Raw genomic sequence first — 72,089 nt, forward strand, 5'->3', positions numbered from 1 at the left:
ATATGAACCGAAGGAGTGGTTCTGCCTATACTGAGCCCCTAGATAAATGGTGGTTTAAAGTGGTTTAAATATTAAAGTGGACAGGGATCCACAATAGGTAATAGGGCTACCAAGTACATAGGAACTAAGAATCATGCAGAATAAACAGCTAGAGGAACAGCAATCAATGTGAGTTGGATGGATCAAGGGTGACAGGCAAATTAACACTAGACATACAGGTACATTTTGATGTTAAGTTGTGTAATGAATTTAGGGTCAGGCACTACAACTAGTAAATTCTAAAACATGTGAAAAGGCCAAAACAGACATATGAGAGTTAAACTGTATAGGAATAACATAATTTTTGGCCCTGACTCAAAACAGAATACTTTATATGTGGTCAGAGTGGGAAGATGGAATAAACATTATGGCTGCCCGTCTGATCATAGAAGCTAGAGTCAGTTAAGTACAGGATTACAGTAAATGCCATGAAAGGGATATCAGAACAAAATAAGGAAAGCAGATTTTAGGGAGATAAAACTAACTTAAGCAAGGAAATAGGTTGAAAGAAACTAAGAGAATGATATGAATGTGTTGTGTTTAAATGGGAAAAATGTAAGCAATTTTAGAAAGATAGTTGTGTATGTGTGTGAATGCTGGAACATTTAGTCCCACATCTTGTGTCATGTTAGCTCTGTGCAGACCTGACCTCCTCCTTTGCCCCCCTGCCTTTTCTCTTTCTCATGAAAGGAATGGACTAGGATGAGACATCAGTGATAAGCTGGAAGGACACCCATGCTAATTTCTGTTTTTTTTAACAAAACATTAATAACATTATGTGTGGGTTTAAATTAATCTAATGATAAACAATGTGATCACAATTATTTTAAATCTGCTTCCCAAACATGGTAAAATGAAGGTTACATTTAAATGTGCGCACTGTATAGAATAACACAAATTAAATATCCTTTGCTAGTGGAAACAATGCATTTTAAAAAAAAAGTATATATATATATATATATATATATATATATATATATATATATATATTTGGAATTATTGTGTGATATTGAGATTATCACTCATGGATTAATTTCTGATATGATGTTGCCAATTTTATTAATAATATAGACATATTTTAATTGATTTAGACAACCTTTGGTTTGAAATGAAATACAGGTTATTGGGAAAAAGTGTAATATGGGGGTAGTTTAGAATAAACTGAGGTTGTTAATTGGAATACAGCTGCCAAAATACTTAAAGCCTAGACAAATAAGATGCATTGAAATTTTCTACAAAAGATGAAATCTAAAGGTCAGATAATAACTTGATGTGTAGGCCGCGATGTAAGAATAAAAAAATAAAATTAAAATATAACAGACCCATCACATCAAGTCCACACACCCTGTTAGGATTGATGCCACCTGCACCCAAGCTGTTTTATAGTTTTTGATCTGGCTGATAATTTTTCTGTTCTTTCATATACAGATTGTTGGTACTTTTTGTTTTTATTTATTTTTGAATTCCAAAGCAAAATATATGGATTGTGAAATTATGTGTTCATTTTCCTTGTGAGTGCAGTGGTAAACTGCTGCATTACTGCGCTGTATTGTTATCATTTATAATGTTATGACATCAGGAAATACATGTAAGGTGGAAACGAATGACTTATGTTATCTTGCTAAAACTAACAACAGAGCAAGCAATGAGAAGTTATAATATTGACAGCAAAAGGTTTTATTTTTGAAACATGAATCTGGAGTTTTAACACAAACAGCTTGATAGGAAAAACAAGCCATTTTAATATATTTGCAAGCTGGATCCAATAATGAAGGGTTCACCCAGTTAAATCTAGTAGTAGTAGCAAGGTGCTACTGGACAACGTTACAGACATTATTTTGGTGAATTATTTACCTTCTAATGGTCTCAAATTTTGTGCAGAAAAAATTACAAACAGCAAAACAAAATATTTGTTTAATGAACGGTTTATAAAATATGATTTTGTATTGTTATTTATGTACATATCTAACAATAAAAAGTGCTTCCTTTTAAATCCAGCCACCTTATTGCCTGTATTGGAGGAGGCTGGAGACAAAGAAAAACTACATGTGTTAAACTAATAACATAGGAATTAGCTGCTGTGAATCCAGTGCAGGACACACCAGGGCCGGAGTGGAACTCATTTTCAGCCCTGGAGTTTCATGCCTTAGACTGGCCCACTTTAGTTCACGACTCCCTATATTAAAATAATGTAATTAAAACCTCTGAATATAAGTTTGCAATGGCGCACTGTTCTCTACAGCCTTGTAATTCATTCAGTGAGAGAGAGAGAGAGAGAGAGAGAGAGAGAGAAGGAGGAGTGAAATAAAGAGGGAAGGAGAGGCAGGGAGCGAGAGAGAGAGAGAGAGATAGAGAGGGGTGGAAAGAAAGAGGGAAGGAGAGAGAGAGAGCAAGTAGGTGGGGTGGAAAGAAAGAGGAAAAGACTGACCCCCCCTACACTTCTCCCCCTATACTGACCCCTACACTGACACTTCCCTTCACTGAACCCTTACACTGACCCCCCTACATTGACCCCTTCACTGACACCTACACTGACCCCCCTACACTGACACCTACACTGACCCCCCTACACTGACCCCTTTACTGACACCTACACTGACACCTACACCGACCCCCCTACACTGACCCCTTTACTGACACCTACACTGACACCTACACTGACCCCCCTACACTGACCCCTTCACTGACACCTACACTGACACCTACACTGACACCTACACTGACCCCCCTACACTGACCCCTTTACTGACACCTACACTGACAGCTACACTGACCCCCCTACACTGACCCCTTCACTGACACCTACACTGCCCCCCCCCCCACCTTGCAGCAGTGGCATCTGTAAACCTCTAGCTGCTGCCTCTGCAGCTTAAATGGCGGGAGTGATAGGGAACTGTAAAATGAGGCTCAGCAGCATGTTTTATTGCCCGCCAACCGCAAGTGTAAATGAGCCCATGGCTAGGTTCACACTGTTACAGGTGGTTGCATGTGCGGGACAGCGTGTAAATGGCACCTATTCCCACAACCACCTGCAGGAAAAATTCCCTGCTCTTTTACAGATGCGCAAGGCTGCCATTTATTCCTTTTGGCACTCCCGCGCATCTGAAAATGCAGCACATTTTTTGGTGCGGGAAATTGCATGGTACTTTTGCACCATGCGATTTTGCTGCGGCTGCGTTTTCATAAAGGTGCAGGGACCTTTTTCCTGTGTTTCCTGCAGGTACAGTAGCCCATTTAAATGAATCGGCTGCTGCGCCTGCGCAAATGTGAGTCACAGAAAACGCATTAGTGTGAACCTGATATAATAGTCACCTAAATGGAAAATACATACAGCAAGGTAACTCCCAACATATTTTACTGTAATAGCACAAAGTCACTTTAAAAAATATTTCTGCTGAGTACTCCCCTATTTATCAATCATATCCACAGTGCTCAGCTGAAAAGAGCAGAATATCACTGCATTGTGCAAGTGCTATAGATATTCGTGCCAAAATGATTACTAAATTAATTAAATTATATATAGCGGTGAACAAGACTGCAGCTACCTTACAATCACCAATAGGGAAAGCGTACTCTACTAATATTAAGAAGCTATGCTTCAATTAGGCAGCGCATATCTTGTCTTCCAAAACTGTGCTGAAATGTATGCATTATACTATAGTGACACGGACTTTTAAATAATAGCAATCCTTATAAATAATTATTAAAGTGCATAAATGTCAAAAATTAATACAATATACATAAAGTGCTCTGTGACATTCATGTAAACATCCGTATCCAAAAGAATATAACTGTGTGTATATATTACTGCAATCAATTAAAGTGCTTAGTGCTCATGAAATACCCAATTAAATACAATTATATATATATATATATATATAACACTTCAAACAAATAAAAGTGCTTTTGTGCTCAGTGCTACTATAATTTGATCACTCAAAGTTCAGTGCAAAAAAATTGTCCAATATTCTCCCAGTGAAGTATTGGCGACCATGCAGGGGATCAGTGGTGGTGGGTATCTCCTATTCACCCGTGCAGTATTATCTGGGGTGTGCGCTTACCAGAAGGATATGATCCCTGTTACCTTATGGCAACCAGGATCCTGAACGCTTTTTAGCTAATATTTAGCCGTTGAATGGTCCTCTCGTCCACTTTTCCTGTGTTTGGGATCAGGGTAAGTAATAGGAGAGAGACAAGGGACTTCTCATGGTGTAGTATGTTCAATAATCGTATCCTTTATTACGGGTTCATTAAAACTCATACAAAATATAAAATCAATTAATGCCTATGTAGCATTATGCTGAATAGCTGTATATACTAATTAGCGGATCACGGAGAATAGCAAGCCCTCAGGTGCAAATCACGTCTCTCCTTCCCGGCTACCAGTCCGGCATCCGGCGTGCGTTCCAGCTAAACTCTGCAGTGAGGCGGATCCTGGTTGCCATAAGGTAACAGGGATCATATCCCTCTGGTAAGCGCACACCCCAGATAATACTGCACGGGTGAATAGGAGATACCCACCACCACTGTTCCCCTGCATGGTCGCGAATACTTCACTGGGAGAATATTGGACAATTTTTTTGCACTGAACTTTGAGTGATCAAATTATAGTAGCACTGAGCACAAAAGCACTTTTATTTGTTTGAAGTGTTATATATATATATATATATATATATATATATATATAATTGTATTTAATTGGGTATTTCTTGAGCACTAAGCACTTTAATTGATTGCAGTAATATATACACACAGTTATATTCTTTTGGGTACGGATGTTTACATGAATGTCACAGAGCACTTTATGTATATTTTATTAATTTTTTACATTTATGCACTTTAATAATTATTTATAAGGATTGCTATTATTTAAAAGTCCATGTCACTATAGTATAATGCATACATTTCAGCACAGTTTTGGAAGACAAGATATGCGCTGCCTAAGTGAAGCATAGCTTCTTAATATTAGTAGATCTCTGCATTGTACCTGTGTTCTTGTGTTTAATCTGGGCATCTTCTGTCTGCTTCTATCCCCGTCTGTCAGCCCGCCCACCACCTGAATTGCTTTAGTGTTCTTAGCTCTGCATGCCAGGGATGTAGTCCCGACATTTTCTTCATCTTCTGCCGGCCTCTATCCCCGCCCACTGGCCCGCCCACCACGTACAGCACTTCCCTAGACCATTAACTACAGGTCTGATAGGAGGTGGGCGGGGACAGAAGATGCAGAAAATGCCGGGACTCAACCTAGACACAGAACTAAGGATACTAAAGCAATGCAGGTGGTGGGCGGGCTTACGGTCGGGACAGAAGCAGACAGAAGATGCTGAGAGTAAACTCGAGCCCTAAGCACTTCACCTCCGCTGCGCCCCCCTCCCCTTTCCTACAATAAATTGTTCCACCCCTTGTACCGGCCCTGCACTGGACCAGCCCACCGGGAATTCTCCCGATGCTCCCGATTGGCCAATCCGGGCCTGAATAAGACTTTTCTCACACACAGCATGGGCATACTTAGATTTACATCCCAAAACAGACTATTCCTCCTGAGTATGGCAATGTGTGAAATTTTTTTCACTGTCTGGACTGACACCAGACTTTGTATCTTGTATATCACACAAATCAACCAAATGTGTCAAAACCAATGTACTGTTATGAAATAGCTTAGTGTAGTTTCACCTGTAGCAGCCCCCAATCCTATAAAAACCAAGCAAGTCTAGCCTACTGGTATGCGACTGCCCCCAGGAATGCCATGTTCACTGGCTAGGAAGTACAGGAGGCCGAAGAAAGGCAGAACAAAAGAGTTCCTGTGGTTCCAGGACTGCAGTTGTTTAGAGGGGATGACTGGAACCGGTGTTTTTCAGGAACATAGTGAGTCAAATGTGTAGATGGGTTCAGGCGACAAGCAGAGACATGGTCAGAAAACCGGCATAGGATCAGTCCAGTCAGCAAGCAGAAATGTGGTTCATAAACAGGACGGGGTTAGTATATAGAGATGGCCTTGCGGTTCGCCCGGCGGTCAGTTCGCGGCAAATTTTGCTTGTTCACTACCCGCCAAATTTGCGAACACATGGCGTCGTTCGCGGTGGGCATATTTGTTTACATTGGGGAGAAATTTGACCCATGACACAGCCGTCAGGTGGAACGGGACAGCCAATTGAAACATTCCAGCACATGGACAGTCCCCCTACCCTATAAATAGACCTGAGCTGTCGGCCATTTCACATTCCGCTTTCTGCCAGTGTAGGGAGAGGTCTGCTGTGCTCATGAGGGAGAGTTTGCTAGACACATATAACGCTGTGCAGATCCACAAAAGTCCTTTTCAGGGCTGATATTTTGGTATAGGTCTACTAGTATCTTTTGAGTTTAGGGAGAGGTATCCAGTGGTTGGTTTCGGGGCAGTTAGAGATTGGCTGCAGTGACACAAATCGCTCTGTTAATGTCCACAAAACTCATTTAAAGTGCTGCAATGTTGTTATAGGGTCTATTACAGTCTCTTTAATATAGGGGCAGGTATCCAGTGGTTGCTGTAGGGGCAGTTAGAGATCGTCAGCAATGACACAAATTGCTCTGTTAATGTCCACAAAAGTAATTTAAAGGGCTGCAAATTTTTTGGTATTGCTGTGCAGTGCACTAAAAAGGGGGGTGGGGTGGGGGAGGGGGGGTAATCCACAATATAATATACTTTGTAGAAAGCATATTATAGTGGATTAGTAGTATTATTGTGCACTGTGCAGCATTGTGACAGGTGTGGTGGTGAGACTGAGCGTTTCTGCAGCAGCACTACACACAGTGACAAAAGCACTTATAATGTATTATAATTGGTGTGATAGACCAATTGCCCCCCCTCCAATACCACATTTTGAAGTGGGGTGTTATCTGAGTATACTTTTACATGTTTGTTTGTGTCATGCAACAATATTGCCTCATTTGCTGAGTGAAGTCTGGTACACACAGAGCCAAATTCACTGGCCAATTTTTTGAATAATGGTGTGATAAACCTGTGGCCCCCCAATACCACATATTGAAGTGGGGTGTTATTTAACAGTATCATTTTCAAAGAGTGTATTTTAGTCCTGCAAAAATGTGGCCTCTTGCTGTGTAAACAGTGCTACACACAGTGACAACAGTTACTGGCCAATTATTTGTAGAACTGGTGTAATAAACCTGTGTCCCCCCAATACCACATATTGAAGTGGGGTGTTATCTGAGTAAACGTTTACAAGTGTATTTGTGTCATGCAACAATATTGCCTTGTTTGCTGAGTGAAGTCTGGTACACACAGCGCCAAACTCACTGGCCAATTTTCTGAACTGGTGTGATACACCAATGCCCCCCCAATACCACATATTGAAGTGGGGTGTTATCTTAGTAAACTTTTTCAAGTGTATTTGTGTCATGCAACAATATTGCCTCCTTTTCTGAGTGAAGTCTGGTACACACAGCGCCAAACTCACTGGCCAATTTTTTGCACTGGTGTGATACACCAATGCCCCCCCAATACCACATATTGAAGTGGGGTGGTATTTAACAGTATATTTTTCTAAGCGTGTATTTTAGTCCTGCAAAAATTTGGCCTCTTGCTGTGTAAACAGTGCTACACACAGTGACAACAGTTACTGGCAAATTATTTGTAGAACTGGTGTAATAAACATGTGTCCCCCCAATACCACATATTGAATTGAGGTGTTATTTAACAGTAGAGGCAGGAAGAACTTGCATTGCACAAGAGGTACAAAGCAAACTGCAAATGTATCAGGAGCGAGCCATCAACCATGTACAGTCATATCTGGCGCTCCCAGGACGCCGTCACATGGCTCCGCAGTGTGGGCTTTTTTAATGTGTCCGTTGCTGACACCAGTGTTGCCATCTGCAGCCTTTGCAGTCAACGCATAAGTCGCGGTAAGCCCAACACTCACCTAGGGACAACCGCCTTAAGAAGGCCCCTGAAATCCCATCACCTAGCCCAGTGGGAGTAACACCGTCAGAACCCACAAAGCCACACTCCATTCTCTCACCGTCCAGCCTCTTCTCCTTCTCCTGTCTCCTCACAGTTGTCCAACACTCCACCTTCTATGATGCCGTCGTCACGTTGTTCTGGAAAAAGGCAGGCTTCTGTGGCTCAAATGTTGGAGCGTAAAAAAAGGTGTCCGACAGGTGTCCGCTCTGAGGAGTGATGAACCCCTGGACTACTGTGTGGGCAGGCTTGACCTCTGGCCAAAGCTTGCACAATTTGCAATGGAAGTGTTGGCTTGCCCCCTATCCAGTGTCCTGTCCGAAAGGACGTTCAGCACAGCAGGGGGGATCGTGACCGATAAGCGCACTCGCCTAGCTCATGACAGTGTAGACTACCTCACATTCATAAAAATGAATAAGGCATGGATCTCTGAGGAATTCAACACATGTGACCACCAGTAGACCATGTTTCATTGAAATTCCTCATCACAGGCCACAAATATCTGCCAGACCACCATCCACCCACAACAATTCCTGGTCCTTGTCTTCGCTAAATACAGCGGCATAAAAGGCATTTCATGTCCATTGAATGGCTAATTTTTGGGGCCTATACAGGCCGACACTTACTGTTCTATGTACTGTGAATGCCTACTGTACCTCTAGCCATCCAATACTATGTTCTTTGCTGTAGTTCAACCCATGTGAGCTAATTTTTGTAGCCTATACAGGCCGACACTTACTGTTCTGTGTACTGTGAATGCCTACTGTACCTCTAGCCATCAAGAACTAAGTTCTTTGCTGTCAGTTCAAACCATGTTAGCTAATTTTTGGAGCCTATACAGGCCGACACTTACTGTTGTGTGAACTTTGAATGCCTACTGTACCTCTAGCCATCAAATACTATGTTCTTTGCTGTCAGTTCAACCCATGTGAGCGAATTTTTGCAGCCTATACAGGCCAACACTTACTTCCGTATACTGTGTGAATGCCTAATGTACCTCTAGCCATCATATACTACATTCTTTGCTGTCAGTTCAACCCATGTGAGCTAATTTTTGCAGCCTATACAGGCTGACACTTACTGTTCTGTGTACTGTGAGCGCCTATTGTACCTCTAGTCATCAAAAACTAAGTTCTTTGCTGTCAGTTCAAACCATGTTAGCTAATTTTTGGAGCCTATACAGACCGCCACTTACTTCTGTGAACTGTGAATGCCTACTGTATCTCTAGCCATCAAATACTACGTTCTTTGCTGTCAGTTCAAACCATGTAAGCTAATTTTTGCAGCCTATACAGGCCGACACTTTCTTCTGTATACTGTGAACGCCTACTGTACCTCTAGCCATCTAAACTAAGTTCTGTGCTGTCAGTTCAAACCATGTGAGCTAATTTTTGGAGCCTATACAGGCCAACACTTACTTCTGTATACTGTGAATGCCTACTGCACCTCTAGCCATCAAATACTAAGTTCTTTGCTGTCAGTTCAACCCATGTGAGCTAATTTTTGCAGCCTATACAGGCCGACACTTCTGTATAATGTGTGAACGCCTACTGTACCTCTAGCCATCAAATACTAAGTTCTTTGCTGTCAGTTCAACCAATGTGAGCTAATTTTTGCAGCCTATACAGGCCAACACTTACTGTTCTGTGTACTGTGAATGCCTACTGTACCTCTAGCCATCAAATACTACATTCTTTGATGTCAGTTCAACCCATGTGAGCTAATTTTTGCAGCCTATACAGGCCGACACTTACGTCTGTATACTGTGAACGCCTACTGTACCTCTAGCCATCAAAAATGAAGTTCTTTGCTGTCAGTTCAGCACATGTGAGCTAATTTTTGCAGCCTATACATTCCGGCACTAACTTCTGTATACTGTGTGAATGCCTACTGTACCTCTAGCCATCAAATACTAAGTTCTTTGCTGTCAGTTCAACCAATGTGAGCTAATTTTTGCAGCCTATACAGGCCAACACTTACTGTTCTGTGTACTGTGAATGCCTACTGTACCTCTAGCCATCAAATACTACATTCTTTGATGTCAGTTCAACCCATGTGAGCTAATTTTTGCAGCCTATACAGGCCAACACTTACTTCTGTATACTGTGAACGCCTACTGTACCTCTAGCCATCAAAAACTAAGTTCTTTGCTGTCAGTTAAACCCATGTGGGCTATTTTTTGGGGCCTTTTATGGCCGACACTTACTTCTGTATCATGTGAATGCTAATGTACTTTCATCCACAGAATACTACGTTCGTAGCTGTCAGTTAAACCCATGTGGGCTAATTTTTGGGGCCAATACTGGCCGACACTTTCTTCTGTATCCTGTGAATGCCTAATGTACCTTCAGCCACAGAATACTACTTTTTTAGCTATCAGGTAAATGCATGTGGGCAACCAGGATTGACACCATACACTGTACTGAAAGTGACATACTGGGTGTGACAGAGGAGTGGTTTGAGTGAGATACCAATAACATTAGGATGTACCAGCCTGCATCCCTGCATTGGGCAGTTTTGGGGAGCAAGTGACATATGTTGGATTCCTATAGAGGTTCTTTATTATTTGTGCATGTGAATAGTAATTTTGAAGCAGAAAGATTTTGGGGAAGGGTAAAAGCAGAACCGAGCTGAAAATACAGAACTAGAACTACACGTGTCTCCTTGTGTGCAATAGCAGTGGGACTGCAAAGCCCAGCACGCAAGTTCTCCACTACTAAAAAAAATATAAAAACATTTTTTTAAAATATAGGGATTTGCAATGTGCTATAAAAAAAAGAATAAACTAATTTTAACACATACAAATAAATGAATAAATGCAGATGGCTAGTAACTGAAAATAAGATGATATATATATATATATATATATATATATATATATATATATATACACATTGGTATAATGTATCAAGAGGTAGATGAGAGACACCAGACCCAACAATGCAGATGAGCTGGAGGCCACTATCAAAGAAATCTGGGCTTCCATAACACCTCAAAATTGCCACAGGCTGATCCCCTCCATGTCACACCGCATTGATGCAGTAATTCATGCAAAAGGAGCATATATATATATATATATATATATATATATAGATATATATATATATGAAAGAATCGTAATGTATGAAACATAAATTACAAAAGTGCGCTAAACAAAATGATGAGAACAAAAATGTTCATAAATGGTGTCTGCTAAGTCAGCAGTTAACACAAACATATATATCAAAGGAATGTTAAACTGTGAAAAAGTCTCTCAGTCCAAAGAATATAGTGAAGGTTGGGGAGTGATGGGAGGTGGGTGTGGCCTCTTCCCAGACTGTGATCCAAAGTGAATATTAATAAACTTCAATGCACATGTGAACACCCAGTGATAGGAGTGGACTCTTACCACATTGTGGAGAGATGTGAGCATATACTGTATTATATCCAGAGGTCCAAACTGATCGGCTAGATGATGTAATTCTCAGGTGGAATGGATCAACCAGCTGCTTCCAAATTGAGGGGATCTGTAGGCTTCCAAACAGGGGGATATATATATATACCACCTCAGCAGTGCCACAATAATATTCATCATCATTTCATATCATATATATTGGTTCTAGTAATAACGGTCCTTTTTTAAGATTTCTGGAGACAGAGGCAGCAGAGGAACTGGCTTGATTAAAGCTTAATAAAGCAAAGGGCCCTGATGATATTCATCCAATAGTTCTAATAGAACTTCAAGATATAGTTGTTGGACCATTAAAGGATATTTTTAATTTGTCTCTTCTAACAGGAGAAGTTCCCCATGACTGGCGGACATTTAATATTTTACCTATACACAAGAAGGGCAGCAAGGAAGAAGCTTGCAATTACAGACCGGTGAGTTTAAAATCAGTTGTAGTCAAGTTAATGGAATTACTCCGGAAAAAGGACCATTGATCACTTAAAAATACACAAGTTGCTGGACCCAAAGCAGCTTGGCTTTACTAAGGGCAGATCGTATCAAACTAATCTGATTGCATTTTTTTTGTATATTACTAATGTTTTGGATGAGGGTGATTCTCTGGACATAGAATATCTTGATTTTAGCAAGGCATTTGATACAATTCCATATAATGATCTAATACAAAAGCTACAAAAGCTAGGATTTTACCCTTGGGTGGCTCAGTGGATATGCAGTTGGCTAAAGGATAGATGCCAGAATGTGGTTGTATATGGGGTTCATTCAGAACAGAGACCAGTCACTAGTGGTGTACCACAAGGCTCTGTACTAGGCCCTGTTCTATTTAATGTATATGTAAGTAAAATAACTAAAGGTTTGTTGGGCACGGTATGTATTTTTGCTGATAACACTAAGTTGTGTAATAGGGATGATTTTCCTGGAAGTGTCTATAACACAGAACATGATTTGGCATTGCTGGAAGATTGGTCAAAGCCATTGAGACTGCAGTTCAATGTTTCTAAATGTAAAATAATGTAATTAACCTAGGGAAAAATAATCACCTGAGAGAATACAACATTGGGGGTACAGTGTTGGCCAGCACTACAGAAGAAAAAGATATGGGGGTATTTATTTAAGATGATTGCAAAATGAGCAAACAGTGTTCCCAGGCATGCATCACTAGAGAGCTCACCAGCAGGTGGAAGGAGGTTCTGATTCCTCTATATAGATCTTTAGTGAGAATACTATGTCCAGTTCTGGTGACCTCACATACAGAAAGATATTGATAAAATAGAACATGTCCAGAGACCGGTAACAAAAATATTGAAGGGTTTTGGGGATAAAACATATCGAGAGCGACTTCAGAAACGTAATATTTACAGTTGTAGAAAAGAAGAGAAAGGGGAGACATGACTGAAACCTTTAAATACATTAAGGGGGAGAATAAGATTCAGGGGGGCAGTTTTTTCAATTTGAAACCAAAATCAAGAACATGGGAAGATGACCTCAAACTAACTGGAGGGAAATTCAAAACGAATAGGGTTGAGCGAACACCTAGATGTCCGTGTTCGACGGGTTCGGCCGAACTTTAAAAAAAAGTCCGGGTCCGTGTCCCGGACTTTTACCGAACTTTTCCCGGACACCGAACCCCATTGAAGTCAATGGGGACCCGAACTTTAAGGCACTAAAATGGCTCTAAAACACCAAAGGAAAGGGCTAGAGTGCTGCAAATGGCAGCAAAACGTAATTAAGAGCATGGCAAGTGCTCTGCAAACAAATGTGGATAGGGAAATAACTTAAAACAACAAAAAAAAACAGAAAAATAAAACAATGTTCTTCTTCATCTCTGAAGGACGAGGCCCATATGGAGTAGGAGGGAGGTTAAGGTGGTGGTGGATGTGGCGGTGACATAGGCGTGCGCACAGGGTGTGCTGGGTGTGCCTGGGCACACCCTAATCACCTAGGGCACATAGCATTGCCAGTGAGGAGATGGGAAAGATCTCCCTGGGACCTGCTCTGCTCTATTTCTCCTTGCCTACAGGTACATGGCCCCGATACATTACTCTCCCTGCTGGCAAACACATGCATGTGTATTTCAACTTTGGGGTGCACACCTTAATGCAATAGGCTGCGCACACCTATGGGCGGTGTAGGTGGAAGCGGCGGTGGAGGAGGACCAGGGCCGGATTAACAGCATCATGGGCTTGGTGCTGAGGATTTTGAAGGGCCTTAGGGCCGTGCCTTGCCATGCACCCAGAGGAGGAAGGGTGCAGCCATGCATGCCTAATTCAACATGGGATGCTGTCTCTGAAGCCCATAAACACATCCATGCATCGCCAACTGTCCCTCCTTGTCCGGCCTTCACGCTGTGTGGGGAGGTTCTGAGGGTGCTGCCTGGGGAAGCGAGCATAGAAGCCAGACTTCTGTGTTTACAAGTGACAGAAGAGCGGTAACAGTGAATATGGCCAACCCGGGGCCTATATAAAAGGTAGGGGCCTGGAGCTACAGCTCCAATAGCCCCTACATTAATCTGGCCCTGAGGAGGAGGACGAGGTAGCCAACACTGCTTCTTTTCACAAATTTTAAATGAGGGTACACCCCAAAAGAGTGAGAAAGAGCAAAAATGGAACAATGGGTGGGTAAGGTCGGTATCCATTGCTATTCTGCATAAGGTACGGAAAAGTCCCGTGGGATCCATGCCTGGTTCATTTTAATGAACGTGAGCTTGTCCACATTGTCTCTGGACAGGCGGCTGCGCTTGTCTGTTATAACGCCCCCAGCCGTGCTAAATACCCGTTCAGATAATACACTGGCTGCAGGGCACGCCAGCACCTCCAAGGCGTAAAGGGCAAGCTCAGGCCATGTGCCCAATTTGGAGACCCAGAAGTTGAAGGGGGCAGACCCGTCATTCACTACATGTAGGCGTGTGCACACATACTGCTCCACCATGTTGGTAAAATGCTGCCTCCTGCTAAGACGTTCCATCTGAGCTGCTGGTGCTGCTGTTTGTTGTGGCGTGCTGACAAAGCTTTTCCACATTTCGGCCATGCTAACCCTGCCTTCTGAGGTGCTGGCGGTGCCCTGGTTGCGTTGGCGACCTCCTCCTCCTCCTCCTCTGCCTTGTGCTTCCACTGTGGCCCCGCTGTCAGATGGGAATGCCAGCAGCATGGCGTCTACCAGCGTGCGCTTGTACTCGCGCATCTTGCGATCGCGCTCCAGTGAGTGAATTAAGGACGGTACGTTGTCCTTGTAACGGGGATCCAGCAGCGTGGCCACCCAGTAATCAGCACAAGTTAGAATGTGGGCAACTCGGCGGTCGTTGTGGAGACACTGCAGCATGTAATCGCTCATGTGTGCCAGGCTGCCCAGAGGCAACGAAAGGCTGTCCTCTGTGGGAGGTGTATGGTCCGTGTCCTCTGTATCCCCCCAGCCACGCACCAGTGATGGCCATGAGCTGGCCTGGGTGCCACCCTGCTGTGAACATGGTTCCATCTCCTCCTCCAGCTCCTCCTCCTCCTCATCCTCCTCATCCTCCAGAACTGTGCCCCTGCTGGACAATTGCGTCCCTGGCGTTTGCGTGTGCAGGAACCCACCCTCGGAGCCCCTTGCGAATGACTGCCCTGAAAGCCTTGGAAATGTTACCTCTTCATCCTCCTCCTCCTCCTCATCCTGTGCCACATCCTCTTCCATCATCGCCCGAATTGTTTTTTCAAGGAGGCATAGAAGTGGGATAGTTAAGCTGAGAACGGCGTCATTGCCACTGGCCATGTTGGTGGAGTACTCAAAACAGTGCAACAAGGCACACAGGTCTCGCATGGAGGCCCAGTTAAATTAAATAGCGGAATAGAAAATATGATCCAAAAAAAGTGTATGTATATCACACGTACACAACCACACTAGGCCCCAATTACTATTGTTTGTACCCCTAAAAGGCTAGATGAGGAGTAGGGGGAGTATGGAACAGGCAGCACCCTCAAACCTTCAGAAGTATGAGATGAACCCCAACAACTTGGAAAGGTGGATCTCTCTCACACGTACCGACACAGACTATCCCGCAATTCAATTGATCCTCAAAGGTTTTTATTGAATAGCGGAATAGGAAATATGATCAAAAAAAGTGTATGTATCTCGCACGTACACAACCACACTAGGCCCCAATTACTATTGTTTGTACCCCTAAAAGGCTAGATGAGGAGTAGGGGGGGTATGGAACAGGCAGCACCCTCAAACCTTCAGAAGTATGAGATGAACCCCAACAACTTGGAAAGGTGGATCTCTCTCACACGTACCGACACAGACTATCCCGCAATTCAATTGATCCTCAAAGGTTTTTATTGAATAGCGGAATAGGAAATATGATCAAAAAAAGTGTATGTATCTCGCACGTACACAACCACACTAGGCCCCAATTACTATTGTTTGTACCCCTAAAAGGCTAGATGAGGAGTAGGGGGGGTATGGAACAGGCAGCACCCTCAAACCTTCAGAAGTATGAGATGAACCCCAACAACTTGGAAAGGTGGATCTCTCTCACACGTACCGACACAGACTATCCCGCAATTCAATTGATCCTCAAAGGTTTTTATTGAATAGCGGAATAGGAAATATGATCAAAAAAAGTGTATGTATCTCGCACGTACACAACCACACTAGGCCCCAATTACTATTGTTTGTACCCCTAAAAGGCTAGATGAGGAGTAGGGGGGGTATGGAACAGGCAGCACCCTCAAACCTTCAGAAGTATGAGATGAACCCCAACAACTTGGAAAGGTGGATCTCTCTCACACGTACCAACACAGACTATCCCCCAATTTAACTGATCCCCAAAGGTTTTTGATTAAATAGCGGAATAGAAAATATGATCCCAAAAAAGTGTATGTATATCACACGTACACAACCACACTAGGCCCCAATTACTATTGTTTGTACCCCTAAAAGGCTAGGAGTAGGGGGAGTATGGAACAGGCAGCACCCTCAAACCTTCAGAAGTATGAGATGAACCCCAACAACTTGGAAAGGTGGATCTCTCTCACACGTACCAACACAGACTATCCCCCAATTTAACTGATCCCCAAAGGTTTTTGATTAAATAGCGGAATAGAAAATATGATCCCAAAAAAGTGTATGTATATCACACGTACACAACCACACTAGGCCCCAATTACTATTGTTTGTACCCCTAAAAGGCTAGGAGTAGGGGGAGTATGTAACAGGCAGCACCCTCAAACCTTCAGAAGTATGAGATGAACCCCAACAACTTGGAAAGGTGGATCTCTCTCACACGTACCAACACAGACTATCCCCCAATTTAACTGATCCCCAAAGGTTTTTGATTAAATAGCGGAATAGAAAATATGATCCCAAAAAAGTGTATGTATATCACACGTACACAACCACACTAGGCCCCAATTACTATTGTTTGTACCCCTAAAAGGCTAGATGAGGAGTAGGGGGAGTATGGAACAGGCAGCACCCTCAAACCTTCAGTATGAGATTGTGTTCACTGTACCCCACAAAGATTGAGTTCACTGCACCCCACAATGATTGTGTTCACTGCACCCCACAAAGATTGTGTTCACTGCACCTCACAAAGATTGTGTTCACTGTACCCCCCAAAGATTGTGTTCACTGCACCCCACAAAGATTCTGTTCACTGTACCCCACAAAGATTGTGTTCACTGCACCCCAAAAAGATTGTGTTCACTGCACCCCAAAAAGGATGTTGTTCACTGCACCCCAAAAAGGATGTTGTTCACTCCACCCCAAAAAGATTGTGTTCACTGCACCCCACAAAGATTGTGTTCACTGCACCCCAAAAAGATTGTGTTCACTGCACCCCAAAAATGATTTTGTTCACTGCACCCCAAAAAGGATTTTGTTCACTGCACCCCAAAAAGGATGTTGTTCACTCCACCCCAAAAAGATTGTGTTCACTGCACCCCAAAAAGATTGTGTTCACTGCACCCCACAAAGGATTTTGTTCACTGCACCCCAAAAAGATTGTGTTCACTGCACCCCAAAAAGGATGTTGTTCACTGCACCCCAAAAAGGATTTTGTTCACTGCACCCCAAAAAGATTGTGTTCACTGCACCCCACAAAGGATTTTGTTCACTGCACCCCACAAAGATTGTGTTCACTGCACACCAAAAAGGATTGTGTTCACTGCACCCCAAAAAGATTTTGTTCACTGCACCCCAAAAAGATTGTGTTCACTGCAGCCCAAAAAGATTGTGTTCACTGCAGCCCAAAAAGATTGTGTTCACTGCAGCCCAAAAAGATTGTGTTCACTGCAGCCCAAAAAGATTGTGTTCACTGCAGCCCAAAAAGATTGTGTTCACTGCAGCTCACACACAGAAAAATGGATGTGGATCACTGACACCTGCCTATCTCCAATCCCACACCACACAGCAATATCGATTGTAGTTTGTAGAACACAGTTTCCCTAAAATTCAGCAGACTCTGTCCCTAACAGGATTGAGAAGAGATCGTAGATCAGGATTGAGTGCAGACCCCACCCCCCACACAGCAATATCGATTGTAGTTTGTAGAAGACACTGACCCTATATAATTCAGCAGACTCTATCCCTAAAATGCCTACAACTCGCCCTGCCTAAACACTCCGACCTGTCCCTCAATTCTATCCGGACACAAATGGTTTTTTCCTGCCTATCTTTCCCTAATCAGCAGCCAGCACGTTGATGTGTGCTCTGTCCCTGAATCTAAGCAGCATAATGACGCCGCTGCGGCTGCCTCGAACTTATAAAGACTTGGTCACATGCTTCAGACGGCCAATCACAGCTACTGAGACATTTGCAGGCATGGCTGGGATGGCTTAAGGCACACCAGTTAAACGATTGTTGATTGGCTGTTGAAAGCCCGCCATGAAAAGAGCGCCAAAGCATGCAAAACCCGGAAATAAAACGACCGAACACGGATTTTTACCCGAACATACAGTAAAGTGTCCGTGTCCGTGTTCGGGTACAAAAAATCCAATTATTCGGTACGAACACGAATAATACAGTCCGTGTTCGCTCAACACTAAAAACGAATCTTAGAAAGTATTATTTTACTGAATCGGTAGTTAATGATTGGAATAAACTACCAGCAGAGGTAGTGAGAGAGTCAACAGTAAATGACTTCCAACAAGCTTGGGACAAAAATAGATCCATAGTCAGACAATAAAGTTAACAAACCCAAACCCCCCTCAAAAAAAAAGACACCAAAAAAAAAAAATGTGCAGACTCTATGGACTACTCTTTCTCTTTTTTCTGCCATCACTTTGCTATGTTTCTGGGTAAATTTCAAACAAATTTTGAGGAACTTTTTTGTGAATTGAACTTCAGGCAGATTCCACCATCCCTGCAGCTGTGACCTTTGATTAATAGCAAGGCAGTTCACTAGGTGGCTAAACTTGCTTTTTGCAGATGTGTTTATTCGCTTCAATACAGGACACTTTTACTTTTACCCCCTTAGTGCCAAGGTCAATTTTCAGTGCTGTCACACTCTGAATGCCAATTGTGCAGTCATGCAACGCATAAATAGGGTTTTTTTTGGTGGTATTTAATCACTGATTGGCTTTTTATTTTTTGCTAAAAAAACACAAAAAGACTGAAAATTTTGAAAAAAAAATATTTTTTTAGTTTGTGTCAAAAAGTTATTGCAGTTAAGTAATTTTTCTCCTTCACTGATGTGCACTAATGAGGAGGCACTAATGGGCACTGATGAGGTGACACTAATGGGCACAGATGTGGCGGCACTTAAGGGCATCGATTTGGTGGAACTGATGAAGAGGAAATAATATGCCTCGCTGATGGGCACTGATATGGGTCACCGATGAGCACTGATGGACCAAGACTGGCATCACTTCCTGGGCACTGTTGGGGCTGCACTGTATTTAGAGCACTGATGATCAGTGCCCTGATTACCTGTAGAGATCTGTGAGGAGTTTCCGCTGATCAGCTCTCTTCTCCTCACTAGGGATGAGCTTCAAGTTCGACTCGAACATTGGCTGTTCGCTCATTTGTGGAATGACAAATAAATGGGCTTCTTTGTGGGAACTTCAAGTTCCTGCATTATCATGGACTGTGACCTGAATAAATCACCTGCAGGCCAGGAGATTTGAATCCCACAGCCATGTCATTGTAGGCCTGGTATTCTACCATCTAAGCCACCGTTAAGCCTGCTTAAGCTGAACACACTTTTCCTAACTTTTATCTCATTCACTGTGTGTAGGGTGAGATAGGAGTTAGTTAGTTAGGGAGGGAAAGTGTATTCATCCTAAGTGTGCTTGACGGTGGCATAGCTGGCAGAATACCAACCTTGCTAATTGCGGGGTTGTTGATTCGAATCCCTTGGTCAGTGGGTGATTTTTAAGTGGAATTCTATAGTTAATAAATACATTGCTGGCAGGGAGATATTTTTGCTTTTTACAGTTTGTTGAGATCAGTGCAGTGTATACCACAAAGTTATATGTATATATATATATATATATATATATATATATATATATATATATATAGGCACTTCAGTTTATATCAGTTTATGCCAGTATTGCTGAAAAAAATGGCGTGGGATTCCACCTAAAATGCATACCAAACCCTTATCAGAGCGTACAGCCTGGCTGGCCAGGATGGGGGTGGTGGCGAGCGAGTGCCCCCCTCCTGAACCATACCAGGCCACATGCCCTCAACATGGGGGTGGGTGGTTGCTTTGGGGCAAGGTGCCTCCCACCCCAAAGCACCTTGCCCCCATGTTGATGGGGACAGGGGTCTCTTCCCGACAACTGTGGGCTGTGGTTGTGGGGGTCTGCGTGGGGAGGCTTATCAGAATCTGGAAGCCTCCTTTAACAAGGGGCCTCCAGATCCTCACCCCCCCTATGTGAATGAATATAGGGTACATCGTACCCCTACCCATACTGACATTAGTAATTTATTAATTGCACCTGAGCAGTGCATTGTGGGGCGGCTCGTGACGTCAGGCTGATCACTATAAAAGAGCTGTCAAAATCAAAGCAGCTCAGAACACAGGAAGGGTCCGGAGAAGCAGGAGCTACTTCTTCTTTTTTTTCCTATTTTTCGAGCAGACAGGCGACAGGGGGGGCCGGGATCCAGATTTTGATAAGCCTCCCCCCTTCAGACCCCCACAACCACATCCCACAGTTGTCAGGAAGAGACCCTTCTCCCCATGGGGGCAAAGGTTCTTTGGGGTGGGGGGGCAGAGCCACCCTGCCCCAAAGCACCCACCCCCCCATGTTGAGGGCATGTGGCCTGGTATGGTTCAAGCGGAGGTGCGCACGCTCTCCCCACCCCCATCCTGGCCAGCCAGGCTGTGTGCTCGGATAAGAGTCTGGTATTGATTTTAGGGGGAACCCCACAACATTTTTTTTTTAAATTTGGCGTGGGGTTCCCCTTAAAATCCATACTAGACCCAAGGGGTCTGGTATAGACTGGGGGGGACCCCATGCTGTTTTTTTTTACTTGTATTGCCAGGAGCAGACAATACATTACAGCTACGAGCAAGTTTAAAATACATTTTTTCCTTTAGAAATTTTAGTATTGCTGCAGCAGGCTACAAACATCGCAAAAATGCGCCACTTTACAGGCACAGTAAGGGGGCCCCCCAGGCTCGATATTTAAAGGAATTTTTCATTTTTAGTGTTTCACTTTAAGCATTATTAAAATCACTGCTCCTGTAAAAACGATTGTTTTAAAAAATAATTTGCATTGATTTATGTCCTCCAGGGCAGTACACAGGTCCCCATACACTTTTTTGGGTCAATAACTTGCATTTAAGCCTTTAAAATTAGGACTTTTGATTTTTCATGTTCGTGTCCCATAGACTTTAATGGAGTTCACATGTTTGCTAGAACATTTCCCCTGTTTGAGATGTTCTGTGCAAACGGAACAGAAGGGTGTTCGGGTCATCACTACTCCTCACACTCTGTCAGTGTGCGGTGAGGAGAGCCGATAAACGGCACTTCCGTGCTTACATGTGATCGCTGTGATTGGACATAGCCGATCACATGGGTAAAGAGCCGCTTCATCGGCTCTTTACTGAGATCGGGGTTCAGGGCACATGCGAGTGGTGACACTGGGGCGACATCATATGACGTTGTTCTAGAATGAGAGGAGATCCCACCTGCCACCATTTTACTATACAGTGGGCAGGTTAAAGATCCTTGGTTATGCATGAGTTAAATAAGGCAATTCTAGTTTTTATTTTTTACTTTCAATATGAATTGCTAATTATTTGTATTTATATGTTTTTAATGCCTTATTCATATGTAGTCCGCAGAAGCGCACTCTGTGCCTGTACTAATCTTTGCATTCAAACTGCAATTAAAGTACTGTATATTGAAAACCAAAACTTTTTTTTTAATTTGGATAAAATAGGAAATGGTTAAAACCCCTGTTCATTTTCTTTGTGTTCTTTTTGGGAGATGTCCTGTAAATACAACAGCCCTCACCTGCATAGTAATGGCAGTGGGAGTGTCTATATAAGCTATAGTGGAAATCGGTTGTTGTTCTCCTGTTCCCTTGACGACACTGTTTTACAGCGAAATGCGTTTGGAAGGGTTTGATTGGTGATGTCATCATGCCTGCTGAGTGATGCTGGCGAATCACTGTTACATGCTTGTACATGCTGTATTTTGAACTACCTCTGTAAGTACCTGTTCATTTTTATTAAAATTTACCATAGCGGCTTTACACTATGTGCCGCCTCTGTTCCCTCCTATTAGTGTGAATGCTGCCCTGCCTGACTATGGAGGTTTAAAGTTGTCGGTTTTCCGTGATCATTGTCGGATATCTAGAGACTTGTTACCAACATGGTTGTTACCAACATGCTTGCTTGATCTCTGTCATAGGGATCAATTATTTCTCATAAGAGGCCATTGTTACCTGTGGTGGAGGGCATAAGGTGTTTGGTCATTCCCTTCAAGTTATTGTGTATATGCCAACACACTAACAAACTTTGTGCAAACTTCTTTTGCTCCATCTCTCTAAAGGAGATCGTGAAATTCTGCATAGTGTTGTGATATGTTTCATAAATTTGTGTTTGTATGTTGCTTTGACACCCAATAAAGCTCTTTGGAACCACAAAAAAAAAAAAAAAGATAAGCTGCAATACAATAAATGTTTGCTTTTGGGTTTAATGCTGCTTTAAGATTCATATTTTGCATGTTACTGCTTTGAGAGGCTATGGGGTTGATTTACTAAAGGCAAAAAGACTGTGCACTTTGCAAAGTGCAGTTGCACTCTGTAGGTGCAGTTGCTCCAGAGTTGAGTAAATGAGCAGAAGTTCTGATGACTTCCATCATCCAATCATGTGCAAACAAACCCGCTGTTTTTTATTTTTATTTTCCTTGCAGGTGATTTGGTATTCTTTGCAAAGTGAAGCTTTACCTCATCTGGAGCAAAAGTGCACAGTCTATTTGCCTGTAGTAAATAAACCCCTTTATATCATATAATAAGAAACAACACATTTTTCTAGTGTTTATCAAAAGCTGATAAGTTGTATAAAGTTTACCATCTAAAGGGTAAATGAAACAGCATAAATGCAAATGTATATGAACTTTGACCCATTAATAGGATAGGTTAGCAGATTGGTGGTTACTAAATATCCTTGATCCTCATTGATCTTTTCTGTGCTCAACCTTCCCACATATTCCCCTACTATAGTCGGCCAGGATGCCTCCATTAGTGTATTGGATGAGTGGTTTTCAATAACAGTAATACAAAAAGTCCTGGAGGCTAACAAATTAAATAAGTAGGACATTTAATGTGCACCTCTAACCTTACCAATGGATGTAATGTTGTGAATATAAAAGGGATAAAAAGGTCCAGTACTATCAGTTAACACCTCCATCCCTAATAACAATGCAAAACAGGAAAAAGGTACCGTGGGACTTTGAGTTTAGGTGATCACAGAGGGGCCAATGGATGTAGTAATACAAATAGGTTTATTGAAAGTATAACAATCAAAATGTATGACCACATGTACATACATGAATAAAGTATACTCGCAAGAACAGTAGGGATGATAGAACGGTTCTGGTCGACCATCGGTTCGACCCAAACATTAGCTGTTCGAGGTTCGGCCGAATTACGAACTTTTTGCTGAAAAAGTTCGGAATTCCCACACCAGAACGGACCAAAATGCAATGGGACAGGAAATGAGCTTTATAAGCCCGTGATTGGACCAGAATCATCAGAAAAAGCCAATTGAGGGGGCAGGAGAATGCTAGGAATTAGGGTTGAGCGAACACCTAGATGTCCGTGTTCGACGGGTTCGGCCGAACTTTAAAAAAAAGTCCGGGTCCGTGTCCCGGACTTTTACCGAACTTTTCCCGGACACCGAACCCCATTGAAGTCAATGGGGACCCGAACTTTAAGGCACTAAAATGGCTCTAAAACACCAAAGGAAAGGGCTAGAGTGCTGCAAATGGCAGCAAAACGTAATTAAGAGCATGGCAAGTGCTCTGCAAACAAATGTGGATAGGGAAATAACTTAAAACAACAAAAAAAAAACAGAAAAATAAAACAATGTTCTTCTTCATCTCTGAAGGACGAGGCCCATATGGAGTAGGAGGGAGGTTGAGGTGGTGGTGGATGTGGCGGTGACATAGGCGTGCGCACAGGGTGTGCTGGGTGTGCCTGGGCACACCCTAATCACCTAGGGCACATAGCATTGCCAGTGAGGAGATGGGAAAGATCTCCCTGGGACCTGCTCTGCTCTATTTCTCCTTGCCTACAGGTACATGGCCCCGATACATTACTCTCCCTGCTGGCAAACACATGCATGTGTATTTCAACTTTGGGGTGCACACCTTAATGCAATAGGCTGCGCACACCTATGGGCGGTGTAGGTGGAAGCGGCGGTGGAGGAGGACCAGGGCCGGATTAACAGCATCATGGGCTTGGTGCTGAGGATTTTGAAGGGCCTTAAGGGCCGTGCCTTGCCATGCACCCAGAGGAGGAAGGGTGCAGCCATGCATGCCTAATTCAACATGGGATGCTGTCTCTGAAGCCCATAAACACATCCATGCATCGCCAACTGTCCCTCCTTGTCCGGCCTTCACGCTGTGTGGGGAGGTTCTGAGGGTGCTGCCTGGGGAAGCGAGCATAGAAGCCAGACTTCTGTGTTTACAAGTGACAGAAGAGCGGTAACAGTGAATATGGCCAACCCGGGGCCTATATAAAAGGTAGGGGCCTGGAGCTGCAGCTCCAATAGCCCCTACATTAATCTGGCCCTGAGGAGGAGGACGAGGTAGCCAACACTGCTTCTTTTCACAAATTTTAAATGAGGGTACACCCCAAAAGAGTGAGAAAGAGCAAAAATGGAACAATGGGTGGGTAAGGTCGGTATCCATTGCTATTCTGCATAAGGTACGGAAAAGTCCCGTGGGATCCATGCCTGGTTCATTTTAATGAACGTGAGCTTGTCCACATTGTCTCTGGACAGGCGGCTGCGCTTGTCTGTTATAACGCCCCCAGCCGTGCTAAATACCCGTTCAGATAATACACTGGCTGCAGGGCACGCCAGCACCTCCAAGGCGTAAAGGGCAAGCTCAGGCCATGTGCCCAATTTGGAGACCCAGAAGTTGAAGGGGGCAGACCCGTCATTCACTACATGTAGGCGTGTGCACACATACTGCTCCACCATGTTGGTAAAATGCTGCCTCCTGCTAAGACGTTCCATCTGAGCTGCTGGTGCTGCTGTTTGTTGTGGCGTGCTGACAAAGCTTTTCCACATTTCGGCCATGCTAACCCTGCCTTCTGAGGTGCTGGCGGTGCCCTGGTTGCGTTGGCGACCTCCTCCTCCTCCTCCTCTGCCTTGTGCTTCCACTGTGGCCCCGCTGTCAGATGGGTATGCCAGCAGCATGGCGTCTACCAGCGTGCGCTTGTACTCGCGCATCTTGCGATCGCGCTCCAGTGAGTGAATTAAGGACGGTACGTTGTCCTTGTAACGGGGATCCAGCAGCGTGGCCACCCAGTAATCAGCACAAGTTAGAATGTGGGCAACTCGGCGGTCGTTGTGGAGACACTGCAGCATGTAATCGCTCATGTGTGCCAGGCTGCCCAGAGGCGACGAAAGGCTGTCCTCTGTGGGAGGTGTATCGTCCGTGTCCTCTGTATCCCCCCAGCCACGCACCAGTGATGGCCATGAGCAGGCCTGGGTGCCACCCTGCTGTGAACATGGTTCCATCTCCTCCTCCAGCTCCTCCTCCTCCTCATCCTCCTCATCCTCCAGAACTGTGCCCCTGCTGGACAATTGCGTCCCTGGCGTTTGCGTGTGCAGGAACCCACCCTCGGAGCCCCTTGCGAATGACTGCCCTGAAAGCCTTGGAAATGTTACCTCTTCATCCTCCTCCTCCTCCTCATCCTGTGCCACATCCTCTTCCATCATCGCCCGAATTGTTTTTTCAAGGAGGCATAGAAGTGGGATAGTTAAGCTGAGAACGGCGTCATTGCCACTGGCCATGTTGGTGGAGTACTCAAAACAGCGCAACAAGGCACACAGGTCTCGCATGGAGGCCCAGTTATTGGTGGTGAAGTGGTGCTGTTCCGCAGAGCGACTCACGCGTGCGTGCTGCAGCTGAAACTCCACTATGGCCTGCTGCTGCTCGCACAGTCTTTCCAGCATGTGCAAGGTGGAGTTCCACCTTGTGGGCACGTCACATATGAGGCGGTGAGCGGGAAGGCCGAAGTTACGCTGCAGCGCTGCCAGGCGAGCAGCAGCAGGGTGAGAACGCCGAAAGTGCGCACAAATGGCCCGCACTTTCTGCAGCAGCTCTGACATATCGGGGTAGTTTTTAAGGAACCTCTGCACCACCAAATTCAGCACATGCGCCAGGCAAGGGATGTGCGTCAAACCGGCTAGGCCCAGAGCTGCTATGAGATTTCGCCCGTTATCACACACCACCAGGCCGGGCTTGAGGCTCGCTGGCAGCAACCACTCATTTGTCTGCTGTTCCATGCTCCTCCACAACTCCTGCGCGGTGTGTGGTTTGTCCCCCAAACAGGCAAGTTGTAAAACTGCCTGCTGTCGTTTACCCCTGGCCGTGCTGAAGTTGGTGGTGAAGGTGTTACGCTGTCCGGATGAGGAGGCGGTAGAGGATGAGGAAGCGGAGTAGGAGGAGTTACGAACAGGAGGCAAACTGAAGCGCCCTGCAATCCTCGGTGGTGGAAGGACATGCGCCAAATTGCTATCCGCCTCAGGCCCATCCGCCACTGCATTTACCCAGTGTGCCGTTAGGGAGATATAACGCCCCTGACCGTGCTTACTGGTCCACGTATCCGTAGTTAGGTGGACCTTGGCACAGATGGCGTTGCGCAGTGCACACCTGATATTTTCCCCCACTTGGTTGTGCAGGGAAGGGATGGCTTGCCTGGAAAAGTAGTGGCGGCTGGGCACGACGTACTGTGGGACAGCCACCGACATAAGGTTTTTAAAACTGTGCGTCTCCACCAGACGGAATGACAGCATTTCAAAGGCCAATAATTTTGAAATGCTGGCATTCAGGGCCAGGGATCGCGGGTGGGTAGGGGGGTACTTCCTCTTCCTCTCAAGTGTTTGGGAGATGGAAAGCTGAACGCTTCCACGGGACATTGTGGAGATGGTTGTTGGTGACCCAGGTGGTGGTGTTGCTGACAGATCGTCTGTTTGCGGGGTGGCAGGTGCCGGTATCACTACAGATGTGGCTGGAGCGGCCGAGACTGCAGCAGAAGAGGAAGCAGGATGAGCCAGAGACGTTTCTTGGTTTTGAAGGTGTGTACTCCACTGCAGCTCGTGCTTTGCACTTAGATGCCTGATCATGCAGGTTGTGCTCAGGTTGAGAAGGTTCATGCCTCGCTTCAAGCTCTGATTGCACAGGGTGCAAACCACTCGTGTCCTGTCATCAGCACATTTTCTAAAGAACTTCCACGCTAGAGAACTCCTTTGAGCTGACTTTGGTGCGCTCGTTCCCTTGCTGCGTTGGGCAGTAGCGGGCGTAGTGTCTAGGGCACGGCCGCTCCGCTTCTGCACCCTGCTCCCTCTTCTGCTGTGCTGGTGGCTCTGTGCGACCACCGCCTCTTCCTCCAAACTACTCAGGTCACCTGCATGACGTTCATTCCATGTGGGGTCGAGGACCTCATCGTCCTCCACATCATCTTCCACCCAGTCTTCACCCCTGCCCTCCTTGTCGGTCTCCACAATGCTGAACGCCGCAGCAGTTGGCACCTGCGTTTCGTCATCATCGGAGACGTGCTGCGATGATCCTTGCATGTACTCATCTTGAGAAATAAGTGGTTGGGCATCGCTGCACTCAATCTCTTCCACTTCTGGGGCAGGGCTAGGTGGATGGCCCTGGGAAACCCTGCTGACAGAGTCCTCAAAAAGAATAAGAGACTGCTGTATGGCTTGGGGCTCAGACTGCTGGCCTGATTTGCAAGGGGGTGAGGTGAAAGACGGTTGGACATTGGCTGCAGGTGCCAACTCTGACCTTTCTGCAGTAGACTGGGTGGGAGACAATGTGAAGGAACTGGAGGCACTGTCAGCAGCAAACCAATCTACTATCGCCTCAACTTGTTCTGGCCTCATCACTTCTAGGGGCGTTTGATGCCCTACCAAATACTGATGCAGGTTCTGTCGCCTACTCACACTTGAGGAAGGTGTTTCACTTGTGCGTGTAGCTGGCACAGATCGACCATGTCCTCTCCTTGCAACAGGAGCTCTACCAGCAGCACCACGACCCAGGCCACGGCCCTTATTTGACGGTCTCCTCATATTTCTGTAATTTAAGATCTTGCCCTAGAAAGGTTTTTATTGAATAGCGGAATAGAAAATATGATCCAAAAAAAGTGTATGTATATCACACGTACACAACCACACTAGGCCCCAATTACTATTGTTTGTACCCCTAAAAGGCTAGATGAGGAGTAGGGGGAGTATGGAACAGGCAGCACCCTCAAACCTTCAGAAGTATGAGATGAACCCCAACAACTTGGAAAGGTGGATCTCTCTCACACGTACCGACACAGACTATCCCGCAATTCAATTGATCCTCAAAGGTTTTTATTGAATAGCGGAATAGGAAATATGATCAAAAAAAGTGTATGTATCTCGCACGTACACAACCACACTAGGCCCCAATTACTATTGTTTGTACCCCTAAAAGGCTAGATGAGGAGTAGGGGGGGTATGGAACAGGCAGCACCCTCAAACCTTCAGAAGTATGAGATGAACCCCAACAACTTGGAAAGGTGGATCTCTCTCACACGTACCGACACAGACTATCCCGCAATTCAATTGATCCTCAAAGGTTTTTATTGAATAGCGGAATAGGAAATATGATCAAAAAAAGTGTATGTATCTCGCACGTACACAACCACACTAGGCCCCAATTACTATTGTTTGTACCCCTAAAAGGCTAGATGAGGAGTAGGGGGGGTATGGAACAGGCAGCACCCTCAAACCTTCAGAAGTATGAGATGAACCCCAACAACTTGGAAAGGTGGATCTCTCTCACACGTACCGACACAGACTATCCCGCAATTCAATTGATCCTCAAAGGTTTTTATTGAATAGCGGAATAGGAAATATGATCAAAAAAAGTGTATGTATCTCGCACGTACACAACCACACTAGGCCCCAATTACTATTGTTTGTACCCCTAAAAGGCTAGATGAGGAGTAGGGGGGGTATGGAACAGGCAGCACCCTCAAACCTTCAGAAGTATGAGATGAACCCCAACAACTTGGAAAGGTGGATCTCTCTCACACGTACCAACACAGACTATCCCCCAATTTAACTGATCCCCAAAGGTTTTTGATTAAATAGCGGAATAGAAAATATGATCAAAAAAAAGTGTATGTATATCACACGTACACAACCACACTAGGCCCCAATTACTATTGTTTGTACCCCTAAAAGGCTAGGAGTAGGGGGAGTATGGAACAGGCAGCACCCTCAAACCTTCAGAAGTATGAGATGAACCCCAACAACTTGGAAAGGTGGATCTCTCTCACACGTACCAACACAGACTATCCCCCAATTTAACTGATCCCCAAAGGTTTTTGATTAAATAGCGGAATAGAAAATATGATCCAAAAAAAGTGTATGTATATCACACGTACACAACCACACTAGGCCCCAATTACTATTGTTTGTACCCCTAAAAGGCTAGGAGTAGGGGGAGTATGGAACAGGCAGCACCCTCAAACCTTCAGAAGTATGAGATGAACCCCAACAACTTGGAAAGGTGGATCTCTCTCACACGTACCAACACAGACTATCCCCCAATTTAACTGATCCCCAAAGGTTTTTGATTAAATAGCGGAATAGAAAATATGATCCCAAAAAAGTGTATGTATATCACACGTACACAACCACACTAGGCCCCAATTACTATTGTTTGTACCCCTAAAAGGCTAGGAGTAGGGGGAGTATGGAACAGGCAGCACCCTCAAACCTTCAGAAGTATGAGATGAACCCCAACAACTTGGAAAGGTGGATCTCTCTCACACGTACCAACACAGACTATCCCCCAATTTAACTGATCCCCAAAGGTTTTTGATTAAATAGCGGAATAGAAAATATGATCCCAAAAAAGTGTATGTATATCACACGTACACAACCACACTAGGCCCCAATTACTATTGTTTGTACCCCTAAAAGGCTAGGAGTAGGGGGAGTATGGAACAGGCAGCACCCTCAAACCTTCAGAAGTATGAGATGAACCCCAACAACTTGGAAAGGTGGATCTCTCTCACACGTACCAACACAGACTATCCCCCAATTTAACTGATCCCCAAAGGTTTTTGATTAAATAGCGGAATAGAAAATATGATCCCAAAAAAGTGTATGTATATCACACGTACACAACCACACTAGGCCCCAATTACTATTGTTTGTACCCCTAAAAGGCTAGGAGTAGGGGGAGTATGGAACAGGCAGCACCCTCAAACCTTCAGAAGTATGAGATGAACCCCAACAACTTGGAAAGGTGGATCTCTCTCACACGTACCAACACAGACTATCCCCCAATTTAACTGATTCCCAAAGGTTTTTGATTAAATAGCGGAATAGAAAATATGATCCAAAAAAAGTGTATGTATATCACACGTACACAACCACACTAGGCCCCAATTACTATTGTTTGTACCCCTAAAAGGCTAGGAGTAGGGGGAGTATGGAACAGGCAGCACCCTCAAACCTTCAGAAGTATGAGATGAACCCCAACAACTTGGAAAGGTGGATCTCTCTCACACGTACCAACACAGACTATCCCCCAATTTAACTGATCCCCAAAGGTTTTTGATTAAATAGCGGAATAGAAAATATGATCCCAAAAAAGTGTATGTATATCACACGTACACAACCACACTAGGCCCCAATTACTATTGTTTGTACCCCTAAAAGGCTAGGAGTAGGGGGAGTATGGAACAGGCAGCACCCTCAAACCTTCAGAAGTATGAGATGAACCCCAACAACTTGGAAAGGTGGATCTCTCTCACACGTACCAACACAGACTATCCCCCAATTTAACTGATCCCCAAAGGTTTTTGATTAAATAGCGGAATAGAAAATATGATCCCAAAAAAGTGTATGTATATCACACGTACACAACCACACTAGGCCCCAATTACTATTGTTTGTACCCCTAAAAGGCTAGGAGTAGGGGGAGTATGGAACAGGCAGCACCCTCAAACCTTCAGAAGTATGAGATGAACCCCAACAACTTGGAAAGGTGGATCTCTCTCACACGTACCAACACAGACTATCCCCCAATTTGACTGATCCCCAAAGGTTTTTGATTAAATAGCGGAATAGAAAATATGATCCCAAAAAAGTGTATGTATATCACACGTACACAACCACACTAGGCCCCAATTACTATTGTTTGTACCCCTAAAAGGCTAGATGAGGAGTAGGGGGAGTATGGAACAGGCAGCACCCTCAAACCTTCAGAAGTATGAGATTGTGTTCACTGTACCCCACAAAGATTGAGTTCACTGCACCCCACAATGATTGTGTTCACTGCACCCCACAAAGATTGTGTTCACTGCACCTCACAAAGATTGTGTTCACTGTACCCCCCAAAGATTGTGTTCACTGCACCCCACAAAGATTCTGTTCACTGTACCCCACAAAGATTGTGTTCACTGCACCCCAAAAAGATTGTGTTCACTGCACCCCAAAAAGGATGTTGTTCACTGCACCCCAAAAAGGATGTTGTTCACTCCACCCCAAAAAGGATGTTGTTCACTCCACCCCAAAAAGATTGTGTTCACTGCACCCCAAAAAGATTGTGTTCACTGCACCCCAAAAATGATTTTGTTCACTGCACCCCAAAAAGGATTTTGTTCACTGCACCCCAAAAAGGATGTTGTTCACTCCACCCCAAAAAGATTGTGTTCACTGCACCCCAAAAAGATTGTGTTCACTGCACCCCACAAAGGATTTTGTTCACTGCACCCCAAAAAGATTGTGTTCACTGCACCCCAAAAAGGATGTTGTTCACTGCACCCCAAAAAGGATTTTGTTCACTGCACCCCAAAAAGATTGTGTTCACTGCACCCCACAAAGGATTTTGTTCACTGCACCCCACAAAGATTGTGTTCACTGCACACCAAAAAGGATTGTGTTCACTGCACCCCAAAAAGATTTTGTTCACTGCACCCCAAAAAGATTGTGTTCACTGCAGCCCAAAAAGATTGTGTTCACTGCAGCCCAAAAAGATTGTGTTCACTGCAGCCCAAAAAGATTGTGTTCACTGCAGCCCAAAAAGATTGTGTTCACTGCAGCTCACACACAGAAAAATGGATGTGGATCACTGACACCTGCCTATCTCCAATCCCACACCACACAGCAATATCGATTGTAGTTTGTAGAACACAGTTTCCCTAAAATTCAGCAGACTCTGTCCCTAACAGGATTGAGAAGAGATCGTAGATCAGGATTGAGTGCAGACCCCACCCCCCACACAGCAATATCGATTGTAGTTTGTAGAAGACACTGACCCTATAATTCAGCAGACTCTATCCCTAAAATGCCTACAACTCGCCCTGCCTAAACACTCCGACCTGTCCCTCAATTCTATCCGGACACAAATGGTTTTTTCCTGCCTATCTTTCCCTAATCAGCAGCCAGCACGTTGATGTGTGCTCTGTCCCTGAATCTAAGCAGCATAATGACGCCGCTGCGGCTGCCTCGAACTTATAAAGACTTGGTCACATGCTTCAGACGGCCAATCACAGCTACTGAGACATTTGCAGGCATGGCTGGGATGGCTTAAGGCACACCAGTTAAACGATTGTTGATTGGCTGTTGAAAGCCCGCCATGAAAAGAGCGCCAAAGCATGCAAAACCCGGAAATAAAACGACCGAACACGGATTTTTACCCGAACATACAGTAAAGTGTCCGTGTCCGTGTTCGGGTACAAAAAATCCAATTATTCGGTACGAACACGAATAATACAGTCCGTGTTCGCTCAACACTACTAGGAATGTGATTGGAGTGACTAGGGGTTCCATAGGCCAATCATTCATGAATACGCCCCCCAACATATAAGATAGCCCCGCCAAATTCCTAGCATTGTAATACAGGGACATGGAAGAGCGTGGAAGCAGTTCTGTTATTTCTGATACAAAGTGTCATTTTTTTGTGTGAGGAAAGGGATATCTAGTGTAGTTAGGGTGCTATTTTCCACTATAGTTAGCTTTAATAATCTAGTTTCTGCAGGGAAAGTGTTAAGTGTAAAGGGACCGTAGTGTAATGTAGGGTTAACTGACTCTGACTGCTATGGCAGGGTGACAAAACCCTTCCATTTCAGGGTGACCGCTTTATAGAGAAAAGATTGTCTCTCTTTTGTCACTTACAGAGCAGGGATATGGCTTCTCACTGGTCAGCCTGCTTTTTGCTGCAGGCGTTCATAGGGCTTTTTTGAGGACAAGTTTGGAGTCAGGCATGACATCTGAACTTCTGAATAGGGGTATATATACACACACATGTATGTATATATACACCTACACATACATAGGTGTGAAAATAGCAGAACACTATGCTTGCGCTAATGAAATAATTAACAGGCATATGTCTCCGCCCCTATCACACCTATATATGTGTATGTGTATATATACATATAAGTGTGTGTGTATACATATCCCTACACAGAAGTTCAGAAGTTTTGCCTGGCTCCAAAGACCCCAAAAAAATGCCCAAAAATTGCCTGCGCCAAAAAAAAAAAAACGCCCAGGTGTGTTATTGCAGGCTTTTTTTGGGGGGCATTTTTTGGGGTCTTTGGAGGCAGGCATGACATCTGAACTTCTGTATAGGGATATATATACACACACATGTGTGTATATATACACCTACACACATATAGGTGTGAAAATAACAGGAACCTATGCTTGCGCTAATGAAATAATTAACACCAATATGCCTCCGCTCCTATCACACCTATATATGTGTATATATACATATAAGTGTGTGTGTATATATACCCCTACACAGAAGTTCAGATGTTTTGCCTGGCTCCAAAGACCCCAAAAAAATGCCCAAAAAACCTTGCAATAACACACCTGGGCGTTTTTTTTTTTTTGGCGCAGGCGTTTTTTTGGCATTTTTTTGGGGTCTTTGGAGCCAGGCAAAACATCTGAACTTCTGTGTAGGGGTAAACATACACACACACTTATATGTATATATACACATACATATATATAGGTGTGATAGGAGCGGAGACATATTGGTGTTAATTATTTCATTAGCGCAAGTATAGTGTTCTGCTACTTTCACACCTATATATGTGTAGGTGTATATATACATATAAGTGTGTGCGTATATATACCCCTACACAGAAGTTCTGATCTCATGCCTGCCTCCAATAACAACCAAAAAATGCCCAAAAAAACGCTTGCTACAAAACCGTCAAGGTGTGAAAATAGCGGAGCCATATCCCTGTTCTATAAGTGACCTAATACAAACAATCTTTTTTTTTCTGGTTCTGGACATGCTACATAGATGAAACTTCACAGGTACACTTTTTAGACCCCCCAGACACTAAATCCAAAGTCAAAATCAAAAAAATCTCATTTTTTTTTCAATAATTTTTTCAATAATTGTCTCTCTATCAAAAATGACAATTTTTAAGAACTTTTTTTTGTGTGATTAATAGTCCCTGGGGCATGACCCAGAACCCTAGGCACTTTTTAGGGGCATTTATTGGGTTTTAGGGCTTCAAAATGGTGTTTTTTGATTACCGAAGTTCGAGTCCCATTGATTTCAATGGGGTTCTGAAATCCGGGCCGAACTTTTGGGAAGTTCGGGTGTTCTGGTCGAACCGAACTTTTGAAAAGTTCGATCATCCCTAAAGAACAGTAAACACATTGCATAGTTTAACTGGAGCATCATAAAACTCGACACGTATCGTGAGGAACATAGCTCACTTCTTCAGGAGTACATGCTCATCAACTGGTCTGAAAAGTACATAAAGTATCAATATCAATTGTAAAAATATATATATGTATCATATTGTCTAACAAAATATAGAGACATATGAAGAACCCTATGCTGGGAATACATACTTGCAATGGGATGAAGCCAAATTGAATGAAATGCCACTATAATCCCGCAACGGTGGTAAAGGCACAGTCCGGGAGCTGGAGGCGTAGGGTGATAAACATCCAAATGGGGAGCAGATGGGGGACAATAAAGACCAAGTGGTAGTGAGAAATGTTCTTGAATATCCGTGTATGCTGCTGAGACAAATGTATGTAAGTATGTACGTTTGGGTATTGCATCACATGATAATGTAGCAAAGAAAAAAGTAATAGGAGTATTTTCAAGTGTGCATGCATTACTACATCACCTGATGCAGATTACATAAATGGTAAGTGTAATAGAAACACAAAAGGTGTAGCAGAAACATTGTTATAGGGGCAGGAAAATAAAAAGGACAATTAAAGAAAAGAAAAGAAAAGAGAAAAGGAAAATAAAGGAAAGGAAAAGAAAAGAAGAAAAAAGGGGGAAGTGAAGAGGCCAATTGTGAATGAAAAAATAGTGCTTAAAAGTAACAACTAAAATGTAGTGGATACAAACAATATGAGCAGGCTGAAGAGCCAAGGTGAAATCAAGTGATAGATTGGGGTAAAGAGTGTCAAGAAAGGAGTACTAACCACATAGATGTTGGAGGATGTGAATAAGTAGGTGTTGTCCATTCGTGTTTATTGAGTGGTCTGAGAAAGAGAAATTTCAAGGATACTGTCCATCCTTTTGTAGCCCATGTGGGGCGCAATCAGCACCACACCTGCACGCCATGTCAGGTGGCTCAAGGGAGGCCATGTGTTTTCAAATGTACATGCATTACTACATCACCTGATGCAGATGACATAATAGGGAAGTGTAATAGAAATACCAAAGGTGTAGCAGAAACATGGATATAGGTGCAGGAAAAGAAAAAGAACAATGAAAGAAAAGAAAAGAGAAAAATAAAATAAGTAAGGGCTCTTTCACACGGGCGGTCCGATCAGATCCGCCTGTCAGTTTTTTACGCGGATCTGATCGGATCCTCCATGCAGCTCTATGGGGCAGCGGGTGTCAGCGGAGACACCTCTGCTGACACCCGCTGCCATCCGCATCTGATCCTGTGCTGAAATCTGGACGGATGGAAACCCTATTTTTCCATCCGTTCAGTAATCGGAGCGGAGCGGATCTGATGAGAGCGGACAAGCGGTCCGCTCTCATCCGATCCCCCATAGAGGGCAGCAGGTGCTGAGACACCTCCCTCTCCGCTCTGCAAGCGGAGACGGAGCTGTCATCCGCCGGCTCAGCGGGGATCGCGGATCGATCCCTGCTGAGCAACACGGATCCGCCTACGGAGGCGGACCATGTGAAAGAGCCCTAAAGAGTGTCAAGAAAGGAGTACTAACCACATAGGAGTTATAGGATATGAATGAATAGGTGTTGTCCATTCGAGTTGATTGAGTGGTCTGGGAAAGAGAAACTCCAAGGATACTGTCCGCCCATTTGTAGCCAATGTGGGGCGCAATCAGCACGCCATATCAGGTGGCTCAAGGGATGCATGCCGGCGCCACTGCGGCGTCTGGCACCTCATGATGGTGAGTGGTGCTGAGCGTGCAGCCAGCCATCCACCACTCAAGATGGGAATGCTGCAGTGTGGACACCGTAGACATCCGCAGGCTGCGGGCATCACGTGTCCCACGCAGGAGACATGACACCGATATGCAGGTGGCCCCACCCTTAAGGGAAAGGGGTAGGACAGCAGGGGAGGAGGGACCTCCCCTAATAGCATATCGCAGCTCCCGGAATGTACCGTGGATCACCACCAGGGAGAGTGCCAGTCAAACAGGCTGCAAACAATGTAAAATAAATAGCAGATGGACAGTGGCCAGACATAGCGTAATAAGGGTATAAATGAGTATTACATAGGTAATGGGTCTAACCAATAATAATGCCAGGATAGTAGCGGACCAAAGTGGGCAAGTGGGTGTCTTCCACCTGGATTCTGAATACAAAAGGGATAAAAAGGTCCAGTACTATCAGTGAACACCTCCATCCCTAATAACAATGCAAATCAGGAAGAAAGGTGCCCTGGGACTTTGAGTTGAGGTGATCACAGAGGGGCCGATGGATGTAGTAATACAAACAGGTTTATTGAAAGTATAACAATCATAATATATGACCGCATGTAGATACATGAATAAAATATACTCGTAAGTACAGTAAACACATTGCATAGTTGAACTGGAGCATCATAAAACTCAATTGTAAAAATATTTATATTTTTACAATTGATATTGATACTTTATGTACTTTTCAGACCAGTTGATGAGCATGTACTCCTGAAGAAGTGAGCTATGTTCCTCACGATACGCGTCAAGTTTTATGATGCGTGTGTGTATTTCTCACTACCACTTGGTCTTTATTGTCCCCCATCTGCTCCCCATTGGGAAGTTTGTCAACCCACGCCTCCAGCTCCCGGACTGTGCCTTTACCACTGCTGCGGGATTATAGTGGCATTTCATTCAATTTGGCTTCATCCCATTGCAAGTATGTATTCCCAGCATAGGGTTCTTCATATGTCTCTATATTTTGTTAGACAATATAATACATATATGGGGGCGTGGTCTGGATGCGCTGGAAGATGGCCCCTTAGGAGAGGAGCTCCCGCCGCCACGAGCCTGTTAACAGCACACACGGGGACACTCACTGCCGCACGATACCGGTAAGGATGGCAGCCTCCGCCCGATCATCATCCGCCACCCGCTCCCCGAGGGACACAGGCTCCAAAATTAGCCCCAGCATCCCGGAGCTGTTCTGAACGCTGTTCTGGCGAAGACAGGCCGCAACTACCCTGCCCGCCACAAATCCTTCTCCATCCATCCGCTCCTATGCAGCAGTCACTTCAGGGGACCCTGAACCTAATTCACAGCCACCTGTACCCCACAAACATCTCTGCATGGATGACCTAAAGTACATTGCCGCAGATATAAAAGACACATTGGGGATGGCCATTTCTGAACTGAGGGCTGACATACACTCCCTCACTGGCAGAGTGCAAGAAGTAGAGAATATCACAGCCTACCTGGAATCTGCCATCTTCGAACTATACTGCAAATCTGACATCCAGACCTTGCAAATGAGGGATATGCAGCGCCACATTGAGGATCTGGACAATCAGAGCAGACGCCATAACCTCCGCATCAGGGGTTTGCCAGAATCAGTGGAAGGAGACCACCTGGCCCCCACTGTTATTGCCCTGTTTAATTTCCTCCTTGACAGACCACCGCAATCCCCAATAGACTTAGAACGTATCCACAGAGCTTTGCTACCCAGGGGCAGAGAGGGGGATCCACCCAGGGATGTGGTATGTTGTCTTGTTGACTACCGCCTGAAGGAAGACATCCTGCGCAAGGTCAGGAACAGACAACAGATAGAATGGGATGGCACCCTAGTACAGTTATAACAGGACCTATCCGTCATTACCTTACAACGCCGCAGGGAGCTTAGACCTTTACTTTATCTTCTTCGGGCTAAGGGCATTACCTACAAGTGGAAGTTCCCGTTCTGCCTGTCCGCAACTACGCAAGGCCACACGCCCCTACTTAGGGTCCCTGAGACCTCCTCCACTTCTGCTCCGCTTTGGGAATTCCGTTCATGGCCCTGCCTAATTGGTATGCGGAATTCAGGAACACCACCAGCCAAGGAGTAGCCCCCGAAGATGAACCCATGGACGCCCAGGAAGCTCGGACCAGACATCACCGCTCACCATCCAGAATCAGACAGGCGCATGGGCCTCCTGGCCCCAACGGCTTACACAGCCCTTCCAAACCTCCTCAACACCGCAGAGTCAGAAGAGGCGACTAATTTGACTTGATCTCCATGTGATCCCTGCTGACACGGCTCCCACATAATGTGCGCCCAGATACGGCCACGGTCCGTGGCTCCAGTAACTCACAGTTTCTTCTTACAGGTTTCCACCGGTTCTTTTTACCCCCCCCCCCCTCTTTTTTATTGGATTTTTGCTTAGTTCGTTCTTATCCCTACAGCTTGATGCTCATGCTGTCTCTACTAACGTTCTTCTCATTAAAGCTGTGACCTCTTGGTTCCCCGTGACGACATCAGGGCACTACCTGCCTGCACCGACCCCGGGACACATTCCGCTTTCCAGTCTGTCGCACTGCATTTAAAGTGGTAAAGTACTCTCTAGCTAACCTACTATGTCCATTGCTGCCCTGCTTTGCTATATCCCCCTTCCCCCTTTTTGGGATATTTTTGACTCTTGATTATTTCTTTTCTTCCTACATGAGACTCTAGTCCACACCTATAGAGAAAAATAAGCTTAGTGCGGCTGCAAGCTCACTCTTTTTACCATTGGAAGTTTTCGACCTGCACCTTCCTTATCCCATAGCACCAAGCCAAACCAGTGCTCCTACCCTGTAGTCATACTTTAAATGTCATGAACAAAGTTGCCATGGGCTCCCCTCCAGATAGCATTGGGGGCCATACTGTTCTCTCTGAGGGATCCTACCCTCCCTACAGTTATGCCCACCTCCACCTAAGTGTCCCATGCATTTTTGCACTATTTTTTATATTTTTCTAGGAGATCTATTGTATGACTATGCTATAATGTGTTTATTACTCCCCCTTGTCTCCCTTTGATTTGTTATAGACCCATTGTGGATCCAGATGTCTCTTAGTGTGGCCACAGCTTTCCTATGCTCCCCGGAGATCCTCTTATGGTACATGATTTCCTTCCCTCCCCATAGGTTGCCTACGCCAACTATATGTGTTGCGAACAAATTCGTGACTCTACGTAATTATATCCCCCCCCCCCACCCATTTTTTTTTTTTGTTTCCTAGTGTTCCCAAGTCTGTTCCCCATCCAGGGGATAACCTCAATTAGCATCACGGCTAGTAGTTATCCTTATTCTTAACAATATACTGTTATGCTATTTGTGTTTATGTACCATGCCCCTACCTGTTCATAGTGGGGCTTTACTTCATATCCTCCTTCTGTCTTCCCAGCACCCTACTTAAGATATACGTTTCCTAAGCCCTAGGCCCTCCATACTGCTCCGGATTAGACTTCTCCCCTCCTACAATAGGATGCCTGGTAGTAAGAGACTCATAGACTGGACAAGGTCCACTCCCACTGGCGGTGATCTCCCCAGGCACACAGATGTTGTATCTATCCCTGTAACTCCTTGCCATGAAACTATATCTAACTCCTCTGTTTACTTCTCCTCACGCCCCATTTTGGTTTCGTAGCACGATACCAAATACGTCATCTGGTCTCCTACATCTTTAGCAAGATCATTTAGGCTCGTGGCCGGGCTCCCTAGTCCGTTGGCTAGTCCTAGTTTCCTCTTCCGGCTAGACCTACTCCAACCCCCTATTAGTGGTCCCCTTGTCCCCATGTGGACGCACCCCTCTAACCACCTACCTACACCACTAAACCCACATGTTCCTCTAAACCACATTACTCAGGTCCAGCCGGCCGGACCTGGTGGTGGTTTTCTCCACCACCCTACTCCCTCCCTTTCCTCCAACACCCTCTACCTCTCCCCCCCCCTACATATCCGTACCCTTCCTATCCTTCCCTTCTCTCTTACTTTCCCTTTCTTCCCACCCCTCTTAGAGGCCCCTAGGCTCCCACCCTTATGCTCCCTACACTTAAACTATACTCTCTCAATGTGAGAGGCCTAAATGTCCCTGAAAAACGCTCTAAGCTCTTTATCACCCTCCGCAAGCCAAAGGCGGATATTGTTTTTCTTCAAGAAACCCACTTTCGAACTGATAGCATTCAAAAACTCCAAACGAAGCAATACCCTACGGCATATCACGCTACTTCTGCTGAATCTAAATCCAAAGGAATCTCCATTCTCCTTTCCAATCATTGCCCTTTTATGGTCTTGGAGTCCTTGGCCGACCAAAATGTGTGGTTTCTATTCCTCAAAAGCACACTGCACGGCCAACCACTCACGTTAGTCAACATTTATGCTCCCAACAAGAATCTCGTCCCCTTTTTCTGGTCCACGCTCCTACAACTGAAGGAATTCCTCTCAGGACAGCTTATTCTGGGAGGAGACCCACAGTTAGATATGTCTGAGGGTTCTTTGGCCCTCCAATATGCCGCTCTCTGCTCCATCAGGATCATGTTGACTACCCTCCTCCTACACGACTCTTGGCGCACTCTCCTCCCTAGTGCCAAAGATTTTACCTTCTATTCTTCTCCTCACGGTCGCTACTCTCGTATTGACTACCTCTTTATCTCCCAGGACCTTCTTCCGGCACTTTTGTCAGCCTCCATAGAGCCGATGATCCTCTCTGACTATCACCCCATAAGCGTTACCCTCTCCCTCCCGGCACATTCACGCTCCTCACGCTCTTGGCGGTTGGACAATTCTCTCCTCTCCGTCCCAGCACATGTTGCTTCCCTTACCGATCGTCTCTTCCACTATTTTGCAGAAAATGCCTCCCTGGACACCAATCACGCCACATTATGGGCAGCACACAAGTGTGTGATTCGTGGAGAACTCATAGCGTTGGCATCTAAACGCAAAAAAAACCACCTAGCACACATAGAGACTCTCACACAGAAGATAAGCGCATTAGAATGATCCCACAAAAGATCTCTAGCGGAGAGTACTCTCACGGAACTGACTTGTCGCCGTAAAGTCACCCTTTCCCATTGCTTATTTTACGAACATGCCAACCAATTTGGCAGACTGCTGGCTAGGGCTCTACAAAAGAAATGGGCAGCAAACATGATACATACCATTACCGACCCAACGGTAAAGGCGTTAGTCTCCACACCGGACATAGCTGACCCATTTGTATGCTATTACTCCAAACTATATAATTTACCACAAGTAGAGTCTCCTGAGCTTCAACAATCCAGACTGGGCAAGATCAGGCAGTTTCTACAAAAATTCTCCCCTCCACCTCTATCAGAAGACGCTCTCTCAGACCTCAACGAAGCCATTACATCTATGGAAGTTCTGACAGCCCTTAAACAAATGAAGCCGGGCAAGTCCCCCGGTCCGGACGGTCTGCCTGTAGGATATTACAAAACGTTTTCAGACATATTGTTGCCACATATGGTTAACACTTTTAATGCTTTCCCAGACTCAGCCACCCTAGGTCTGGACTTCCTGGAAGCCCACATTTCAGTCATCCCCAAACCGGGCAAAGACGCGACTTTGGTTCCCAATTACCGCCCTATATCTCTCCTTAATGTGGATGTGAAACTTTATGCGAAAGTCCTAGCTAATCGTCTCCTCCCCTTTATCCACAGTGTGATTTCTCTTGATCAGGTAGGGTTTGTCCCCGGTCGTGAAGCGAGGGACAACACTATTAAAGCCCTCCACCTTCACCACTGGTTCTCCTCATCCCAAAAACCTGTTTTTTTCTTGTCCCTCGACGTGGAGAAGGCATTCGACAGGGTGGCTTTGGACTTTATGTCTGAAGTGCTCAAGGTCCTTGGAATGTCGGACCAATTTCTACAGTGTGTCTCAGTCTTAAATTCGGCTCCCACGGCTAGGGTTCGGGTTAACCGCTCCTTGTCGGACGCCTTCTCCATGTCGAATGGTACAAGACAAAGTTGCCCCCTATCACCACTAATCTATATCCTCACGCTAGAACCATTGCTTCATCAAATTCAGGATAATCCAGACATCAAGGGAATTTCTCTAGCGGGCAAGACCTATAAACTGCCAGCTTATGCTCCACTCCTGACTTTCCCCCGGGTCTCCCTTACTTACCTCCAGAAGGCCCCTCTGCTACCTTGCCCTTTAGGGCCACTCACTTCTTTACCGGTGCTTGCCTGCTATTGTATCGGGACCTCCTTCTCAAATACCCGACTGTTAAAATACCCTTCTATAACTTCCTACAAATCCGACATTTTCTGACCCACACACAGGTCTTGTCAGATTGGTCCAGGACCCTTACACTCTTTGAAAGGATCTGCGATACCCCGGGCCCACACCGACATTTGATATCACTACTGTACTCCATGCTCTTCCCGTCAGCACACGCACAAACCAACGCACTCGGGTTACGATGGGAGGGAGAGCTGGGATTGGACCTTTCGGAGGATGATTGGTCCCACATTTACCACCATATCCACAAGGGATCACTCAATGTGTTTGCTCAGGAAACCGGCTTCAAATTGTACACCAAATGGTACAGAACCCCCGAATTACTGCACAAATTCTCAATGACTAATTCTCCCACCTGCTGGAGATGTTCCCAACATAGGGGTTCCTTGTTACATATATGGTGGGAATGCCCCATCGTACAATCATTCTGGCGAGAGGTCCATTCCCTAATCTCTCGTATCACCACTTTCACACCTGATTTTACTCCTGCCCAATATCTCCTGCATCACACTTCCTTATACTTTGCCAACTATAAAAAATCCCTCACCCTGCACCTCATTAATGTGGCTAAAATGTGTGTTCCTGTGCCACTGGTTGTCCACCTCCCCTCCTACCATTGCAAAATGGTTTCGGAGGGTGCAGTGGGTTGCTGAGATGGAGGACCTTATTGCCCAGGCCAAGGACTCCAACCAAAAGCACTACCTAACTTGGGCCCCCTGGATTCACTTCATGCCCCTACCTGAATTTCAGACATTAAGCTCACAACCACCGGGTTTTCCCCCCGACTATACATCGTCTAAGGCTGGTTCACCCCATAATACATTCGCCTTTGAGCAGATCTATGTCCTCCACCCACTTCCCTCCCTCTCCCCCTCCTTTCCTTCTTCCTCTGCTCCCTCCCTCTTCCCCTTCCCCACTCATCCCTTCCCCCCCTCCCCTCCACACCCCACCTCCCTCCGGGCACACTAGCTATCATACGAAGGTCACCGCCCCTCCCTGTTTGATTGCCCGTGTATCCCCGATACAAGTCTGGGAATTGCTTTGGTATGGTGACTGCCTGCTGTCCCCCGACACAGCAAGTTCCCCATTGGGGGTGTCGGGGCCCAGGGGGCCTCACCGTGACACATACTCTACTCCTAAACCCCAGGTATCATCATCTGCAAGGATACTTCCAATTATGTGACCCCACAATTGCGATAAGCTTTATATTAGAGTCTCCGTACTGTATTATCCCTTCTCTGTGTTTACAGTTGCATTATACATTGCAGTTTTGTTTATCGCATAAGTTCTGCCTGTTTGTTATAACATTTGTATGTACACTTTACGATTTTTACACCTGTTATGATTGCTGTGCACTGCGCTTAATTTCAATAAATTGTTTTGGGAAAAAATAAATGATACATATATATATATTTTTACAATTGATATTAATACTTTATGTACTTTTCAGACCAGTTGATGAGCATGTACTCCTGAAGAAGTGAGCTATGTTCCTCACGATACACGTCGAGTTTTATGATGCTCCAGTTCAACTATGCAATGTGTTTACTGTACTTGCGAGTATATTTTATACATGTATGTACATGTGGTCATATATTATGATTGTTATACTTTTAATAAACCTATTTGTATTACTACATCCATTGACCCCTCGTGATCACCTCAACTCAAAGTCCCAGGGCACCTTTCTTCCTGCTTTGTGATGTTGTGAATGTTTGCAAAGATTAAGGTTTTAGACTTTTTTTTTATATATCTCTGTTTTAAACCTAATGTAATCTTGTGTGTCTCAATACACAAGTTGAGATATAAATGCTTGATAGGTTTACTGTTCCACAGTTAGTCCTAAACGTCAAAAACATGTAGTGCACAATGATCACTAACAAGGCTGCTGCCCTTGTTAAAGATAAACTCCAGCAGTTACAAAAGGTACAATTTATTGCAGTTCCATTTTCATTAATATATATTTTTTTTTAACACCAAGTACCTGAATTTGACTTAGAATCAGCCTCTTGTAGTCCTCTTGTAGTAGCTAAACAGCTAAACAGGTTTGATACAGTGCAAGGAGCATGCTGATAGAAGAAAAGAGCAGAGTGACACAGAGAGCTCATCATTGTGCTATTTCTCTTTTAACGGTCCGTGCACAATGTGGGGGTGGGGAAGAAACCTACAGTGAAAGTAAAATTACAGCAAAGAAATGTTCTCTTCATTGCAGGGCTGTGCTATGTGGAAGAGTTGTGCAAATCTCAGGTTTGGAAAGACACAAATAAACATCTTTTGGGAGGTAAAATAATTCCCATGTATGTATTTATTGTGTATACTTCTGCTGTTTGCCTGGAGTTCTGCTTTGACAGATGCATTGTTTACAGTAAACATGTATTCCTTTATAAAGTAAATTGTATATATGATTAAATATGTATATAACTGAAATAGGGTCTATAAACAGTCAGTGCTAGCCCTCTTTTTTAAAATTATGAGCATCTCAGGGAACATTGTTTTCTTTACCAGACATATTTAAAAGAAGATTAATTATTTTCAAATATACAGTATTTTTGCTAAGATACTTTTCAATAAACTACATACAATTGCACAGAATAATTTAATACAAACAACACAGACATAAATGTAGACCATTTTTTTTCTTAATTTTTTCATATGTTCAAGCATATTTCATTAAAAGGCTTGCAAGTGTGCTTTGTTTAAATTGTGCTTATTATAGGCTTCAGCTTTCAAGAGAGTGCACCAAGAGGACACACATTCAAATGCTGTGACAGATGACATATTTTAATTAATCAAGCCATATTAAATCTGCATGTTAACCCTTTCAGTGGCCTCCTTTAGGGATTTTTTCCTCAAGTTTTTTTTTTTAAGTGAAAAAAAGAAAAGAATGTGTGTGTATGTATATATATATATATATATATATATATATATATATATATATATATATATATATATATATATATATATATATATGTATGTGTGTGTGTGTGTATATATATATATATATATATATATATATATATATATACACTATAACTATATTATACAATACCTATTACAGCTATAACTAACATGCTTTTTTTATTAATAATGTTCTGTGTTTGTTTTTCACCTAATAACAATCAAAACTGTCCTGGACCCTGAAGAAGAGTCTAGTATAATAAATTTCAATATTATTGTTTTGCCAGTTCAGACAACAGCCAATTAGTCTGTTAGTATATCTATATATGGTATTTTGTTTATTTAACTATTTTTTTATATTAAAGATTCTAGGTAAATATATATAGAAAGGAAGGACTAGTCGTGGGATTTTTTTTTTTTTTTAACATGTTCACATTTAAAAAAAAAAAAAAAAGTATAGAAAAAGAAGTATAGAAACTGCTTAATAAACCTAAATGTGTCCAAAAAAAAGGGGAAAGAAAAAAATAGTAATGTTTTTTTATTTATATAGTAGCGACATCTATTGCAGTATTCTTTAAATGAGAACATATAATGCTAGAATACAGACAAATATAGGAATAAAATATTAACCTGGCCTGATGAAGCTTACAGTTGAAAAGGAGAAGGGGCAGTTGCAATGTAATTGAGGTTTTTTTCATATATAATTTTCAAGAAGCATCGTAATTAAAAGACTGTTTTACAAGTCAGCAATCTGTTCTCAGCCCGTGCTTTGTAATCTGCTGTACCATAGCATTCTCTTTTGCATTTTCGCACAAACTAGCAAATTAGGTTATTGATATTCCTTCCCTGGGACTTTCAGACGAGAGCTGTCTGATAGATCTAATAGTACAGGTAAAGAGAAAGGATTTCTCTCTTCTTAAACCTTACTGGAATTTTAATTTTCTTTTTCATAAAACAAAAGACCTCTACCTAACACAATCTGCATCTATACAGGCCATATAACGCAACCCCTTTTCAGGCTAAGGAATGCAACCCATTATCGCCCCAATGCTAACAGTCACACACACACACATGTGCAAGATTTAAAACAATAACTCTGCTTTATTGCTCCAAATGAATTTCACTTGCAAACCGTACTATCAATCAGCATTATATAGTTGAGGGAATAGGCAAATATACATACATTTTAAGGTGGAGAAATACTGGACTTTATATTAGTTTCTCCTCTTGCAGAAACAGTCTGTAACCAATAATTTCATTAGTTCCCCATTTAAATTCCAATGTTTTCCCTTTTTTGAGTTGGAAAAAGTGAGAACCTTTTTAGAATTTTGTTTCTTTATTCCAGTGTAAAGATTTCCCATCACTTCCTGTCACAGGGATAACAGAACAGGAAGTGAATAACCAATAATGACACAGACAGCTAAAAAATGTAGCAGAGGTTCTAACCTTTTCTGTACTGTATCACACATTAAAAAAAAAAAAAAAAAAAAAAAAAAAAAAAAAAAAATTGGTTGCCTAAAGCCCATATAAATCTTATGTTTCTACCAATTCCTATAGCTCTTACATGAAAAATATTTTGTTATTTCAGTTATAGCATGATTTTATGTTGCATGTTACTGAAGGGAAGGTTACTTCCAAAAAAAAAACAAACGCATTTTTTCCAGCCTTTTCAAACAGCTGATAATTTACATAAAGCTTAAGGGTTAATGAAACGAAATAATAATGCAAATGTATATTGTATGGCTCATTTAAAGAGAGGAACCTGTTGTGCCTCCATTATGTTTCCAAAGCTTTCAAAAGAATTAGGTAGAGTAAAACCATTCATATTCCATGGTCTATGCACAGCATGGTAAATATGATGCAATTGTTTACTTTCAGCGACTCATGTTATAGTTACCATAGCTATTTTTTAGAAAGTCAATACACAAGTTCTTTATAGATGCTTGGGAGGTTTATTGCTTGTCAGTTGCAGTGCATGATGATCAATAACAAGGGTAGCAGTAAAGCTAAATTCCAACAGTTACAAAAGACACAAATTGTTGCAGTTCTATTTTCATTATTACAGCAATGTATTTATTTTTATCACCAAGCTGTGTACTTACCTGAATTTTACTTGGAATCAGCCTCTTGTTTTTCTCTGTACATTACAGCTCAGAAAAGGGAGAACAAAGCAGCAACAATAGCAAAACAGGTGTGTTACAGTGCAAGGAGTATGCTATTAGATGAAAAGAGCAGAGAGAAACAGAGCTCATTAGTGTGCTGCTTCTCTTCTTTAACTGTCCATGCACAGTCTATGACTGCTTCCCCTCTCTGCCAAACCTTTTACTGGCTTCAAATAGCCCAATGTATAGAATTCAAAATACTAACCACAACATAGAAAGCCACCCACAGCACTGCTCCCAACTACATCACCAACCTCACCTTGAGATATTGCCTATATATCATCCACATCGCTCCTCCCAAGACACACTATTCTCTAGCTCCTTTGTTACCTCCTCCCATGCTCGCCTTCAGGACCTCTCTAGAACCTCTCCTATCCTCTGGAACTCCTACCCCAGTATGTCTGATTAGCTCTGACCCTGTTCACCTATGGGTAATCACTGAAAACTCATTTTTTACAGGGAAGCTTTACCCACCTCCACCCTAAAATTGTACTTTGGTCACCTTCATCAGATCACCCCTCACAGCTATTATTGCTTGTACCACCTCCCCCTCTCTTTATATTTTAAACTGCATGAGCAAGGCTCTCCTATTCCTTCTGTATTGAAATGTATTGTAATTTTACTGTCCCCATTTATATTGTAAGCAACTCATGCGAGGCGCTGATAATCTGAGCCAGCGGCTTCTGCCCACTCCATTGAGTGTGAGGGTGGACTGTGACACAGTTGGACACAGTGCATCACTGATTATGGTAAAGCACCTACTATGTAGGCACTTTACCATATGACTTAGTGTCCAATCACAGCTGTTCACAAAGAAAACAGGAAATGGCAGTTATCAGGCATTCCTCTCCTCGTGCTTGCAGTGCATGAGGAGAGGAGAGCTGGTAAGCAGCATTCCTCAGCAGGGATTTCTGCACTGACAATCAGGGCACTAAACATCAGTGCCCTGATTATCAGTGCAGCCCCATCAGTGCCCATCAGTGCCCATCAGTGCCTTCTCATCAGTGCAGTCTATCAGTGCCTCCCATCAGTGCCACCTAACGGTGCTCATTAGTGTCGCCTATCCGTGCTGCCTATCAGTGCCCATCAGTACTGCATATTTGTGCCTCCTCATCATTGCCTATAAGTGCCACCTCATCAGTGCCTGTCAGTGCAGCCTCATCAGCGTACATCAGCGAAGGAGAAAAATTAACAAAACAAAACAATAACAATAAAAACATTTTTTTTTTTTAGTTTTCAGTCCTTTTTCATTTGTTTAGAAAAAATAAAAACCTAGTGGTGATTAAATATCACTAAAAGAAAACTCTATCTGTCTATAAAAAAATGATACAAATTTTGTTTAGGTACAGCGTTGCATGTGCAAAAATGCAACAGCACTGAAAGCTGAACATTGGCCTAGGCAGGAAGGGGGTGAAGGTACGCTATAGGCAAGTGGTTAAATATGAGGTGATCTCTGCACATTATTGGGTGTTACAAATGAAAACATGATCATTTCAATTCTGTTTACATGAGTAAATCACCACAGGGAACAGCCAACTTGTTGCAAAACTCTCAACATGTTATATGCCCAGAAAAATGTATTGTGCAATTTATAAATCATGCTTAATGAACTGTAAAGAGCCTTTTGACTCCTCTCGACCTCCATTTTACTACAGTTGTCTTCCTGAGTTCAGGTGCAAATTGTACATTTTGGGGCTTGGTGTTACCTACTATAACCCTGTTTCCATAAACACTAGCCCAAATTTGTCTACAGGTATCCACAATCCACAAATACCCCACCTACAATTTTCTTCATCATAACTCATTTACTAATAATTTACTAAAACATAACTAGAGACTTTGGGGGTCCAAAATATTGGGGATGTGATGTTTACATGGGATGAATTCTCTTTGGTATCAATATGGTAAGTGGAGTGCTGGCTCTTCATAACTAGAAAAAACAAATTAACTCTTGCCGAAGAGTTAGAGTTACAGTGCTATATTGCTTTTTTAAATTCCTTGCTCAATTTTTTTTATTAAACTGTTCACAGAATAGGCAAAAATTTGTAAAGGAAAATATTATTTTATAAAAAGTTTGTAACTAGTGAAAAGAAGTGAATTTAAAAAAAGATAACAGAAAAGAGAAGTAGTATAAACAGGCCCCCGTGTCCAAATGATATCTATAATTTAACATATTTCCATTATTAAGATAATAGTGTCCCTTTAATAAGAACAGGCAAAAATGCATAAATATGAATAAATACACAGTAATAACGCAATGATAATAAATAATAAAAAGTAATTAAAAAAATAAAAAAGAAAGGTTAGCAGCGAAGTTATGTCAAACCATTTACATTTTCAGCTATTAGTGGCTAGTTTGTAAATATCAAAGATCTCCTTATTGTAATTCTGGTGGCTGATTTGCATGCTGATGAAATGTGCGGTGTGCAGGCGTGAACTGTAGGGTTATCTCGAGTGGACCAGTGGGGAGCTACAGAATCAGACAGTTGAACGTCTGACCGACTCAAGAGTCCACGCCGCAGACCTTTTCTATTCACTTTCTTCACAACAATTAAAATATGCAAAGTGATAATTTTCCTTAAGTAGCCTTAAATGTGCGATCTATTTAAATGTGAAGAAAATTGCTTGAAGCTTTTCGGTGCGAGGGACAAAAAAAAAAAAAAAAAAAAGAATAAATTATGCAAATGGAAGAAAAAGGACTCTACCACTTGAACGCCTAATATTCCTGTAATAGGCATACTGTTTCATTTAATTTTTTCCTCCTTATTAAAAGTGACAGTTCTTTTGCACTGTATGATGGTTGTATCTGACACAAGTGAGGGGAAATGACGGCCAGACTTAAATGCTAGAACGTTTTGGTAGTTTTTTTAGATGATCGCTACATTCACAAAGTAATTATGCACTAGAGAGTCGAGAAATAAGGTTTAATTACACAGTAATCGCTTCTGATGGACACAGCAGAAGTGTGAACACCGCCAGACTGCAATCCATCAATGACAAACCCCTGGCCACTTTTAATTCCTCCTCATTTGCATCATAACCTCCGCACCAAGTTGCACAAATGCTGTTAAATGTTAATAGGAGCTGTCTTTCCTCTCAAAATGAATACTTAAGCTGTTTCATTTTTTTTTCTCTCCCTCTCTCCTCCACCTCAGACCTTCAAAACTAGCTCCACTCCGAGAGCAAGCATTAAGCGCCAGGCACGGTGCTTGGTCACTGTTGTGCTAATTGGGAGCAACACTTAAAATTTTATTTCTGAAGCGCTAATAATGCACACTGCTGACAAACCATTGAATAAGTAATGGTTTTAGTGGAGGGGGGGGTTGGTGGAGAGGCATGCACAGAATACAATATGTGGAGAGGACGGTTGCGGGAGCTTGCTATTTGATTTGGGGCTGTAGTCATATTTAATCCTTATCCTTGGGGAGTGCAGAGAGAATTACATCTTCATCTCATCAAACATTTTTGCCATATTTAAGCATTCAGTTGATTAAGCTTTATTGTTTCCTTTGCAGCTGCATGGAGGCAAGGATACTGTCCAACCTGTATTTGTTAAATCTTGCAATACAATAATTATCATTTGGATCTTACTAGATATATTTTTAAATTTTTTTTTTTTCCTTTTATAAGAAGCAAGGGAGGGTATATATAAATTCAATTTAATAAGTATAAATAGAAAGCTTATACTTTTTTGCTGCTCTTCAAGCCCTTAGAAGCTTTTTCTCGAGTCCATAGAACACATGGTTTTTGTAAACTACACTACACTGATGATGGCCAACAACCACACTATATTTCCAAACGTATTGGGACACCTGACTTTACACACACATGAACTTTAACTGCATCCCAGTCTGCATTCCAATCAGGGTTCAATATTGAGTCGGCCCGCCCTTGGCAGCTATAACAGCTTCAAATCTTCTGGGAAGGCTGTCCACAAGGTTTAGCAGTGTGTCTATGAAGTGCATTTGTGAGGTCAGGCATGTTGGAGAGAAGACCTGGCTCACAGTTTGCGCTCTAATTCATTCAAAAGGTGTTCTGTTGTGTTGAGGTCAGGCCAGTCAAATTCCTCCACCCCAAACTTGCCCATCCATGTCTTTATGGACCTTTCTTTCTGCACTGGTGCCCAGTCATATTGGAAAAGAAAGGGACAACCCCAAACTGTTCCTTCAAATTTGGGAGCACGAAGTAGTCCAAGATGTCTTGGTATGCTGACGCCTTAAGAGTTCCCTTCACTAGCACTTAGGGGCCAAGCCCAACCCCTGAAAAACAACCCTACAACATAACCCCCCACCCCACCAAATGATTTGGATCAGTGCATAAAACAAGGTCCATAAAGATATGGATCAGCGAGTTTGGGGTGGAGGAACTTGACTGACATGGACACATCTGATGCTCCCAGGACACCGGCACATAGCTCCGCAGTGTGGGCTTTTTTTAATGTGTCTGTTGCTGACAACAGTGTTGCCATCCGTAGCCTTTGCAGTCAATGCATAAGTCGCAGTAAGCCCAACACTCACCTAGGGATGACCGCCTTAAGAAGGCACCTGAACTCCCATCACCGAGCCCAGTGGGAGCATCACTGTCAGAACCCACAAAGCCACACTCCAGGCTCTCACTGTCCAGCCTCTTCTCCTTCTCCTTCTCCTCTCTCCTCACATTTGTCCTCCACTCCACCTTCCATGATGCCGTCATTACGTTGTTCTGGAAAAAGGCAGGCTTCTGTGGCCCAAATGCTGGAGCGGAAAAAAATGATGATGCCGGATAACCCTCTTGCCCAACGTTTGACTGCTGGCTTGTCGGAACTGATAGTTGTGACCTCAACCCTATAGAACACATTTGGGTTGAATTAGAGCGCAGACTGAAAGCCAGGCCTTCTCTTCAACACCAGTGCCTGACCTCACAAAAAGGCTTCTGGAAGAATGGTCAAACATTCCCATAGGCACGCTCCTAAACCTTTTGGACAGCCTTCCTAGAAGAATTGAAGCTGTTATAGCTGCAAAGGGTGGGCCAACTCAATACTGAATCCTATGTATTAGGACTGGAATGCCAGTAAAGTTCATGTGCGTGTAAAGGCAGGTGTCCCAATACTTTTGGTAATATAGTGTATATGCAGTTTGGAATAAACTGCCTATATTATTGAGCTGAATCTGTTGTATAATGCAGCTATTATGGATGTGTAGTTGACCTAAGGGCATAATGGAATGATTTGCATGGATTCACTCACCTTCCTAGAATGAGGACTAAACTTCTTATTTTGGGTATTTGTGATAGAAGTTAGCCATGCAGATAACTTTTTAAAGTTTTACTGTGCATCTTTTAAATTTACATATAAAATATATTTAGAGAAGTGAAAGCGGTGTAGATGCAGCCATTTGCATCAGAAGGCTAATGATTACCAACTAGCCAACTGGCTCAAGCTCAAGCTACTCATTTGGATTCAGAAGCTTGTGATATTATTTATGGCCATCTTTTTGCTGGCCTTTAGCTATCAAAGTACTTGATGACCAGCCCATCTTCTGTGAGCAACATTGTTTTAACCTAGTGAAACACCACTCTTCAGCTATGGTTAGGGGTATTTACTTTGGGTTATGGAGGATAGAAGCATCTTTGTATAGGCTTGTCTTATCTGAATACTATATCTAAATAATACATATATAAGGAAAGCCTCTTTAAGGCTGGGTTCACACTTATGCGAACTGGATGTGGGCTTCCACTTATCCAATTTGTATGACAGGAGATTGAGACCGTTTCTCAATGGAGCCAATTCACATACGTCCGGGGTGGATGCAGAGCGCATTGCACAGGGGTCCTGTGTGTCTTTGGCTCCATTTCAGGTCCTAATTCAAGCAAAAATGTGGGCCGGATTCATCCCTAAAACAGAGAACAGGGACGCACCAGACCCCTGCTGTGAGCCGCGTCGGTTTAGGTGTGAACCGAGCCTAAAGATAATCTCTGCCCAGACCATGAAATCACCAATCACAGCCCTTTTGGCAAAGACTGAACATAGGAACTTTAAATATGCCATTCTAATGCTAAAAATCTTTTCATTTTTGGACTCTGCACTGGGCACTGTGGGTGCCACGATCTTTGACTACACGGAAGAGGCTATGAGGAGGAGGTAATAAAAACCAGTCACCACCCACTCTTTGTTTGGACCGTTATTCTTCCCCAGTTTCTTCTAACTGAAATGTCTTCCCCACATAACTCTCAAGAGCTAGAGCATTGCAGCTAGATTAGCTAGAGCTGATCATTCTGTGCCTGTGACAGTCACTGTTTTTAGTCCACAATCTGTCAGTTAAATTGCTTGAAATTACAAACAGACTAAGATGGAAAAGTTTTAAAGAAAGATGTTTGTATTCAGACGTTTAGCCTGAATAAAGCTTTATACAGTTCTGTCTAAACAAAACAGGCAAAAAAGAAGAGAGAGTAGAAGAGGTTCTTTTTCTGATTCATTTACATGTGTGTGCAAGGACTTCTGCCCACAGAGAACATACAACCTGCTTTAATGTGCATTTGAAATACAATTGAGATGCTTTTGAGATCATTCAGAGATCATTAACAGGTATATTTGACCTGCAGCCTACCTCCTTCTTACCTGCATTTGACCTGCTTAAATATGCTTAAATCTGATAGGGAGCTACTGTAATGTTCCGGTACCTTTGGTACCCTAAATTACACTTTCCACAAGTGTATGCGCCCTACCATTTACTTTTGGAAAGGTGCGCATACACCTTTAAGACTGGAGCTGTCATCACTCAGCGCCGGACTAGATGGCTATTTAAGGCGTCGGTTCTCACTCACATGTGTTCGTTCAAACACCCTTATCTGGATGCTAACCTTGCTTGAAGCTTCCATGCTTGCAAGCTTACTTCGCTGACGGAACCTCGCTGCGCTGATCCCTGTATCCCGCTACTGGATCATCCGCCTCTCCTGAACCACCCTTCGGCTGTATCGCTAATAGTGCTAAGTACCCCGCAGGGGAATTCTCTATAAACTTATACTAAGCTTACACTATCTAGCTCTGCATAGTAGAGACTGTTTATCACATCTGCATAAACTAGATTGCTAGCTCTTGAGACTACTGCTACTTTTCTGCACTGGGTTGATCTCTTTTGTATGTCCACCTGCTATTCTATCATCTGCTATCATACAACATTGCTAAACCTTCCTGCATCCATTGGCTACTGTCTCACCTTCAAGTGTCTATCACCTACCACCTCCACTCAACCTATCCCTCAACCTTCATCATTGTGTTACCACATGCATAAAGTCACTCTAAGAACCAGCTTGCTAATTGAGTGTATTTACTGGCTGAAATAAGACCTTCCACACATGATGAGTCATTGAGGTTGGGAATGGTATCTCAGCATATCTCTTACATGGCTACTGACGTGGAACTATTTCTGCAGCTGAAAATCCACACCATATAAAAACGCAGGAGCGTTACAGCTACCCAGCTCTGTAAACAACAGGCTGTTTTAGCAAAGCATGGAAGACTAGCATGGAAAACTTGTGAAAAGAAACCTAGACCACTGATTTTACTATTTACCTAATTATTAGGTATTTTTGTCCAATAATTTCGAACAAAGTAAAGAAAGAAAAAATAATCTACATTCCCTTTAGGGCATCAATTACATTTTTAAAGTGTTGTCAGAATATAAAAACAAACATTTTATTTATATTCAGAATTTATTTATCTGTTCTATCCAGACTTGCAAAGCTAGCAATTAATAAGAAAGAAAGTCACAGATTTGTTAGCATGGCAACAGTTGCCACCTCTCAGTGAACAGTCTCCATCTGAATATTAATTCATTGATTCCTTAGTAATAGATCTGATGATAATACTAGGGGAGCCAGTGTACCTGAAATGAAGTACTGTTGTCATTCCAGAAGTTCTAAGTTACTATCTTCGTTTCTCCTATCACTGACTGTACTATTAATACTGTTCAAATATTACAATTGATTATAAGTAGGGATTATCGAGTAGGCTATTTAGGCATTCACTTTCAGGACCAAGGATCAGAGAGTTAGATACTTTAAACCCCCCCCCCCCCCCCCAAAACACTAACCTTGCTTATGTCCTGGTATGTCATTATTAGCATACTGTGATAATACTTGAATTGGAGCAAATAGGGAAAATCATTCTTCAATTGGAAGTAAACCTGCTTTTGCAACCTTGTTGCTACTTAAATCGCTATCTCATTTCTTTTTAAACAATACTGCAAAATGAAGGACAATTCACCTGATGCAATTTTGACTAACACCATGAAATTGCAAAAAGTTAGTTAAATCTAATTAGTTTTAAAACAAAGGAATAATAGTAATAAAAAGGTACCAAATAGAAATTATATGGGTATTACAAAGCACAATTTACCAAGGGGTTTATTAGCCTTATCCATTATAATAGTAACTGAAATACTTAGTAAATGCTAATAACCTTAAATGGGAGGTTCTCATTAAACTAAAAGTTCTCCAACCCCTTCTTAACCCTCTAACCTGTTCTAAGCTAAAATCCCTAACAGGTTCCTACTAATCCCAATTTGATGGTGGTCAACACCTGTGTTGGTTACAATCTTGCTACAGAAAATTTGTCTGCTCCGTCTAGAATTAACTCGCTATAGACTTAAAAAGGCCATACACTGAAAACATTAAAAGGGGTAAGTAAGGCGCCTATTTGGGGGCTTAAAGTAGAACTAAAGGCAACACTAAAGGCAGCATTTTTTTATTTCTTTTCATTTTGGATAGAGTAGGTAAAGGTTATAACCCTGTCAGTTTTTTTAATATTGAAGAGATTTCCCTTCACTACCTGTTCCTTAGCCAAAACAGGAAGTAAGAGAAGATCCCTCCAAAGTGAGGGAATCCCTGGTTGCCCTTTTGAAGATTTCCCCACTAAAAACTAAAAAAAAAAAAAAAAAAAAAAAAAGTTTCTCCTTTAGTTACACTTTAAGCTTGGAATAGATTAGGCAGCCAACTCAGTCAAGCTGCACAGTGCATTTTAAAACAGGAAGTGTCATGAACAAATTAAGAATTAGGGTATTAAAATAGTGAGGATAGTAATAATAATAACAATAATAATGATGATAAAAATAATAATAATAATAATAATAAACATCATCATCTGTCATATAAAATATTTGAGAAGAACAACCTAATGTTAAAACCCCACATCACATTTTAAACAATGAACAGCAGTGTGAATTAAAAGGGAAAAAATAACTTTTCCTCTCCATGAATGATGATATTGGAACATATTATCCTTATAGTGCTGTCAACTGGCAGCAATTTGCAGTCATATTTATGTAATGTGCCGGTAAATGTGCCAACACCAGCAATGGCAATGTCGAATCTGTATATATTTACTTGGTCGTACACATAATGTATTTCATGTCTCATCAGAATTCTAAACATGCTCTTGGAACCTTGAGGTGTATTTCAGTATACTGTACGATTCAACTGAGAAGTAAAGCTTGAGCAATAACAGTTACAGCTTATTTTGTTATATCATTTTTTGCAGGTTTTTCATGATACCCAAAATACGATAGAAATGCAGATTTTAAGGCAAAGATTTTTATAGGTAAATAATTATACCAGGCTATGCCCACACTTTGGTAAAATGATTTAGAGACCGGGAATGGAGAAATAGAAAGAGATGATGAGTAAGGAAATTTAAAAGGGGATGGCAGGTATAAATACTGTCCCTTTCCACAAATACACAAATTAGGAAGTCACCTACACTTCAAAAGATGCATTTCACCAGTTCAATATAAAAACATGTAGCAGGATTTCCAGGCATTGGGCCTGATATGGGTCTGCCATTGTTACCAGTAACACTTCCAACACATTTAAGTTGAAAACCCAAGTGTGAGAGCTGAGACAATGACCATTCCGGCATCTTTGGTTTGTTTTGTTTATTTTGTAATGGGGCTGGGAGAAGGAAATGAGTGGGATACTCCTCTGGCTCAACTAAGTTTAACTGGGACACTTTGTAGAAAAATGCCTGTTAGCGCTGTCCTGACGCCAGCTGAATGCCAACCACGCTCCCTGTCGCTTGAAAATAATTATTTGCTGAAATTTGCTGTAATTCGACTTTTACTCCTTGGTTAACCTCCCTGGCGGTATGATTCTTTCGGATTTTAGGTGCTGAAAGCGGTACCATTATTTTGCATGTAATTCTTGAGAATGAGCAGCCCAAACCAACTATTTACATATTTTTTTTTTTTTTTTTTTTTACTGTACGTTCTTCTTTATAACATCTCGGTATGATAACGTTTGAGACACAAAATCATAAATTATAATATAATAAAAAACTATAAATACGTTAAAGTACGTATGTTTGTATACACATATATATATATATATATATACATATATATATATATATATATATATATATATATATATATATATATATTTATATATATATATTTATATACGTATATATATATATATATATATATATACATACATAAAAAGTACAGTAAAACTGCAGGAAAGGGCACTGGGGGGCAATGTAATGTGAATTTATTTTATTTTGCATTGAATCAGTGTGTTTGGTGTGTTTTACATTTGAATTTGCTGCAGGTTCCACCCCCCTGCGAATGTCACATCGCAGGAGACGGAAGTCGGGGCACGGAGACGATCGGGAGGAAGATCCGCCGCCGCATACCGCTGAGATACATCGCTGGATCCCGGTGACAAGGTAAGAAACCTCTTTTACAGGATCCAGTGATGCTTCTGGCGGTACCCCGAGTGTGGCTCGGGGTTACCACTTTTGGCTCTGAAATTTAACCCCGAGTCACGCTCGGGAATACCGCTAAGAAGGTTAACTCAGAATTCCAGGACTGTACTAGCACTTGACTCTTGGTACTCTGTCTAGCTCAAAAGTCCTGCGAATGGCTCCCTCCAGCCCTTCACTGACTGAGGAAGCTCCTTATAACTGTTTGCGCTTCTGCAACCCTTAACACTGTACACTGCACACTGTACACTTGACTCTTCAGGACCCAACCGCTGGTGCACCCTCTACACTTTCAGGGTCCTCTCACTAGGCACCGCCTTGACACTAGCTGGCTCCTGGATCCCTGGGACCTTCACCGGAGTGGTCCTCTCTACGCTAGGCAGACCCTCAGGGGCAATTCACAGTACTCATGAACTTGGAATGCTTTCCTGGAACTGAAACCCTCTATCTCCACTGGTCTTCAGCACCCCGGATCCTCTCTGCAGCTCAGCTCTCTCTGTACTCTCAGGCAACCACCCGAGACACCCGATCCTTCTGACAGGAGGAGAGACAGCTGTACTCCTGCCAAAGACACAGTGTCATGCGTTCCCTTCAAACTTATACCCACTCCCAGAATCCTCTGCGGCAGAATCTGCCTTCTGGGGTGGATACAGGCCTGAATGTGCCTCTGATTGGGTTTCCTCCACTGTTCAATGAGAATCCTCTCGTGGAGTCAGTGGGGAGACTCCCCTCTCAGCAGCCACAACTGGGAGACATGACAGCCCAGCTGAAAATCATGGCCCTGCTGTTAGGCAGCCAAGGCCCACTATACTTTTGCCTAGCACCTACCTTGTAGGGTACTACAAACATAACAATACGTTTACCAAGGGCAAAAAGCTATTTAATTTGTAAGAGAGTTTTCGCTAGAGCTTAGTGAATGTGGTGAAATGTAACTTTACAAAGATTACCCAATCATGTAAAAGGGATATAAAAAATCCCCTCCAACAGCCCCCCAGATCAACTTGTTACTTATTTCCAAAAAACTTCAATAGCAAATAAAAACATAAACATAAAAATCCTTTAATAAAAATAAATAATTCATGTCTTCCATGTAATTCCAATGTCAGTCATGTTATCCAGCAATGTAGATCCAGCATCAGTCATGATGAGCATTTGCCCATTTGACCTACTGCAATGACAAGGCAGCCCCTTGGCTACTTCCTTCACAAAATTACAATCTCCAGCTGACTGCTGAATGCCACCAAAATGGTCAAAGATGCTGTGTTATGTCTTTGTTCAAATTTGGCTATAATCATTGGTCAGTTATGTCACACAGGAATACCTCTGGCATTTTTACAATTTGAAACAAGCAGAGGCTGGGTTCTTGTTGAACTCATGGTTGACCTGAGCCCAAAGCTCATCCTTACTGCTTTCCTGAACTGCTGTTGCAGCATCCACAGCAGTTATGTTGGGGCCAGTGTCAATGCGCTAAGGAAGGTGGGTTAAACTCAATCTCATTGTGGGCTGCATCCACATTATGGTTGTCCTCAAAGGTCCAGGTTTATCTGTAAGACTATATAAATGTATCTACTCTTTATCATATTAAATAATTACCTCTGCATTCAATTATTACTGGTTTTAGTAATAAATTAAGACTTAAGCTGTGAAGGGCAGGTTCAGACTGACACAGAGCCCACTCAGACTCCTGTAGCAGATGATGCAAGTCTGAAAAGGAGGGTTGTACACCGCTCTTATCACCAGCAAGTTTGTAGACTGCTCAGACAGAGCATTGTTCTGCCATGGTGTTCTAACTAAACAGTCTCCAATAAAGCTTCTTGTCAATGATACCAGCGGTGTGTGACCCTCCCTTTCAACTGTCACAGAATTGTATTGTTCTAATAATAATTATATGTAGTTGTCCAGAGCACCCCACCCCTCTTACATCAGATATCAAGACCTCCCCCCCTTACATAAGGTGTCAAGAGTCCCTCACCTTCCCTTATATAACACTGCACCCCTCTTACCTTGTGCTGTTGCTGGGAAGAAGCTGCAGGTGAAGCAGAAAGTGCAGGGTCTGGAGGAGGACCAGAGGAGGCCTGGAGTCAACTGCCAGAGTCTTCTGTATGCTGAGACCAGTAAAGGCAGAGACAAAGGGGTGCTGAAGCTGAGAGGCGCAGGATCTGTAGGAGTTCTGTCCTCCTCTCTGCTGCCAACTGCTGAGATGAGAGGTCAGAGGCGAGCCTCTCTGTGGCAGCAAGGAGAAACCGCAGGGTCTGGCGGATAAGTTCTGTCCTCCTTTTCACTGCTGAGGCAAGGTTGGGGCAGAGATGAGGGGGGTGCCACAGCTGCAGGACAGAGGTGAGGGCTACATGAAATGGCCAGCAGGCTGGATTTGGCTCGTCGTGAGCCTTGTGTTTGACACACGTGTGCTATGGGCTACTTCTATAGAAATGAGATCATTCAGAAAACATAGCACATGTACTCTATCCTTGATTAGTGATTTTCATAAACATGTTAGTTACTTCAGGCTAAGTTTAGTTACGTCAGGCTAAAATCTATTAAAGAATAGGTTCACCTTTAGTATTATGTTACATGTTAGGGTGCAGTGTGTAACATGTTACTTTCATTTATTTTTATTGAGAAAAAGTCAAGTACAGAAATCAAAAAACATGGTAGAACGGGCAAACTAGACATGGTCCAGATAATTGTACATATAAAATTGAGGAGTACTAACATTCGAGGAAGGGCATATCCATAAACAGAATGTGTCGGGGTAAGTGAGGAAGAACCCCATATAGAGGGATGCAGAGCCCAAGAAAAAACAACAGGCAATATACAATGAGGTAAGGCAAAGGGTATCTCCAGGAGTGGAAGGAGGAGAGGACACCATGCCCCCAATGGGTGGCGAGACATATGGGTCCAGTAAATTCCCCCTCCAGAGATAACCCCCAAGAGTGGGAGGGCAGTGGAGAAGGGTGGGGGGGAAGTAATGTAGAACAGACGGGAAGGGCGTAAAGGGGGGTAAGAGCCTAGGAGGCGTAAGAAGCTAGCTAACATAAGGAGAGAGAAGAGGAAAGAGGGTCTGGCGGCCATATCAAATGGAAACCTGTACGTACTTAGCCCAGGGCTCCCAGACGGCCTCAAATTTAGATGGATACCCTGGGTGTTTTCCATGCTCTGGCTATGGTGAGTTTGGCTCCTAGAAGCATAAAATGAAGGAGTTTCTGAGCAGGTTTAGAGAGTTTAAGGACCTTGATGTTGAGAAGTGCAATTTGTGGAGATTGAGCGATAGAGTGATCAAGATCCTTACGAATGATCTGGAATAATTTATTTCAGTACAGCCTAATCTTGGGGCAGGCCCACCAAGTGTGCAAGTAGTCACCAGATAAACCGCAGCCCCTAAAGCAATGTGGAGAGGCATTTGGAAACATGGCCGCAATGCGGGTAGGGACCAGGTATCATCTGGTGAGCAATTTAACATTGGCTTCGATAAGAGAAACATTCAGTATACCTGTAAAGGAGCTTTGAAGGTGGGAGCCCCAGTCATCCAGATCCCACTCCATCTCCAGATCGCTCTCCCAGGCCAGCGCATATGCAGGTTTGAAATCGCTGTTGGATAGTATTAAGTAGATGACGGAGATCCCTCCTCTTGGGTCCCTGGCTTCCGAGCACCAGCGTTCGTAAGGAGTGAGTTGTGGAGGGTCTGGTTTATCGTCCCATATGGAATGGAGGAAATGTGATATCTGGGAGTGGCGATACCTCTCAGTGAGGGGCATTTTGAGGAAATTGACACAGTGTGGGAAAGAGAGGGGCCACATGGAGTTAAAAAAGTGTCCAATGCGAAATAGGCCCTTGTTTAGTCACCAATGGAAAGCTTTGATATTTTGTCCTGGGGGAAATTGGGGGTTGTTAAAAATGTGCGTAAGGGGTTTGAGTTTGGAGACCAAGCCAGGATGTTTAAGGAGTTGGTTGTTAAGACAAATAGAGTGGGACAGAGTAGGGGCTAGAATGGGGGGTCTATCTTTGGGGGGGCACCAGGCTAGAAAGTCAAGTGTGTGATGAGGAACTGCTTGTCTCTCCAACTGAATCCAATCCGGTTTGCCCCCTCTCCTGCATATCGTGGAGAATTGAGCTAACTGGGCAGATTGGTAATACCATTTAAGGTTAGGAAGAGCGAGGCCTCCTCGGAATCTAGAGCGAAATAGAATCGATTTAGAAAACCTGTGACCTTTGGAACACCAGACAAACCGAATAAGTGCGTTCTGCAGGTCCGTCAGGTGAGCCGACTTAACAGGGATCGGGAGGGACCTAAAGAGGTATAGGATACGGGGCAGGAACGTCATTTTGATGGCCTTTATTCTGCCAAGCCACGACAGGGTGTGAGAGGACCAGGTGGCTAAATCTGCCTTGAGTTTTTTAATGAGGGGGGGATAGTTGGCCTTATAAAGGGAGTTAATAGAGGGGGTGAGATGAGTACCCAAGTAGGGGATGGAGTCGGAGTTCCAGCTCAATGGAAAATTGGCTTGCACTGTAGAAAGCTCCGTGGGGGGGAGTGAAATGTTAAGGGTGCAAGATTTATTCATATTGACCAAGAGTCCGGAGAGTTTACCAAAAACCTGTAGGACTTTAAGGAGATTGGAGACGGAGACTAAAGGGTTGGTGCTGAACAGGAGCAAGTCGTCTGCAAAGAGGGCACACTTATGCTCCAGGTCACCACTGATGACGCCTTGGATATCCGGGTTGTGATGAATCGCAATTGCCAAAGATTCGATCGCTATTGCAAAGATCAGTGGGGAGAGGGGGCAACCCTGATGGGTACCCCTAGCAATAGGAAAGGGGTCAGAGTAGCAGCCCTGAAGACGGACCCGAGCGGATGCGAAGGAGTAAAGCGCTCTCAGGGCATTCGTGAAACGGGGGCTGAACCCCCATCTCTCAAACACCTCAAAGATATATGGCCAAGAAACCGTATCAAAATCTTTCTGGAGATCCAGTGAGAGGAGGAATCCCCTGTGAGGGGGTGCTCTGTCCCAGGCTGAACCCAACAGAGAGACAATTTCAACAGCTTTACGGATCTGATCAGTCCCCTGTCTACCTGGGATGAAACCTGACTGGTGTTTTTAAATATACAACGCTATAAAGGAGGACATTCTATTGGTTAAAAGTTTTGTGAGGATTTTGACATCATTATTATTTAGCGAGATGGGACGGTAATTAGAGACATCACTAGAGTCTTTGTTAGGTTTGGGGATAACTGTTAGCAGTTGCGGAATTGAGTTCTCCAGGCAAAGGGGTACCAGATCTCAAAGTGTTAAAGAATTGAGTAAGGTATGGGGCAAGGGAGTCTGAGAAGGTCTTGTAATAAAGGGCTGGAAAACCATCTGGTCCCGGGCAGAACAGGGTTTAAGGTGTTTGACAACAGAGAGGACTGGAAGGACTCCATCACGGAGAGTGGATTTTGAGACAGGGGACCTGAGGCTAATTTAATTTTGGGGAACACTAGGGTCTGTGGTTTGGGCGTTAACTTAGAAGCCAGCCATGTGCCTATTCTATCCTGTTCCGAGTAAAACCTGGCTTTCGTCCAACGAAGGTGCTTTTCAGCCACAGTAGTTAGTGCTAGGTTCAGGGCTAGGCGGGCAGCGTCCAACTATGCCATCGTTTCTCTAGTAGGGTTATTTTTATGAATGTTGTGGATAGAAAGGAAGGAGCTTTCCAATTTGGCGACATCAGCCTGTCATTCTCGTTTGAGTTTCAAAGAGAGTTGAAGGAGCTTGCCTCTGATCACAGCCTTATGAGCTGCCCAAAGGGAGCTAGGGGCGATATCATTGACATCGTTCAGGAGGAAGTATTCCTTAACCACTTCCCGCCCGCCCTATAGGCAAATGACGGCGGGAATGTGGTTGAGTTATCCTGACCGGACGTCATATGACGGCGGCAGGATAACACCGCTCTGGGCGCCCCCCGGGGGCGCGCAGAGCGGCGATCGGTGATGCGAGGTGTCAGTCTGACACCCTGCATCTCCGATCTCGGTAAAGAGCCTCTGACGGAGGCTCTTTACCATGTGATCAGCCGTGTCCAATCACGGCTGGTCACATAGTAAATAGGAACAGCCGTTGATCGGCTTTCCTTAGTTCGTGCCTGACAGGCACGAGTAAAGGAGCGCCGATCGGCGGCTCCCCTGACAGGGGGGGGGGGGGTCGGCACTGGTAATCAGATCATTGATTACCAGTGCAGACCCTCGGGGGGGGGATGCCACTAGATCCACCAGGGATGCCCACTATGACCCCAGGGATGCCCACTATGACCCCAGGGATGCCCACTATGGCCACCAGGGATGGCAATCAGGGCTCAGGGAGCCCCCCATTGCCCACCCCATCAGTGCTGCCCACCAGTGCCCTCCCTATCAGTGCTGCCCACAAGTGCCCATCATTGCCATCCTTAAGTGTCGCCCACCAGTGCCCATTATTGCCCACCGGTGCCGCCTATCAGTGCCCATTAGTGCCCATCAGTGCCGCCCGTCAGTGCCGATCAGTGCCGCCCATCAGTGCCCATCAGTGCCCACCAGTGCCGCCTATCAGTGCCCATTAGTGCCCGTCAGTGCCACCTATCAGTGCCCGTCAGTGCCACCTATCAGTGCCCATCAATGCCGCCTATCAGTGCCCAGCAGTGCCGCCTATCAGTGCCCACCAATGCTGCATATCAGTGCTACCTATCAGTGCCACATATCAGTGCCTATCAGTGCCGCCTATCAGTGCCGCCTATCAGTGCCACCCCATCAGTGCCACCCCATCAGTGCCACCCCATCAGTGCCTCCTCATCAGTGCCTGTCAGTGCAGTCTCATCAGTGCTCATCAGTGCAGGAAAAAAATTATTTATTTACAAAATTGTATAACATAAACAAAATTTTTTTTTTTTTTTTTTAAACTTTTCGGTCTTTTTTTATTTGTTTAGCAAAAAGTAAAAATCGCACAGATGATCAAATACCACCGAAAGAAAGCTCTATTTGTGGGGGGGAAATGACATAAATTTGGTGTAGGTACAGTGTTGCATGACCGCGCAATTGTCATTCAAAATGCAACAGCGCTAAAAGGGGAAAATTGGCCTGGGCGGGAAGGGAGGGAAGTGCCCTGTATTAAAGTGGTTAATATCCGCCTCAATCATGGCACAATGTGCCGGGATGGACAAATGAGTCTCGTTTAGCCTCCAGACAGGAGGGCCACGGGTGGGGGGATGGGAAGTAATTGAGAAGAAAACTATGGCGTGGTCAGACAGGGGGCTATCTCTGATACCCGCTTTCAAAGTCAGAGGGACAGCAAGGGTGGACAAGAAAATGTGGACTATACGGGCAAAAGTCTGGTGGGGAGCGGAGAAATGTGTATAATCCTTCGTGGATGGGTTAAGTTCACGCCATATGTCGACTAGACCCAGAGAGGAGATGAGCTTGGCGACTCGCAGACTCTGTTTGGAGGGTTGTTTGTAGGGAGAGGATCGCGGTCTAGTCTTGTCTAGGCGGAGATCAAATGCCAGGTTTGAGTCTCCTCCCATTATGAGGGTACCTACTGTGTTGTCAGTGACAATTTTGGCTAAGCTAGAAAAGAACCGGGCTTGCCCATGATTGGGCGCATAATAGGACAAGAGGGTGTGAGGAATCTCATTAATGTCTCCTGTGACTAGTAGATATCTGCCGTCAGGATCCCGCAGTGTATTGGAAGGGGTGAAGTTAACATGTCTGGATAAAAAAAATACCTACCCCCTTGGTTTTGGAGTCAGAGTTCGCTAGGAAGTACAGGGGATATTTCTGGTGGATAAAGGAGGGGTTGTAGGTGTTGGGAAAATGCGTTTCTTGTAGGAGTAGAATATCTAAATGCATGGAGTGGTAATACTGGAACAACTTACGTTGTTTGGTTGGTGAGTTGAGACCCTGGACATTGTGCGATGCTTTGTGCAGCATAGGTGGGGGAGAATCAGAGGTAGTCAAGTATCCAATGGTGGAGGGAAGCTGAGGAGAGGTCCCAGGAGATCCGCCTGGAGAGGGAACCTGGAAAATGGAGAGGAAGCCGGAGGAGCCAGACCATCTGTAAAGGAGAGTCCTGTGGGGGTAGAAAAGTCAGCATGGAGAAGAGAGGGGGAGAAATGAAAAGAGAAGGGGGGAGGAGGAATGGGGTGACATTACAAAGCACAAGTGTTAGTACAGAGCATGATAAGTACCAAAACATTTGAATAACTGACAAGAAAAAAACAAACAGAGGTGGCATTAAGCCACTCCTGGGCTTGCCACGGGACACCTGAGTGCCCGCAGGAGGCCAGGAAGAAAAAAGAAGGTCTCTAAGAGGAAGACCTGTGGGTGCTCCAGGTGGGCATGAGAAGACCATCTCGTAGAATCAGCTGGAGCAACTGGAGGTGCATGGCAACCGCACTGGCAAACGCCCAAAATAGGCAAAGGGGCAGCTCCGAGCAGGGGGAGGGGGAAAAGAAAGGTGGGATCCCCTCACCCTGTCTGTGCCGCCAAACTGTATACCATCAAATATAACAAAAGGTAAAGCTATCTTGCATCTCACTGCTTCCCAGAGGGAAAGGAGGATAATAAAAATTACTCCGAAGAGTGATGACAGACACCGAGAGGTCCCCCGAAGGCTAAAGCTGTTCTGGGGAGTCTCCTGTGCATAGGCAAGGAGCACCAAGCAGGTAACACGGGGCAACCCCAACAACATAATATAAATTGGTGCCTTGTAACATGAGGAGGAGGGAGGCAAAGGGCTTAAGAGAGCCGTAGCAAAGGAGTAAAGTGGCAGCAGTCCTTGATGAGAAAGGGCCAGTGATTAAGGAGGTGTACCAAATATCAGTTCCACAAAGGGCCGGTGAAGCCTGAAGAGAAGACAAGACCCCTGTTAGGGGGGTGAGAGTCCATTACAGGGAAGGGAGGGCGAGATTCCTTGGATTTCTTGGATTGCTGTTTCTGCCACAGCGGGACCAGGGGGCTCCCTGGGGTAGGTCGTTTAGAAGAGGATGGCTGTTGGGAATTCACAACCGAAGGGTCCTGGGAGATGAGTCCCAGTTTTAGAAGCAGTTTCTCCCCTCCGCAATGAAGGAAAAGCCGAGGGCCTTCTGTTGATGAGAGAAACTCAGGCGAAAGGGGAATGACCACCAATATTTTATATTTTTCTGGGAGAGGACAGCGAGGAGGGGTTTGAGAGAGCGTCTCCGTTGGATGGTAGTGGGAGAACTGTCCGCAAAGATCTGGATATTATGGCCCAGTAGCGTAAGTTGGTCCATAGACCGGGAGTGTTTCATGACTTCCTCTTTGACTGAATAAAAGTGTGGTTTCACCACAATGTCCCTAGGTAGGCCGTCTTTCTGTGGGGGTTGGAGGGATCTGTGTTCTTTGTCGAGCTCCAGGCGGTGTGCAGGGAGATCCGGGATAATACCCGATATAAAGGATTGTACAGCAGCCTTCACGTCTGTGATGGATTCTGGAAGGCCTCTGATCCTAAAATTATATCGTCTGGATCTGTTCTTCAGGTCATCTATCTTATCAAGAGCAGTTTCTAATTAGTCCTGGAGATCTTGAATTCTGCCAGAATTTTGATTCATCCGTGCAACAGTATGGTCGTTTTTTTGCTCTATTGCTTCAATGCGAGAGCCTAGATTGTGGAGATCACCTTGTATGGTAGAAGTAATCTGGACCGCAGTATGTGATAAGCCCCTTGCCAGCATTTTGGAAAATGTATAGAGAAGGCTGTGTAAATCTGCAGGGCCATTAGGGACCCCTAGAAGTAAGTCACTATAATACAAAGCAAAGAAGAGGGCGCACCAGCCTAGCGCATTATCCTCAGCGAGTTTATTTAAATAAAGATAAAAATCAGCTACTCACAAACAATCGTAAAATTCAGGCACATCAATTCCATACATCTGGCCTGGTCTTCCACATCATACTTAAACTACGGACTTGACCATGGCCTCCTGGCTCTGAGGAAGAGGCACGGCCTCGAAACGCGTCAGCCCTCTGCTTCCAGTAAAGGACGTTGATCTTCTGGCAAGAGCCAGATGTATGGAATTGATGTGCCTGAATTTTACGATTGTTTGTGAGTAGCTGATTTTTATCTTTATTTAAATAAACTCGCTGAGGATAATGCGCTAGGCTGGTGCGCCCTCTTCTTTGCTTTGTATTTTCAGTGTTTGGTCGACCGCCCTGGTCGTAAGGGGCAGCAAAGCCTAGCCATCATGGATGCCTAATATTAGCACGAGTTCCGGGATTGAGGCAGCCTGAGGACCAGGTTCCGAGCGCAGGAAAAAAGGGGGTGCTATATAGCACTCATCTTCTTTTTGAAGTAAGTCACTATGCAGGCCCGGGCTGGATGCAGGATCCCCCATAGGGAATAGTAGAAGTTCCTCCAGAGTCCTCCCAATAAAGGATTCGGTGGAGGCAGGGGAGTGATCAGGCAATGGTGGGTTACTCACAGTTTGTGGGGAAGCTTGAAACTGGTGAGGAGTGTGTACTGGGTCGGAGATGTCCTCAGATTCTGTCTCTCTGCACTCACACGTCCATGCAGGGAGCAGTCGCGCATGCGCCTCCATAACATGTTACTATGAAGCATCTGCCCCCTGACCCCCCCTCATCCTTCTGTGACAGTGGTTGTGGGTTCTTCCCCCCGCACCCACTGTCCCATTTTAAAATCGGCCACCCGCAGATGGACTTGTAGTATCAATGAACTGGGAGTGCACTAATTAGCATGCTCCAAGTTCATGTACACTGCCTACAGCTCAGGAATTGTCTACTTGTATAGAGGTACAGGCAGGAGCCTAACTTTGCACCCGCAATCCACTGATGCTCTAATGATCTGCAGACTCATATAAAAAAAAAAGAATAACTGCATATTTTTCTCCAAAACAATGTGCAAACAATATTTTTTCAGAAAAAGTGAACTTTTCCTTTAATGGCAGCACTAAAATAGGCAAAACTGACCTATATAAAGAAAAAAAAAAGACATTTATGGCACTTTTCCACTGCAAGTACCGGCTCGTACCGGCTCGGCTCTACTCGGCCCTGCTTGGCCCGGTTTGCTTTTCCACTGCTGGTACCGCATGGTATAGTGTTGGAACGGTTCGGTACGGTACGGTATAGGTTTGCTTTTCCACGAAAGTAGTACTAAAGTTAAGTGGGTGGGATAACAATGGGGTGGGTGGGATTCTCTGACCAATCAGTGGCTAGTAGTGACTGCATGCAAAGGATTGTGGGATATGGTACCAGTTTGGTACCTGTTGGAACCACAATCGAGTAGGTACTGTTTTTTCAGAGCCGTACCGTACCGTTCGGTTCCATGCAGTGGAAAAGCAAACCTATACCGAACTGTTCTGACCCTATACCGTGCGGTACCAGCAGTGGGAAAGCCGAACCGGTACGGTTCCATGCAGTGGAAAGGCTCCATTATATTGCCATTAACACAATACCAAGGAAAAAAAAAAGAAGCTCTGCCAGTAACGAAGGCTAACCACTGTCTGCCTGCTCTGCCATCTGCCTGGTACAGATTGGGGGGGGGGGCCCACACCGTTTTTTTTTTCACATTTTTATATTGCCAGCAATGTTTTTTTTTCATTCAGCTGTCATAGGGGAAGTCCAATGACAGCGGATGACTCATTCATTGTTAGGGAGGCAGCAGCTGGCTTACCAGCCCCCTCCTTAACAACCAGTTATTCACAGTGTGCAGTGCATTGTGAGGAGCTTAGCAGGCGAACATCCCGCAAATTCGGGTGTTCGCCAAAAGGGAGATGTTTGGACTGAAGTTATGCTTGGTCCGAACTGCTTACCCAACACCATTCATGAGTAGAGCCTTGTTACAACTCAGAAGCATGGTGGTGAATCTGATATGCTTTGGGGTTGCTTTGTTCCTTCAAGGCCTGGGCAACTTGCAGCCTTTGAGCAAGTTATACAGTCTGCATCATATCAAGGTATGATCAATAAATATTTTAGGCCATCTGTCCAAAAGTTGAAGTTGAACCAGAAATTAGTTGTTCAACATGATAGTGATCCAAAGTAGACTAACCTATCTATTAAGGAATGGTTTAGAAAGAAGAAATAGAGGGTTATGGATTGCCCTAGTCAAAGACCTGATTGGATTATCATTGACATTTCGTAGAGGGATTTAGAAATTTGACAGTTCATGCAAGAATACCCACAAACATCTTGCAGCTTAATAAACTTGGAATAGAGAAGTAATAAAAAATGTAACTGAGTCAATGTCAGATACTAGTGGTTAGGTATACCAAATGCCTACAAGGAGTCATTTCTTCTACAGGGACATTACCAACTTTTGATGCCAAGGGTGTACTTCCTTTTTCTATTACATCTTTTTATATTTTTGTAGAGAATTTTGTTTTCATGTAGGAACTATTTGTATAAAGGTCTTGCCTGTTCATTTCTTTGGGGAGTACAGGTATACTTTGTTTTTCACATGACTATATACACTGCTCCAAAAAATTAAAGGAACACTTTTTAATTATTATAGTATAGCATCAAGTCAATTAAACTCCTGGGGTATTGATCTAGTCAGTTAAGTAGCAGAGGGGGTTTTTAATCAGTTTCAGCTGCTTTGTTGTTTATGATATTAACAACAGGTGCAGTAGATGGGCAACAATGAGACAACCTCCAAAATAGAAATGGTTTCACAGGTGATGGCCACTGACATTTTTTCCCTACTCATCTTTTCTGACTGTTTTTCACTAGTTTTGCATTTGGCTAGGGTCAGTGTCACTACTGGTAACATGAGGCGATACCTGGACCGTATAGAGGTTGCACAGGCAATCCAACTCCTCCAGGATGGCACATCAATACGTGCCATTGCCAGAAGGTTTGCTGTGTCTCCCATCACAGTCTCAAGAGCATGGAGGATATTCCAAAAGACAGGCAGTTACTCTAAGAAAGCTGGACAGTGCCATAGAAGGTCCTTAACCCATCAGCAGGACTGGTATCTGCTCCTTTATGCAAGAAGAAAAAGGATGAGCACTGCCAGAGCCCTACAAAATGACCCCAATCAGGCCACTAGTGTTTATGTCTCTGACCAAACAATCAGAAACAAACTTTATTAAGTGGGGCCTGAGGGCCCGACATCCTCTAGTGGGCCTTGTGTTTACTGCTCGGCACTGTGGAGATTGATTGGCATTTGATAGTGATGGGCCCGAACACCCGGCCGTTTGGTTCACACCAGAACATCTTGAACAGGGGAATAGTTCTAACGAACATGCAAACTCTATTTAATTCTATAGGACACGAACATGAAAAATCAAAAGTCCTCAATTTACAGGCTTATATGCAAGTTATTGCCATAAAATGTATGGGGACCCAGGTACTGATCTAGGGGACATGTATCAATGCAAAAAAATGTTTTTAAAAAAGATCGTTTTTACAGGAGCAGTGATTTTACTAAAGCTTAAAGTGAAACAATAAAAATGAAAAATTCCTTTAAATATCGTGCCTGGGGGGTCCCCTTAGTCTGCCGTAAAGTGGCACATCTGTACGATGTATG

This window comes from Pelophylax lessonae (assembly GCF_965119305.1).
Source record: "Pelophylax lessonae genome assembly, chromosome: 6".
NCBI lineage: Eukaryota > Metazoa > Chordata > Amphibia > Anura > Ranidae > Pelophylax > Pelophylax lessonae.